Source organism: Musca autumnalis, unplaced genomic scaffold, assembly GCF_047663935.1.
Source record: "Musca autumnalis isolate F117 unplaced genomic scaffold, ASM4766393v1 scaffold_5, whole genome shotgun sequence".
In the NCBI taxonomy this organism is placed as follows: Eukaryota; Metazoa; Arthropoda; class Insecta; order Diptera; family Muscidae; genus Musca; species Musca autumnalis.
The window spans coordinates 29,030,447-29,090,583 of NW_027412088.1; the positions used below are offsets into that span (position 1 = coordinate 29,030,447).

General features: G+C 35.3%; 2 protein-coding genes across 3 annotated transcripts; both read right to left on the reverse strand.

Moving 5' to 3' along the window:
* Nucleotides 1-16,094: 16,094 nt before the first annotated feature.
* On the reverse strand, nt 16,095-21,059 carry LOC141404647 (BTB/POZ domain-containing adapter for CUL3-mediated RhoA degradation protein 3). The gene is made up of 2 exons (XM_073988163.1): nt 20,167-21,059; nt 16,095-17,682 (listed from the first exon to the last, which is right to left on the reverse strand). Exons 1-2 carry the CDS (start codon nt 20,333-20,335, stop codon nt 16,928-16,930), a joined length of 924 nt encoding a protein of 307 aa, XP_073844264.1. The 5' UTR covers nt 20,336-21,059; the 3' UTR covers nt 16,095-16,927.
* Nucleotides 21,060-27,360: 6,301 nt separating this feature from the next.
* LOC141405309 (nose resistant to fluoxetine protein 6-like) lies at nt 27,361-44,510 on the reverse strand. Of its 2 annotated transcripts, none has more exons than XM_073989510.1 (11): nt 44,343-44,510; nt 43,841-44,281; nt 37,722-37,868; nt 37,220-37,592; nt 36,937-37,102; nt 29,916-29,995; nt 29,745-29,858; nt 28,989-29,326; nt 28,522-28,652; nt 27,560-27,668; nt 27,361-27,503 (listed from the first exon to the last, which is right to left on the reverse strand). In XM_073989510.1, exons 1-11 carry the CDS (start codon nt 44,419-44,421, stop codon nt 27,490-27,492), a joined length of 1,992 nt encoding a protein of 663 aa, XP_073845611.1. In that variant the 5' UTR covers nt 44,422-44,510; the 3' UTR covers nt 27,361-27,489. The 2 variants fall into 2 exon arrangements, with proteins under 2 accessions (XP_073845611.1, XP_073845610.1); XM_073989509.1 differs by having other exon boundaries at nt 27,361-27,508.
* Between the last annotated feature and the right edge of the window lie 15,627 nt (nt 44,511-60,137).

A 60,137-nucleotide genomic window follows, 5' to 3' on the forward strand; every position in this document is an offset into this window, starting at 1 on the left:
TTTAAATATTCCTCCGACTTTTTATTCATGCAACATTTTTAAAAAAATTACCGTTATTTTTAAATATTTCTATAGCAGATGGATTCAAAAAGAGGACTAAAACAAAAATTTGCGGTATTTTGCTTTGAAAATCCTTAAAAACTCCAAATATATAGTGCTTATATGTGTACGAATGCGAATTTTGCCACCCACATAGGCGCCATCTATACCTAAATGACGGAATAAATTAAAACTTTGTTTTGTTATTCTTAAATCTTTCTTCGTTATGGCAATTCCTATCAAATATTTCATTATTTGCACATAAAATATGGAATTAATAACGTTTTTATTAATTTTTTAGGGGTGTACGAATATGAACTTTGCATACTGTACATTACAAAAAAATCGTAAGGATAACGCCTTTTACTTGTTACATTTTTAAAACTTACATCTTTAAGAAAGATTAATGTATCCTGTAAAATTGTTAGTTTTTCATTAAAGTGGAAGTTGTTTTCATTATAAAATAATTTTACCATTGGTATGAAACCTCTCAGAAGGTTTTTCGTAGCTTCAATTTCTTATGTATTATCTCCTATCCAAGGTCTTATACATAGAATTTACGACTTCATCATTAAAAACTTTATTTACGTGATAGAAAATATTTCTCTCATATGTATAACCTGCTTCTTCCGCCTTTATGAATTTTTCGTCAAAAGTTACATATCTTTGTACAAATTTTATTTTGGCATAATTACCACTAACTTGCACAGTGTTTTGCTTAAATTTTTGAATTCCAATATCTTCCGTTTTATTGCGGATATTTGCCAACAAATTTTGGACGTATTCTGTTGTGCAAGGTTTTGGTGATAGCTGAAATCTTATGACAAAATGTTGATTGCAATCATAAAGGTTTACTAGTAGAAACCCATACGCTTTGCGGCTAACATTATTATGTAATATATTTATCTCATCATATTGTACTGTATATTGTCTTTCTCGCAAGGATTTTCTTGAGAAATAATCTGTCAAAATCCGCTTAGTTTCTTCGTCGAACAGCATAGGACATCTTGGATACCAGTTTTCAATTGCCTGTGATCTAGGTATGTCCCAATTGTTTCTTTCTATTTTATTATCATAAGAAGCGGCAGAACTTAGCACATCTAGCATTTGAGCCTCGATGGAGGTTGGTATACGATCATTGGTACTGGCAACCTCGCCGCTATCGTCAGTATACATTGACATTGGGGAATTATTATAACCAATATTTGGCAAATTGTCCACCAGTATGTCATTATTAATAATACTATAATTATTATTATTAGTACTATTACTATCATGAATGTCATCATTGACATTATTTGGAATGGCCATTGCGGGATCTTCGTCATCGTTTGAACAGGCCATTATGGGATTATTATTACTTATAGATCCTCTTAGCAACAGTAAGTCTTCAACCAATTCTTGTTCAGGTTGACGCCAATTGCCAATTTCATTATCATTACTATTGGCCATTGGGGGATATTCATTTATTATATCGGCCACAGTGCTATAAGCATTATTACTTAAATTGGCCGTTGCGCTATAAGTTCTACTACTACAACTTGACATTTCTGCCGTTGCTATATAAGTACTACTACCATTTTTTGGTAGTGCGGCCGTTGCGCAAGATGCACGATCACAAGCTTCTACAATACTACTACTACAATTTGCTTCTGCGACCGTTGCGCAAGATGCACGATCACAAGCTTCTACAATACTACTACTACAATTTACTTGTGCGGCCGTTGCGCAAGATGCACGATCACAAGCTTCTACAATACTACTACTACAATTTGCTTGTGCGGCCGTTGCGCAATATGTATGATCATTTTTAATAGCGCTATAAGAATTATTACTACTACAAGATAAATTTGTATTTGCAGGCACATCAGGCAAATCTGGGATTGCGAGACTAGTAGTCGAGCCATGGTAGAACAAATACAAGGTAAAGTTAATACTACAACAAATACAACTCGAACAACAACCACAAAGGAATTTGTTTTTGTTTGTAAACCTTAGTGTCAACGTAAATGTAAACAAAACAAGGAAATGTCTATAAATTATTGGAATTTAAAAAACTAATAATTTTTCACATTTGATTGAATATTTTGGAAAACATGAATGAAAACCCGTTAGATTTTCAATTTGAATGTTTCTATATCATTCCACTAAATGCGTAATTTCTCGCAGAAAGTAGAATACTTGCAAAAATGTTTCGGGTCGCTGGTAATTCATTGAAAAAAGAGAAGATGTTTCAATCATTTGCTTTTGAAAACAAAAAAGCACATGTTTATTAGGGCTTTATTCTTTTCAAGTTTAACAAAATACCACACATATTAACAAATATTGTACCGCCTCTATAAGCGGTGTTTTAGTGTGCGGCATGTCGTTCGGACCTGGAGGAGGTTACATGTCAATGATATGAAGCCGTCTTTATGGGAAATAGTTTTTTTTTCTGATGAATAAATTTGTTCTTCAAAAATATATATCCCTAATATACATCGAACATAGAAATAAATACATAAAATGTCGAATGGAATTTGACACTAACACTACAACCCAGTTCAGTCAGCTGGGTATTGCTGCTACCTTTTCTTGTTCTACCATGTAGTCGAGCAGTGCCAGCATTGATTAAATATACAGTGAGTGTCAAAAATATTCGGTTTTCAATTTCACCAATAATAACACCTCAGTATTTTAGAAGCCCATGCCCAATATCCAAAAAACCAAATACTTAAAAATAATTTGGTCCTGTGGCAATTAAAAAGTGCATGTAACATGGATCCATGGCAACCCTACAAGCGAGAATAACAAAGAAAACGTTGTTAACCCTGTTTTCTATGCGTCAAAAATATTCGGTTTTTGTAACTTTTGTTAAATATTTTGCCAAAAAACAGGTCATTATCGAACTTTTTCTGCAATATTATTATACATTTTAATAATTGCGAATAGAATCTTTGTTTCTGTGTGCAAAAATATTATATTTTATAGCAAATTATTAAAATTTAGCGCTAAGGAAAAACGCTATCCCAGCAAAGAGAAAACTGGTCATATTTCATTATAAAAACAGCAGAAATAAAAGGAAATTTTGCTTATTTTTGAATGATTAGTCGAATATGGTTGAAAAAATGTGAAAAAGTCACGAAAATATAGAAATAATCGATTTCGTGAAACACAAAAGCCAGCCAAACCCAAGAATTGGAAGGGAAAGTAGAGGAATATCCTGAAAATTTTCGGCTAAACCGCCCATAATTTTCTTGAATTTGGTCACTGAGTCCTAAATGACTTTCAGAAGATGAAAATATGCACTTACATTACAAAAAATCGTAAGGATAAAGCCTTTCATGACCTTGTAAAACATCATAAGCCATTGATAAATACATGCCTCCTAGAAGCTCTTTCTTACTTTTTGTGTTGGAGTACACAGAAAGGCCGGAAACTTGGTACTGATTTTCCTGCTTAGACATTCAAAACTAACTCCATTTCACCAAATTTCTGATGTACATCAAGTTTTGAAGGTACATCAAGGCGAAATTTGAACTAGATTTTTGGTTATGTAATAAGCCGATGGTGTATGATGTGTTACAAGGCCATGAAAGGCTTTATCCTTACGATGTTTTTGGAATGTAAGTGCATATTTTTTATCTTCTGAAAGTCATTTAGTACTCGGTGACTAATTTCAAGAAAATTAAGGGCGGTTTAGCCGTAATTTTTCGGGAGATTCCTCTACTTTCCCTCCCAGTTCTTGGTTTGGCTGGCTTATGTGTTTGACGAAATCGATTATTTCTGTATTTTCTTGACTTTTGCACATTATTTCAACTATATTCGACTAATTAATTAAAAAATAAGCAAAAATTCCCTTTATTTCTGCCGTTTTTATAATAAAATATAAACAGTTTTCTCCTTTCTAGGATAGCGTTTTTGCTTAGCAGTAAATTTTTATAATTTTCTATGAAATATAATATTTTTGCACATAGGAACGAAGATTCTGTTCGCAATTATTGAAATTTATACTATTATTGCAGAAAAAGTTCGATATTGACTGGGTTTTAGTCGAAATATTTAACAAAAGTTACAAAAACCGAATATTTTTGACGCATAGAAAACAGGGTTAACAACTTCTTCTTTGTTATTATCGCTTATAGGGTTGCCATGGATCCATGTCACATACACTTTTTAATTGCCACAGGACCAACATTTTTTTAAGTATTTGGCTTTTTAAATTACCCGCAAAGTGTTCCCTTACTTTTAAAAGCATACAATTTATATGAGAACAGTTCACCACTTTTACCATTTTCTGCCACTGTTACCACTTAAAAGTAAAGGAACAGACCATATTAGTTGATTATTGAGTATGCTAAAACTGAGTAGTTGGCGGTACTTTTTTTATACATATACACATCATGGATCGCATCAACAAAAATGGTCGATTATATTCGATTGTAATCGGTTTTCGGCGGTTAACGAATAATCGAAAGTCGACTTTTAGTACACTCTCAAATAAACGACTAACCGAAAATCGAGTTTTAAGTTTTTCACGAAAACCGTATAAACGGAAAACCGATTATTGCATTCCACTGCGTATCCCTATTTTGAATATTGGGTATGGGCTTCTAAAATACTGAGGTCTTATTATTGGTGAAATTTAAAACCGAATATTTTCGACACTCCCTGTATACAGTCAACCAAAAGAGTCTACATACACCCTATAAATCTCGGGTTTTAAGGGTAAGGAAGCTTTTTTATGAAAATCCAAGTACATACATAGTTCTATCTCATATCCCTAATAAACAATATTACATACATATAACAAAAATATATTGCATAATGCGAATAACGGTAAATTCTATAAAAATTAAAAAATTAATAGGGAAAAAGTGTACATACACCCAATGAAATATTAAGATTGCCGTAAAATGTATGGAATAAGCTATACAAATTTTACATTTTATTGCTTTATCGAATGTCTCTGGTTGTCTATGATATATTTTAGACAAAATAGGAACATATTTGTGGATTAATTGCCGTTATTTAATGTCAGACTTCGCGTATAGCTCGTTAAGGCGGACCCTTGCAGATTTCTTTGAGCTTTTTCAGTCTAGTAGTTTATGAAACCCCAGACGTTTTTATTGTGGATAATATATGCTCCTGAGCTTCGCTAAATATACGAATTCCTGAGTTTTTCATAAATTTTATAGTTTTAACAACATTCCAAGGGGCAAATTACATGCAGAAGCCTTCGAATTACCTTGTAATAAGGTCTGGTACAATCCTCGAGTATCCATTGAATCAGCAATGTAAAAGTATGCGACATTTATAGCGCTTCAAGTGACCCTAACGATCATAATACGAGAGCATACTAGTTAACAGTGTAAATTCCATATAAATTTCACGCATTCTTTGGTGGTGCTTTTATTTTGATGCTTTGGAAACTTTAGGATCGGGTTTGTATAATAATGTTGTACATTTCTGATTGAGTTAAGGTCCAAAAATTTATTACAAGGTAATTCCAAGGTTCTTGCTTGTAATTTGACCCTTGGAATGCTGTGAAAACTATAAAATTTATGAAAAACTCAGGAATTCGCATATTTAGCGAAGCTCAGGAGCCTATATTATCCATAAGAACAACTTCAAAGCGCTCTAGGATCTCAAAATAATTAGTCCCACTGTATTTCCTGGGGTTTCATAAACTACCAGACTGAAAAACTCAAAGAATTCTGAAAGGGTCCGCCATAACCAGGTATACGCGAAGTCTGACCTTAAATAACGTCAATTAAAGCACAAATATGTTCCTATTTTGTCTAAAATATATCATAGACAACTAGAGACATTCGATAAAGCAATAAAATGTAAAATTTGTATTGCTTATTCCATAAATTTTACGGTAATACTAATATTTCATTGGGTGTATGTACACTTTTTCCCTATTAATTTTTTTAATTTTTATAGAATTTACCGTTATTCGTATTATGGAATATATTTTTGTTGTATGTAATATTGTTTATTAGGGAAATGAAATAGAACTATGTACTTGGATTTTCATAAAAATGCCTGCTTACCCTTAAAACTCAAGATTTATAGGGTGTATGTAGACTTTTTTGGTTGACTGTATGTGGTCTAGGGATTTTATAGCCATTATCACTGCATCAGATCTTGCTTTGACGTAGAACAAATTGTCCATAGTTGGAGTTCCTATTGTTCGTCTTCTAATACCTGCAAAATGCTTTTCAATGTTTGCATCTGTTGTTAGATTTTTTAAAGGAACATCTCCATAATGGTCCAGTATGTATAAAATGTTTTTAAAAGATCTAACAATAATTTTACTTGTTGTTACATTTTTAAAACTTACATCATTAAGAAAGATTAATGTATCCTGTAAAATTGTTAGTTTTTCATTAAAGTGGAAGTTGTTTTCATTATAAAATAATTTTACCATTGGTATGAAACCTCTCAGAAGATTTTTCGTAGCTTCGATTTCGAATGTATTATCTCCTATCCAAGGTCTTATAGAATTTACGACTTCATCATTAAAAACTTTATTTACGTGATTGAAAACATTTCTCTCATATGTATAACCTGCTTCTACCGCCTGTATGAATTTTTCGTCAAAAGTTACATATCTTTGTACAAATTTTATTATAATTACCACGAACTTGCACAGTGTTTTCCTTAAATTTTTGCAATAGGTTGTGCAGCCAATGAATAGGGTCTAATACATATAGGTTTTGTTAGCCAGGAACATGTGCTTTTTTGTTTTCAAAAGCAAATGATTGAAACAGCTTCTCTTTTTTCAATGAATTACCAGCGACCCGAAACATTTTTGCAAGTATTCTACTTTCTGCGAGAAATTATGCATTTAGTGGAATGATATGGAAACATTCAAATTGAAAATCTTACGAGTTTTCATTCATGTTTTCCAAAATATTCAATCAAATGTGAAAAATTATTTGTTTTTTAAATTCCAATAATTTATAGACATTTCCTTGTTTTGTTTACATTTACGTTGACACTAAGGTTTACAAACAAAAACAAATTTCAATGTGGTTGTTGTTGAGTTGTATTTGTTGTAGTATTAACTTTACCTTGTATTTGTTCTACCATGATTTTTAGTATTATTTTTTTTTTTAATTTATTAATCGAGCTTTTTTATGATCTATAATGCAAATGAAAAGCCGACGATTCGAACCCACACACCCACCACTATGTTTGGCTCTGAATGCTAACACGCCGTGACAACTTTTTCCTGTGTTTTTTATTTCATACTCAATATGAAAATCATCACCCTGTTCTGTTCTGTCAGTGTAATTTTACCCACACATAAACAATTTAAGCGCTCGCTCTTCTTGGTCGGCTATGCACTAATAGGTGTGTCTTTTTACGTGATAATTTGTAATAATTATTACGAAATGTTACTAAGTGCTGTCTTTTTACACAAAAGTTCAGTAAAAGAGAGCGAAGTGAGAGAACAATTTTGACAGTTGTTTGCTGAGAAATTGCTAAAAGTTGCTGAAAGAATTTTTCCCAGCAACATTTAGCAAGTTCGATCAGCTGTTTTTCAATCATCTGCTAATGGTCAGCTGCTCAATGTTTATCTTATATTTGAGGAAAAATACTATAAATATTACATCTCGGGTTTATTTATTGATTATTTTATTAATATGTAAATTATTTTTTATTTGTTTTGCTTAAAATTGAAGAACTTTTTCATTGCTTTGGAGTTATTTTTTCGTTCATGCATTGGCGCCAATGTTTTTGTTTTGGTTATCAACTGTTATCTTGCTAAAGATTACTAAATGCTGTCTTTTTACTTTTTTCTCTATTTTCGTATCAAAGAGTAAAATCTCTCTTACTCTCTGAAAAGAAGTTACTGAATAATTATTACTGAAAAAGTAAAAAGACACAACTAATGTAACAATATAAGAAAGAATGAAATCACTATCATTAATTAAATTAACTCTTAGAAATCGCAGTTTTAATGAAAGAAAGTGAAGTGGATACTTTTGACTGTGATTCACTGTATATATTAAATACATAATAAAAACATCCACCATCCATACATCTTTTACGAAAGAGGGGGTGAATGAAAGGGTGTTTCCAAAGACCCTTTCTGAATGAAAGGGTGCTTCCAAAGACCCTTTCTGAATGAAAGGGTGCTTCCAAAGACACTTTCTGAAAGAAAGGGTACTTCTATACTTCTTTCTGAATAAAAGGGTGCTTCCAAAGACCCTTTCTGAATGAAAGGGTGCTTCCAAAGACCCTTTCTGAATGAAAGGGTACTTCCAAAGACCCTTTCTGAATAAAAGGGTGCTTCCAAAGACCCTTTCTGAATGAAAAGGGTGCTTCCAAAGACCCTTTCTGAATGAAAGGGTGCTTCCAAAGACCCTTTCTGAATGAAAGGGTACTTCTATAGACCCTTTCTGAATGAAAGGGTGCTTCCAAAGACCCTTTCTTAATGAAAGGGTGCTTCCAAAGACCCTTTCTGAATGAAAGGGTGCTTCCAAAGACCCTTACTGAATGAAAGGATGCTTCTAAAGACCCTTTCTGAATGAAAAGGGTGCTTCCAAAGACCCTTTCTGAATGAAAAGGGTGCTTCCAAAGACCCTTTCTGAATGAAAGGGTGCTTCCAAAGACCCTTTCTGAATGAAAGGGTACTTCTATAGACCCTTTCTGAATGAAAGGGTGCTTCCAAAGACCCTTTCTTAATGAAAGGGTGCTTCCAAAGACCCTTTCTGAATGAAAGGGTGCTTCCAAAGACCCTTTCTGTATGAAAGGGTGCTTCCAAAGACCCTTTCTGAATGAAAGGGTGCTTCCAAAGACCCTTTCTGAATGAAAGGGTACTTCTATAGACCCTTTCTGAATGAAAGGGTGCTTCCAAAGACCCTTTCTGAATGAAAGGGTGCTTCCAAAGACCCTTTCTGAATGAAAGGGTGCTTCCAAAGACCCTTTCTGAATGAAAGGGTACTTCTATAGACCCTTTCTGAATGAAAGGATGCTTCCAAAGACCCTTTCTGAATGAAAGGGTGCTTCCAAAGACCCTTACTGAATGAAAGGATGCTTCTAAAGACCCTTTCTGAATGAAAAGGGTGCTTCCAAAGACACTTTCTGAATGAAAGGGTGCTTCCAAAGACCCTTTCTGTATGAAAGGGTGCTTCCAAAGACCCTTTCTGAATGAAAGGGTGCTTCCAAAGACCCTTACTGAATGAAAGGGTGCTTCAAAGACCCTTTCTGAAAGAATGGGTACTTCTATACACCCTTTCTGAATGAAAGGGTGCTTCTATACACCCTTTCTGAATGAAAGGGTGCTTCCAAAGACCCTTTCTGAATGAAAGGGTGCTTCCAAAGACCCTTTCTGAATGAAAGGGTACTTCTATAGACCCTTTCTGAATGAAAGGGTGCTTCCAAAGACCCTTTCTGAATGAAAGCGTGCTTCCAAAGACCCTTTCTGAATGAAAGGGTGCTTCCAAAGACCCTTTCTGTATGAAAGGGTGCTTCCAAAGACCCTTTCTGAATGAAAAGGGTGCTTCCAAAGACCCTTTCTGAATGAAAGGGTGCTTCCAAAGACCCTTTCTGAATGAAAGGGTACTTCCAAAGACCCTTTCTGAATGAAAGGGTACTTCTATAGACCCTTTCTGAATGAAAGGATGCTTCCAAAGACCCTTTCTGAATGAAAGGGTGCTTCCAAAGACCCTTTCTGAATGAAAGGGTACTTCCAAAGACCCTTTCTGAATGAAAGGGTACTTCTATAGACCCTTTCTGAATGAAAGGATGCTTCCAAAGACCCTTTCTGAATGAAAGGGTGCTTCCAAAGACCCTTACATAATGAAAGGGTGCTTCAAAGACCCTTTCTGAAAGAATGGGTACTTATTGGAAACTAACGTTATCCTTTTGGGTTAATGAATAAAACAGTGGTGTGATTTTTTATTATAGATTGTGAAAAAATATTAAAATGTATTTAATGTTGAAAGACAGAATTGGGAATGAAAAAATATTTTATCATGTATAGATACATTATTACAGAAAGAACAAAATGCTACTATGTAACTATTTTATAAAGTGTTTATTCAAACAAGTTAGATAAGTTCAACACCCCTTCTCAATTTAAAAATAGTTCCATATCTAAGTGAGGCCAATCATTTTAAAAAATTTTGTTATCTTGATATTTTGTAATGGTTTTGTTAGAATATCAGCTAGCATGTCTTCAGAAGGACAATACTCAAATTTTACTTCTTTGGATTGCTTGATTTCTTTAACAAAATAATATTTAACATCAATATGTTTTGTACGAGGATTAATTTTTTCAGCATCTAACAGTTTTAAACAACTTTGATTGTCTTCTTTTAAAGTAATGTCAGCAATATCGTTCTCAGATCTTTAAACATTCGTCTTAACCAAATTAGCTCTTGAGTTGCTTCAGCCAATGAAACAAATTCAGCTTCGGTAGATGACAAAGTAACGTTGTTCTGTTTTCTGCTGGCATACGAAATTGTTGCACCGCCAAGTTGAAAAACGTATCCACTTGTAGATTTTCTACCTCTTATATCCCCGGCAAAATCAGCATCAGCGTAACCCTTTAATTTGAGATCCTTACAATTAATGCACAACCTAAGATTTTTAGTGCCAATGAGATATTTAAAGACTCTTTTAACTTCGTTCCAGTCTCTTTTTGTTGGAGCTGATATTTTACGGCTTAGTATGGAAACAGCAACGCTTATATCTGGTCTTGTGTTATTTGCTAAATATAGTAAAGAACCAATTGCACGTCTATATAAGTCATTTGATTCCAAAACATCTTCACTTGATGGGTATTCTTTTATATATCCGACGTCTAAAGGGACTTTTGATGGTTTAGAACTTGCCATATCATAATCATTCAAGATTTTATTTATATACTGCTGTTGGTGTATGTAGAACTTGTTGTCTTCTTTTTCAACTTGCATTCCAAGATATAATTTCAAAGGACCCATATCTGTGATACTAAACTTTCTTGAAATGTCCTTTACTGTGTCATCAATATATTTTTTATGCTTCGTAAAGATCAGTAAGTCATCAACATAGACAAGCAAATAAATTATGTTATCATTGTCTCCTTTTGTATAAAGACAACAGTCAGCATCTCCCCTTCTGAATCCTAAACTTACTAAAAATTCGTTAAGTTTTTGATTCCAACATCTTTCTGACTGTTTTAATCCGTATATACTTTTGTTCAATTTGCAAAGTAAATTCTGTTTGTAAGTAGTCTTGAAACCTTCAGGTTGTTTAAGAAATATTTCATTATCCAAATCCCCATTTAAAAAAGCAGTTTTAACATCAATGTGGTGTACAATCAAATTTTTGTACGATGCCACAGCCAAAAGTGTTCTAAATGTAGATTGCTTCACCACTGGCGCAAAGATTTCATCATAATCTTGACCGAATTTTTGGCAAAATCCTTTAGCTACCAAACGAACTTTGAATTTATGAGAACCATCGGATAATGTTTTTATTTTGTATACCCACTTACATCCTATAGCTTTTTTTCTTTTAGGCAGTTCTACCAATTCCCACGTATTATTTGCATACATCGATTGCATTTCATCCTCCATGGCAGCAATCCATTTTTCTCTATCAGGGCTCTGAATTGCTTCTTTATATGTTGATGGCTCGCTCGACGATACAATTTTGCATTCATATCTAGCAGGTAATTTTCCCTTGTTTACTCTTGTCGATTTTCGAATGACAGGTTCTGTTTCAATTTCTCCTGATTCTTGACCATTAACTAAAGTATCATCTGCTATTAGGCTATTACTGGAACCTTCAGTATCGCTATCAGCCGTATCGTAAATATCATGATCATCACAAATACCAATATTTTCAATATCATCACTATTATCTTCTTCAGCTAGATTTGACAGCCGTATAGGAACCTGTTTAAAATTATCTTTGCTTTCAGATATGTTGCCGCTGAAATTTTCTTCGAATTTCACATCTCTTGAAATGATGATCTTATTAGTGTCGTAATCCAATATCCGATATGCTTTGGACTCGTCACAAAATCCAACTAACAACCCCTTCTTTGAAACATTGTCCAGCTTTTGGCGAAACTTTTTATTAATATGGTAATATGCATCGCAACCAAATGTCCTAATATGTTTCATACTAGGTTGTTTAGAGAACCACAATTCGTACGGAGTCTTCTTAACCGATTTTGATGGCAGCCTGTTTTGCAAATAATTCGCTGTATTTACTGCTTCGGCCCAATACTTTAAATAAATACCGGATTGAACAATCATGGTGCGAGTCATTTCGATTAAACTTCTGTTCTTCCGTTCGGCCACACCATTTTGTTCAGGTGTGTAGGGCGCTGTGAATTGTTGACGAACCCCTTTACTTTTCAAATAATTGTCCATATTCTTATTCATAAATTCACTACCCCTGTCTGTTCTTAATATTTTTACTCGTTTTTGAAAGAGAGTTTCGGCATATTCAAGATATTCCTTTATCTTCTCAAATGTTTCGTTTTTACTTTTCAAAAAATATACAACACAGTACCTGGTATAGTCATCAATCATCGTTAGAAAATATTTATTTCCACTTGGAGTAACTTCCTGCATGGGCCCGCACAAGTCAGCATGTACCAAATCCAAAATTCCTTCTGTTCTATTTTAAGTTGCTTTCGGAAATTCTTGCCTTGTCATTTTGCCTTGTGAACATGCACTACAGTTGTTGGAACAATTACAACTTTTCAATTTCACATTTGAAATCAAATTATTATTAATGGCATATTTTATTGTATTGATTTCACGATTACCGAATCTTCGATGAAATGTGTGAACGCATTTAACTTCGCTTCCCTTTGCAAAATTTGCGCGATGTTCTTGTTGAAGAATGTACAGATTGTTAGCCAGTTTAGCCGTTGCTAACACATTTTCGCCATTCAAGATTTCACATACCTTTTCTCTGAAAATAACTTGTAATCCATTTTTGACCATTTTTGACACTGATAATAAATTTCCTTCGAGTTCAGGTACAAATAAGACGTTTTTAATAGTCAATTTCCTGCCACAACTATAAATGACTCCTTCTCCACAACCTTGAGCGTTTATATTTTTACCATTTGCCAAATAAATGTTACCACCAATTTCCGTATTTAATGATGTAAAGAAATTTCTGTTACTACTCATATGACTACTAGCACCAGAATCGATGTACCATTCATCTTTACTTAATTTTTCACCAGAGTTCAAACAAAATTCAAAATTTTCGTCAGAATCAGATTTTTCAGATGTTTTCTTGGCTTTGAACTTAATAGTTTTGTTTCCAGCATCTTGTTAAATTGACACTCACGTTTTATATGTCCATATTTACCACAGTTAAAACATTTTAACTTTGCTTTAGTCTGCAACTTCAAGGCAAGATTTGACGAGCTTATTGTTTGATCCCCTTCTTGCCTACGTTTATGTTCCTGAATCAGCTTCTCTTTGACAAGATCTAGAGTCAAGTCCGCATCCGCCCGAACTTCTAAAGCAGTAATTATAGAGTTATACTCATCCGGAAGGCTTCCCAATAAAAATGCCACTTGAAGATGATTTGCCAAGTTCTCACCCAGTCCATTTAATCTATCAACCGTTTCTAGCATCTCCGATATGTGTCTTTCCATATCCTGGCCACTCCGTAATTGCATACGACACAATTTCTTTAACAACATGACCTTTTTTGACAATGTCGCTTTCTCATGCACCTTTGACAATGCTTGCCAGTACTCCCCAGCAGTTTTTAAGTTCCGAAGATGTACCAACTGAGAGTCTTCTACCAAAAGTCCTATGGTAGCTCGAGCTTTTCCGCCTTTCATTATCCAAGATGTAGTTGGGGGATCAGGCTTTTCTTTGGAAACTATATCCCACAAATCCTCTTTTATAAGCAAGAGTTCCAATTTGTATTTCCAAATTTGGTAATTTTCCCCATTTAATTTCTTGACACACGATTTCACGTCTTCCATTTTGCAGTGTTTTACAGCACAAATTTTCACAAATCAATTCTTAATCACAAACGGACGAAGGCCCATAACCTATTGGAAACTAACATTATCCTTTTAGGTTAATGAATAAAACAGTGGTGTGATTTTTTATTATAGATTGTGAAAAAATATTAAAATGTATTTAATGTTGAAAGACAGAATTGGGAATGAAAAAATATTTTATCATGTATAGATACATTATTACAGAAAGAACAAAATGCTACTATGTAACTATTTTATAAAGTGTTTATTCAAACAAGTTAGATAAGTTCAACAGTACTTCTATACACCCTTTCTGAATGAAAGGGTGCTTCCAAAGACACTTTCTGAATGAAAGGGTACTTCCAAAGACCCTTTATGAATGAAAGGGTACTTCTATAGACCCTTTCTGAATGAAAGGGTGCTTCCAAAGACCCTTTCTGAATGAAAGGGTGCTTCCAAAGACCCTTTCTGAAAGAATGGGTACTTCTATACACCCTTTCTGAATGAAAGGGTGCTTCCAAAGACCCTTTCTGAATGAAAGGGTACTTCTATAGACCCTTTCTGAATGAAAGGGTGCTTCCAAAGACCCTTTCTGAATGAAAGGGTGCTTCCAAAGACCCTTTCTGAAAGAATGGGTACTTCTATACACCCTTTCTGAATGAAAAGGTGCTTCCAAAGACCCTTTCTAAATGAAAGGGTGCTTCCAAAGCGTCTGTTTTGAAAAAAAAAAACGTTTCAAGAAACTTCACATCTATATGACAAAATTATTGCAAAGGCCCATACCTATATTACCTATATACGTCCGTATACCCAGGGCATGTCTGGTGAAAAAAGTAGAGAAAATGTTACGTTTTTTATTTTTACATTTTCCTATTTTCCATATTTATTTTTACATTTTCCAATTGATCCATTATTTATTTTTACATTTTCCCATTTTCCACTTAATTGCCGGCATAAGACGTTTCCAGTTGTTCCTGATTGCCCGAATCACGATTAACCATGTAATATTTTCCGACACCATTTGGACCATGTAACGAAGACTCGCCTTCATAATAATACTGATTAGGAAATATTGCAACGCATTTGCCTGAAAGTTCACCATTGGCAAAACAGCCCTCAAAATAGTTTCCGGATTCAGTAATACATATTCCCGATCCGATTCGTTTGTTATCGGCAAATATTCCAAGATATTTTTCGCTAGTTATCACCACATTTGAGGTTGTCTTCGAATTCATATACATATTCAGGATGTTGCAGGTGTCCATGACCGTGGAAAAGGCCATTGCGAAAATTTCCTTCGTAGACTTCCTTTTCATTTATTATAAGGGTTCCATGGCCGCAAAATTTGCCATTTTTAAAGTGACCCTTATACAGTCCAATCTTTGGTAAGAACATGCGTCCATAACCCTTAATAATGCCATGAATTACTTCGCCAGCATAAAGGTTTCCATTGGGAAATTGCAGACGACATTTGCCATACATAAGGGCATTGGAAAAATTACCTTTGGCATAAACAACCGCATATACAGTATGATTATTAAAATGATAGTAGATATTTCGCGCTTCTGGTATATTTAGTTTTTCCGGCAAACGAAATATAATCTTTATTGACGATTCCAACCGGTCATACCAAAGTTGGCTGCGTGCCATCAATACGAATTTCTTTTCGGGTGTCTTTATTGTTATGCCAAACTCATCTCTTTTCATCCACACGGCCTCTAGCGGATATGTGGTTACATGGTTTCCCACCTGACACAGACAATCGGTGAATAAAATAAATGTATGTGTGGACAATCCCATTATCGAGTGTGCTAATTTAATAGGTACTGCTGAGGATGTTAGTATAACACGACGATTCTTTCGTTTAAAATGGATAATGTTGGATTTTTTTTGATTCGACCGCCAAAAGCCGCGCGTATTTTCTGCCAATTCCATATCAATTCGATTTTTTCTTACAAATTCCAACCACAACGTTAAATTCTCTTTGTACTTGCAATCGTATCGCTCGAAATCGATTTCTATCACATACCTGATAATAAAAATTAAGCTCCTCACATTACAGGAGCCAAAATCAGTTCTGAACATCACAAAAGTAAATAGGTTTTTGTTTTCATTTCTTTGTTTTTATTGATAAAATATTACGTATGATTGTTGCTGTTGTTGTTGCTGTTTTCTTGCATAAAATGTTATAACAAATATTGTTGCTTTTGTTTGCTATTTTGTTGTTGTTGCTTTGTTCATTTATCCCTTATCAGGATAATATAACATTGGTTGATCCTGTTGTTTGAATTTTTAATGAAACATATAACATTAAATATATCCATCAACAATTAACATTTAGAAAATAGAAAATACACATTTGTTATTTAATGTTTTGAATGGTACATTTTCTTTTTTTTGTTTCAAAATTTAAAGGAACTTTGCCAAAATGGCTTGGTTGGATTGTGGGTGATAATGCTGATGAAAATTGTTCACAAAATTATGGAAAAAAGTATAAAAAATATGTATGTGTGTATTTGTGATAATATGATGTGTAGATGTGTTTTTGTGGGATTGGTGTGTAAAAAAAGCTGCATAAACTTCTGTTTCTCAGTTGTTGTTGTAAATGTACCAACAAATGTGGACCCATCGTAACATTCATAGTACACTTATGAACAAATAAAAAGGTTATGTAAATATGTATGTAATTATAAAATAATATTTTAGAATATTGATGTAAATCTCCCCTGTAGCCATCATCATTGTTCCCCCCATCAGGGGTGGGGTCTAATGAGGTGGTTATAACTATGGGCCATTGGCTCTTGGTCTTATTTCACTTTTATGTAGTTGGTATTACGCGCAGCAAGTGGTTAAGCATTATGCACTATCACTACCACTTGTCCGCCATAGTTAGGGAAGAATGGGACGCGGTCGCACCACATAATGTGTTACAAATCATGTGGGATTGTTTCGTTTGTTCGATCGTAAGCGTGCCAGGCCCGTACGTTCTTCTTCCTCATCGCTGGTATATTGATGCATACCACTCGACCCAGCTCCAGAGGCCCCAGACGATGAGCCACCACCTGAAGGATTGCGCACAGAAGAGGTAGCTTGTAATAACTCTTGATCCGGTGCATTACGATTCTCATAGAGTAGAACTTGTAAAGTTTCTTCATAGATTCGAGCTTCAGGAAATTCTACTTTCGTGTGCTTACGATCCGTGGCATACACAATCGAAGTACAGCAGACCTCGGCCACCTTTTTGCCATGGCCATAAAATGACCAACAACATATTTCACTTGGTCCAATGACATCTTTTATAAAGAGTATGCGTTCATTGAAACGCAACGACAGCTTATCGAAAAGTTCAATATTTTTCAGCAAATTATCATCGGAATTGCTCGTATATGAATATTTGTTATTTTGTCGTTGTACGACCAAAATAACGGCAGGTTTTGACGATGCGCTTATCAGCATTTGTTCTTCCTTCTGGGAAGTTATAAGCGGAATACGGCAGATGGGTTTGGGCTCCTGATGCGCAACCAATGCGCGTTCGCATGACATTGCCAACTCGGTGATGCAATAGTATTTGGCCTCAGCCAATAGTTCGGCTATTTCACGATGAGATTCTGGCAATGGCACAGTACCATCTCGCAAATAATTGAGAATTGTGCCAAAGAATTTACCACAGCGATCGATTAATATCCAGCCTGTAAGAGAAGATGAAAAGGGATGTGTTTAATGGAAATTTTCATGTTTAGATTATTATAAATATACGAGCGGAAAACGGAGGTTTTTTTATCTATAGAAGAGTCTATTAGGAGCCTATTAGCGGTCGTCTATATCTAGAAGATCACTTTGGGAGGTCTTCCATCTATAGAAGAACCGATTAACATGTCTTTTATATAAAGATGACCTGATTAGGAGTTATTTCATCTATATAAGACCCGGTTAGAAGGTCTCCTATCTGTAGAAGACCCGGTTAGGAGGTCTTCTAACTAAAGAAGACCCGTTTTGAAGGTCTATGTATAGCAGACGCTATTAGGAGGTTTCTATTTACAGAAGACCCGTTTAGGAGTTCTTCTATCTATAGAAGAACCGATTAATAGGCCCTCTATACACATAGGACCAGATTAGGAAGTATTATATATATAAAAGACCCGATTAGGAGTTCTTCTATCTATATAAGGCCCCGTTAGGAGGTTTTCTATATATACAAGACCCGATTAGGATATCTACTATCTAAAAAAGACCCGATTAGGAGATCTATCTAAAAATGAACCTGTTAGGAAGTCTTCTATCTATAGACCACCCGATTAAGAGGTCTACTATACACAGAAGACCCACTTAGAAGGTCTTCCATTTAAAGGAAACCCGGTAGAGGTCTTCTATTTAAAGAATACCCATTTAGATGGCCTTCTGTCGATAGAAGACACCTTTAGGAGGCCTTCAAGGTATATATTATAATGTAAGGAGGTCTTCTATCTATAGAAGACACGATTAAAAGGTCTTCTATATATAGAATGCCCGCTTCGGAGGTCTTCCATCTATAGAGGACATGTTTACAGGTCTTCTATCTATAGAAGACCCGCTTGGGAGGTCTTTTATCTGCAGAAGACCCGATTAGGAGGTCTTCTATCCATAGAGGATCCGGTTAGGAGGTCTCCTATCTAAATAAGACCAGATTAGGAGGAATAACCGATTAAGAGGTTCTTCTATCTATAGATGATCCGATTATAAGGTCTTCTATCTACAGAAGACCCGATTAGGAGGTCTGCTATCTATAGAGGATCTGGTTAGGAGGACTTCTACCTATAGAGAACCCGATTAGGAGGTCTTCTATCCATAGAAGACCCGGTTAGGATTTCTTTTATCAACAGAAAACCGATTCTATCTATAGAGGACCTGATTAGGAGGTCTTCTATCTAGAGAAGACACTTTAAGTCTTATGTCTAAGGAAGGGGGTCTTCTACCTATAAAAGACACCTTTAGAATGTCTTCTATCTGAAGAGGGGTGTCTTCTTTCTATAGACCCCTCTAAAAAATCCTATATCTTCAATCTGGAAAACCGATTAGAAGGTCTTTTACCTGTAGAGGACCTGTTTAGGAGGTCTTCTATCTATAGAAGATCCGCTTGGGAGGTCATCTATCTACAGAAAACCCGATTAGGAGGTCTTCTATATATAGAGGATCCGGTTAGGACTTCTACATATAGAGGACCTGATTAGGAGGTCTCATATCTATATAAGAACCGGTTAGGATGTCTTCAATCAATAGAAAGCCGATTAAGAGGACTTCTATCTGTAAAGGACCTGTTCAGGAAGTCTTCTATCTAGAGAAGACACCTTTAGGACACCTTTAAGTCTTATGTCTAAAGAAAGGGTCTTCTATCTATAGAAGACACCTTTAGGATGTCTTCTATCTGAAGAGGGGTATCTTCTATCTGTAGAAGACCCCTCTAAAAAGTCCTCTATTTATAAAAGATCAGTTTAGGAGACCTGCTATCTATAGCAGAGCACTTTAGGTCTTCTGTTTAGAAGAGCCCTTGGCATAAATAGAATACTCCACCAGCTGGCGGAAAAATCTGATATTTTTACCACAGGTAGATCTTTACGTCCTGATTACAAAAATGTAAAGTTTGTTGGGGGGAAGTCCATACTTCACGAGATATGGGCCCCTGAAGTTCCGAAAATTCCCTTGTTAAAGTAAGAAAAAAGAAATTAAATTAAAAGAATGTTGTTTTCGTGCCCTAAATCGGCTCCTGTCCATAGGAGAAAGTCTTAAATCCCCGGCCGAAGGCCGGCTACTTAGAAAAAACTTACAATTTAAAAAAAAAAATTATATTTTTTCCGTCAGCTGGTAGAGTATTCAGTTTGTTCCGAGCCCTTTATGAGGACTTTCAACTATAGAAGATCCCTTTCGGGGTTGTTCTCTCTATAGAAGGCCTGGGACTTTCAATCCTGTATAAACTATATCTTCCGAACATACTAAACCATCGACCGCAAACGAACGAATCTTGTATTTCGCTTTGTCGGCAACCCCATCCAATTGGCATAATGGGCGAATTTTTTTAAACTTTTTTTGTTCGTAAAAATGCGATTCCCTCGGATTACATTCTCCCTAAACTTTCAACACATTAAAATAAAGAAAACTCGTATTAACTAAAAAAATGATGATTAATTTAACCAACTTACCTTCTGAATCTGTTAGCACTTCCATGCGACCACTAAACATTGCACTCAACATAGTGTCATTGTGTTTGGTCAATGTTCCAATTGTCGTATAATACAAACGTCCACCCACATTTAATTTGACATACTGCGAACTGTGACCCTTTATTAAAGTCTTCTGATCACCTGACATATTGGTGGGATTTGTTGTTGTACGCAAAACTAGTTCGTCACAAGGATTTGCCGATATTTGGAGTTTCGACTCCAAAGCACGTGTAACAGGAACTAAACAGTTGGTCGATGATGAAGCCGACTTGGCATTGTTGCTGCCAGCGTTAGAAGCCAATGAAGTTAGAGTAGCAATTTTGGCTGGTTTTATTTCTTTCTGGGTGTAATTTTAGTGTCAACGTGGAATCGTTGAAATCGTCTAATCTAAAGGATGCAACTTGCAATTTGTCTGCTGCTGCTGTAATACTGTGTATGTAGACGCCCTTTTTTCTATGATTCCAACGACGGACAGAAGATAACACAATTATAAAATAAAGTAACAGTGGAGTTGTGGGTGTTCTATTATTTCACGATGTTTTTTCCCCGATTGTTTGTTTCGTTAATGATTCACACTCATGGCAAATGGTTAACGTTGTCATTTATCCGTCTTGTATTACTTTTTTCTAATTGTTTATTGTTTTCCTTGTGAAGATTAGAAAGATTAGATTGATTTTTCTTTTTTCGACGCTGGAAACACACACACAGAATTGGTGAAATGAAAAATTTCTCTCGCGATATGGCATCTCTGATATGTAAGACAATATGAAGAAAACGACAGTAAAGATGAAATCAAAACAAAAAGGCCGTTGGAATTAGGGCTCTATGGGCTGAATTTCATGTTCTCTTTGTATAGTGCTCTGTAGGTCGATTTTAGCTAGACTGTGTCTTAGTCCCAATTTACATTAGGCGAGTTTACTTGCGGCAATTGAGAGTTATACTATGTTTACATTTACGAAATCCACTCGATTTCAACTGTCAATTCCATTGCTCAAACGTCAAATGAAATCCAATCGATTTCAGATGAGTTTTCATTTGACGTATACACAAAGGAATTGGCAGATGAAATCGAGTGGATTTCGTAAATGTAAACATATGGTCTGTTCCAGTACTGCAAGAATCTACTAATTTTTACTATTTTTTCCGATAACATAAAGGAATAAATGTTATCGTAGTAAAAAATAGTAGCTTCTTGCAGGTTCTGGAACAGAGCAATTGTATTACGAATTTAAACACAAAGAATAATTTCAGATTATAGAACCTTGTGTAGAGAGTTTCACCCCCTTCACACCTTTTACCTATAAACTCATTTTCATGTTAATGAAAATTTTCAAAGTCTGACATAAGACTATTAGGCGTGTCTCTTTTAGAGTTGTACAATCTAGTTCATTTGAAAGATCTAGTTCAATAGCTCAGCTCTTTTAACTGAACTAGTTCAGTAATCTAGTTCATAGTTTACTATCCAGTTCAATCATTCGGATCAGAATCGTTCACAAGCTCTTAATCGTTCTCTTGATGAAAACACATACATACATACATCAAATAGGAACAAACATTAGAATAATATAATTAAACTACAAAAATATTACATTTACATATTTTTATTCCATTCATAAAGAAAGATTAAGTTTAAAAAAAAAACATCCTTCAAAAAAAATGTAATTACAATTTCATTTAAGTGGATGGCAAAAAAATTCTTACGTTGTGTATTTGTAGAAATTATCACTTTAGGGCGAAACCTATAGCTCTGCGTGTTGCGTGTGCGTTCAAAAATACAACAACAAAATACATGTACAAAATACATACAACGCACACGCAACACGCAGAGCTATAGGTTTCGCCCGTATGTATGTTTCTTTTTATTTTTTTCTTTTTTCCATCCAAAACAAGGCACATTGAATAGGTAATGGATTCCATATATTGGGATACGGTGTGTTTAAAATGCTCTTAAAATTTATTTTTATTACAATGGGGGATGACACTTCACATTGATCCAAAACATAAACCAAACTTATTACATTACGAAGGCGTCACTTAGCACAGAGGACGGCGTCACTTTATGTGAATGACATGCTGAACTAGATTGTGAATCGTTCGTTCGTTGATCGTTCTTTGTAGATCTATATTGAACTATAATGAGCTATATCGACTGATCTAGTTCATACGCTCTCTTCAATGAATCGTTCAATTGAACTAGTTCGTTCATGAACTATACAAGTCTAGTCTCTTTACGTGATAATTTGTAATAATTATTACGAAATGTTACTAAATGCTGTCTTTTTACACAAGAGTTCAGTAAAAGAGAGTGAAGTGAGAGAACAATTTTGACAGTTGTTTGCTGAGAAATTGCTAAAAGTTATACTAAAGCTACATGCTGAAACTTTCGTACTAAACTTTCCCACTATTCTGGCGTTTATAGATCGAGTTCCATATTAAAGTGATTTTATGAAATTACTGTATTGGGAAACTCGATCTATAAACGCCAAAATAATGGGAAAGTTCGTATGAAAGTTTCAGCGTCTGGCTTTGAAGTAACTGAACGATTTTTTTCCAGCAACATTTAGCAAGTTCGATCAGCTGTTTTTTAATCATCTTCTAATAGTCAGCTGCTTAAAATTGAACAACTTTTTCATTGCTTTGGAGTTAGTTTTTCTTTCATGCGTTGGCGCCAATGTTTTTGTTTCGGTTATCAACTGTAATGCTTGGTTTACATTTACGAAATCCACTCGATTTCAACTGTCAAATCCATAGGTTAAACGTCAAATGAAATCCAGATGAGATTTTATTTGACGTTTGAGGTATGGAATTGACAGTTGAAATCGAGTGGATTTCGTAAATGTAAACTTAGCATTAGCTGTGTCTGGTTACCCTAAAATTTGTAACAATTTGTACCAATTGTTGCTGGAAGTCGTCTGTTAACACAAAAAACCAGCAAAAGAGAGCGATTCGAGAGAGACATTTTGACAGTTCTTTCACTGAGAGCTTGCAAATTCTTGCTGGACAAATTTCTTCTAGCAAGCACTTGCAAGCTCTTCTTCTTCCTGAAAACAATCAATCAGCCGTTTTTAGTTTTTTGTTGATTTATGTTTGTGAACATTAAAAACAATTTTATTGTGGAAATAACATAGTCTAATTGTATTGTTATATGGAGAACAAATTTGTAAAGTGGAAAAATACTTTTTTGTTTCATTTTCTTTTTTATTTTTAATAAAATACAACGTGTTTGCTTCCTTTGTTGGCGGACAAATTGTTCTGTTTTGACAAGTCAGCTGATTGCTTGCTGGTTTTTGCTGGGAAGGTGTCTGTTTACTTCCCAGTGGGAAAATTGGGAACATATTACATTGAAAATATATTAATTAACGCATTATAAGCATAGCCGACCAAGAAGAGCGAGCGCTTAAATTGTTTATGTGTGGGTAAAATTACACTGACAGAACAGGGTGATGATTTTCATATTGAGTGTGAAATGAAAAATATATTGTTAGCGCGTTCGCTTTGTATGACTTAAATTAAAAATAATATAAATAACTTCATAATTTGAAAAGTATTTTTCTTCATATGTTAAATTTTTTGAGAGAAAAAACAAATTGTATATAAAAATGATTTTTTAATTATGAAAGGGTCGGGAGCAAGCCCGAATTAAATTATTAAAATATGCCTAATTATAATTACTCACTAATTTATCACACAAGGTCGCTACTGAATATAAAAAATAATGTAATTAAAACAATACAAAATAGTTTTAAGCTTTCGTTTTATTATAAATCTATAATTTGTTAATTGTTAAAAAAAAGACTCAATAAATATGATGATTTTTTAAGACTTCCTAAGCATACATACATTTTTTATTGTTGCATTGCAGACGAGACATTCTGCGTCATTAAAAATATTAATACAAAACAAAAATCATTTTCAAATTCTTCCCTCCACATATTTGCTGTACAACTGCAAAATCTTTTCTGTGTACCCAAAAATAAACAAATAAAGCGGCATCAACCTGCTTGCATGAAATTCAGTACAAGACTGAAGTAAAAAAATCAAAACATTTGCTCTCTTACTTTGCGTTCGGGTCGCGTGTGTGTGATTTGCCGAAAAACTTCGTAACCAAATCAATACCCACGAACGGGTTTGATTATAAGCAATACGTTCCAAAACGTATCCGTAAGAATCGAGAAAAGAATATAATTGGACAAAAAGTTAAATTATTAAATATATTATAGAAGATACGTTATATAATATACCGTAAAGAATCGAACGAGTAATTCCACTTGACAAAAAATTCATTTTAATTACCTCTTACATTCCCAGTGGATACGATAAGGGAATGCAATGTTTCTTTTTGTATTTTTTTTTTGTAATCCCGTTATCTGCCGACGCCTTTAAGTCGCAGCATAAATTTGCCAGTTTTGTTTGTGTCGTGTAACAATAAAGACGTAATTTTGTAAAAAAATGTATTGAACTATTATAATTTCGGTTTTTAATGAATGAATATTCTTTTTTTGTATTCTATGAATACTTTTTTAACTACATAAAATCCTTGTATTTCTAAATATAAATCAAAAATTAATTAAAATTAATGGTTTTCTATTTTAATCCAATAAATTACTTAAGGCATACGGGGGAATAAATTTCTTATAAAAAGAGAATACATACATAATACGATGCATTCCAGTATATGAATTCCATTATATATTACTAAAGAACTATAAAAGAATATACCCATTGATTACACGATGCTTTCTATGGATACTATAAAGGAATATATTATTTTCCTAGGACATGCACCGTGTTACGAATAATGTATTCGGTAATCAATAAAACATAGTGGCTCTGTATTACCCTTTCGATTCCCATCGATTACATTTTCCCACTGGGTTTTTACAATTTTCTAGCAAAAGAGAATAAAAACCCCTTACTCTCTGAGAAAGTTCTTGCTGGACAATTCTTGCTGGGAAAGTAACCAGACAGACTTATTATCTTGCTAAAGTTTACTAAATGCTGTCTTTTTACTTTTTTCTCTATTTTCGTATCAAAGAATAAAATCTCTCTTACTCTCTGAAAACAAGCGTAGTTGAGCAGCGATAGATGGGGGATTTTATTCCGAAGACCGAATTCACACGATAGTTGTTTATGGCATCTGCGACTGCATTCGTGTGACTGACATTTACACCGCTGGAAAGGATTGTTGATCTAGGGGTTCTCTCTTGTAACGTTAGAACATGAAGATTGCTTCTCACATGCCTGAGTGGGATTGGGGTCCTATCCACCATATTTTGATTAGTATGGCTCTCACCGTAACAATAGGTTTGTACGATAACCCAAAAGTTTGTACAAACTTTTACAAAATGCTGTTCGATAACAAACTTGTTCAGTAAAAGAGAACTGACAGAACTTGCAAGTAGTTGCAAGAACTTGCAAATACTTTTTACTTGCAAAGTTATCGAACAGGCCTATTGCAAGTACAGCATACCATTGTGTTGCTGTAATGGAAGAAACTTTGTCTCCTCATGTAAATGGTCCACTGAAGAAATGGGGCCGAAACCTGTTGCAGTTCTCAGGGCCGCGTTCTGACAGGTTTGAATATTTGTTCATATCGTTGCACTTACATATACATATTCGGAGACTACATTGGCGCCGCATAACTTGCCGCAGAATGACATATCGCGTTATATGTGGTCAACAGGGTTTCTACACCTTAAGTGCTGCCGGCTAGAGACTTGTTCCTTGTCCTATATATAAGGCCTGTTCGATAACTTCGCAAGTAAAAAGTATTTGCAAGTTCTTGCAACTACTTGCATGTACTTCTCATTTCTCTTTTACTGATCAAGTTTGTTATCGAACAGCATTTTGTATAAATTTGTACAAACTTTTGAGTTATCTTACAGACCTATAATCTTGTCGCAGATAGCTGTGAGTTGCGCGGACGACGGGAACATGCTGTCGAATCTTTTAAAACATGACCAGCCTTATCATGGATTTTCACTAGTGAAAAGTTTCGCAAGTGAAACAATTTTCCCTTTCACTTTTTCGCCTTATCGCGGTCCATGGGGGAGATGGAAAAAAGGCGAAAAAGAGATAAACAAAAAAGATAAAACCTTAGATAAATTTTAGTGTTGCCATGCTGTAGTTTTCTGTGGGCTGTTTGTGGATGTTCGTGGGACATACATATTTTTTGCTTTCCCATAAAAAAATTCAGCGATAACAACAAATTTGGCAACTCTACACATTAAATCTGTGGTGGTGCTTTCATGTAATAAATGAGTGTGTGTGCGCATTTTTTGTTTACTTTGCATTCGAGCCTATTCATGTGGAAATAAAAATTGAGTTTCATAGAAAAATACCCATTTTATCAATAATTAAATGCATTAAAATTTTAGCATTGTATTTAATAAACGTGCTTAAAGTCATTTTTGTTTAAATATTGCAAAATATGATGTTTTTATTAATATTTTTGCCCAATTCCCCATCAATTTATTTGCGAATTTTTTCACAAACATTTTTCCCTTTCCCTTTCGATTGTGATAGCTATTTTTCACAATTGGCGGATTTTTTCCCCTTCCGACCTTTTTCATGATAAGCCGAAGGGGGAAAGGGGAAAAATTCACGGGGAATTGCTGTTCATGATAAGGCTGGACATTTAATGCTATGTTCACATTTACGAAATCCACTCGATTTCAACTGTCAATTCCATAGCTCAAACGTCAAATGAAATCTCATCTGGATTTCATTTGACTTTTAACCTATGGATTTGACAGTTGAAATCGAGTGGATTTCGTAAATGTAAAACAAGCATAACTCGGTGAACACTGAGCCCATGTGGTGATCAGAGTGGCCGTAGATTTAGTGGCGGATATTTGCATATTCCTCGCGTTATCGCGGGTATTCGGCCACAGTGTATATGGCCGTCCTTTCTGCTACTCAAACATCAAAAGGGTTGGATAGATCTCTGAAACGGTGATTAGTGAAGTCTCTGACACTAGGCCAATTAGTTTTCCCATGATTGATAAAAGTGCGGCGTTCAGAGGGGATGAAATTAGCAGTCAATGATTAGTGATATCTTCTCTTATGAGGTGACAATACATTTTTTTTCGTTGAATGTTCGAAAGTATTCCCCCGGGAAAAGGGAAGTGGTATTTGTATTTATGTCTAATTTAACTAAAATACAAGTCAAAATTTCATAAATTATTAAAAAATCCTTAGCCGCTTTTAATTTAACAATATTTAATATCAAAAATTCAATTACTTTGCAGCAGTATTTTGTGGTATTTAATACCTTATTGAAGATGTGCTTATCATGACCTTTTATCCAGTTTTGACTTTTCTGAAAAGAAGACACAATTAGTTTTCTTTAATAAGAAATATTCTCACTTACTTTTCAGTTCGAATACGCTCAAAAATTCAGCTATTGGATATTCCAACATAATGGCTATGAAAAATGATGCTATGGCCCCTAAGAGGTAAGTCTTTAAAAGCAATTTGATCTATAAAGAAATTTGGATAAGAAAACGAAGATGGAAATAATAAATTATTTATATATATTATTAAAAAAGGCAAGATAATTTAGTAGAAACATATCCTAACTTAACTTACCATTTTATTTTATAACCCTTTCGGCCCCGAACTTTTTTCCTCGCATTAGTAGTTACTTTAAAAACATAGAATTAAAGTATAAGTCATAACTAAGACATAACATATGGTGTGTTCCTTTACTTTTGAAAATGGTAAAACCGGCAAAAGTAGTAAAAGTTGTAAACTGTTCCCATATGAATTGCATGGTGTCAGAAGTAAAGGAACGCTTTTCGAGTAAAAAGCGGTAAAACTTGAGGATTCTTGCACGTAAAGGAACAGAGCTATAAATTGGTGGGCGTTACCCCGCCTATTTCGGAAGATATAGTACATTTTATCTAAAACTTATTTGCTCATTATTTTGTGCAATTATGTACATATAAATGTTATAATCGTATAGAAGTATACCTCTGACCTTACTTTTGAAGAATCAAAACTAAAGTTCAACATAAAGCTCATACATTTTGATTTAGAAACGATTTAAATAATTTGGACTGTACACATCGATTTTTGACATGCCGTGATTTTCCAGACTTCACACTGAATAATGCATCGTAGTTCTGTTGATCGGGATACAACTGGCAATTTTTTATAATTTTTGCATTCTTAGGACTACAATTAGCCAAAGCAATGTGTTCTTTGAGGAAAAAATTCCGTTAGTTTTAAATAAAACGACGTTAAAATCGAAGTTGCTTATAAGCAACGTTGGGCCGAAAGGGATAAAAGACATATAGAAACATATCATGAATTAATAATATTTTGACTTACCAGAAAGATTTGGGAAACCCTTATAGGTTTATGTGAGCTACCAAGTATTGAAAATAGTATGGGAAAATGCCACAGATAGACCTGATATGATATTCTTGCTAAAGGGCGAAATATAGGCCAGGTGAGAAATCCTAAAAGGAAAATGTTTAATTGTTTTAAAACAAAATACACCATCGACACATTATTAAGCTGAGTACACATTGCCAGTTTTGAATGACAGCTTTGTTGGTGCTTGCAAATGTGGCCGTTGATTTTTGTCATTCATCATGCAACCACAAAATGTTTTGTGGTTGCTGGACGGTTGGACAGTTATCGATAATTGCGAAATATCGACATTCAAAACTGACAATGTGTACTGTACTTTAGGTATACATATACGGTTTCACAAAGAATCTTAAAGAGTTTTGTTGAATAAAAAATTAGCAATGATGTTCATTGTACCAACTTTCGTTCTATTTTTTACTTACCGCCACCATGACACATTTTGTATATAATAACAATTGAGGCCACAATTGCCAACGATATGGGTCTATGAGGTATTGCATACAAGGCAGTCCATATCGATGCTTCCACAAACAAGAGTTTTGAACCCAAATACCAAATGGCCAAAATAATCAACCATCCCAAGGGAATGAGAAATTTAATACGATTTCCAACTATCTGTTTACAACGATCATTTCGTAAATATTTCATATAGATTTCACCACAGATTAGGCCAATGAAGAAACCACTCAAATTGCAATAGGGACTCAGATAAACATATTCTCCGGTTTTAACATCTTTCAAATAAATATGACGATAATTTCTGCAAAAAAGAAATTAATTAAATCGAATTAATTGAATGTTTTGCATTAGAAAGTTGTAGCAAGAACAATTTTCAGAAATTTGATCTGTCACTCCTAGTCGAAGAAGACGAATGAAATGTGGAGCTCCGATTTGAAACCAGTTACTTGGATCTACTATGTTATTTTGACAAAAAAAATTTAAAAAAACACACGTTTTAAAGTTGGTGTAGTTAAAATTGATTTACTTTAGGGAAAGGCAGAGAAGACTAGTTTCGTCCAACGCCACGTGTTCTTTGTATTGAAACAAAAAACTCTTCCCCAATTTTATGACGACTCGAGCTCAAGAATGAATGTGACCGACGAATTGGTTTATTCAACAGAAACATTCAAAAACTCTCGTAGCTTTCCCATAGAGTATATCGTAGTTACAGTACTTACTCAATGTTACAGGTTCCTATAGATTGCAATTTCAGAATATAACTGATTATACTTGGTAGAAGCGCTCCAACAGATCCAATAACGGCATATATGGAATTTTTATGTTGGGGATATCTAAAAGACCAATATGATATTATTTATAATTATGAAAGGATTACATTTTATATCTACTTGGCGCATAGGATGAGCAAGGCAAGAAATATTGCATATAGCTGGAAATCAGCGGCTATATACCAAGTATGGACCCAACACTAGAAGTAAACCAGAATAAAATACATTTAACAAAAGGACGTGGATTCCATTAAGAAAGGGATTGTTTTGGGTTTATGTAGTCCTAATAAGAGAGTAATTATAGTAATTAAGAGAGTAATTATATACGGATTTATGGCCTAAGGGTAGGCTTTGAGAACGAGCTTATAGGGTAGTTTACACTATCTATCAATTTCATATGTCACGAAATAAAAACATTCCATATCTACCCACACAGGCAATGTGGAGACGTAATTTTATTACAATTTTGCTGGTGTAGATGCACAAAGTAAATGGCGTAAGGAAAATCCCCAATATTGCACATATTAGCGACTATATAATGATGGAAAATTTCATTTCATATGACATTTACATATAGTGTAAACTACCCCTAAGGAAGTCCTTCTAGACGATTTAGAGGGAGTCTTTTTAGAGGACTTACAAGAAGACTTTATAGACGACCTAAAGGGAGTCTCTATATAAACTTAAAGGGAATCTAGAAGGTTCTATAGTTTTGAAAGACACATTTAGGACGTCTTCTATTTATAGAAGATCACTTTTGGAGATCTTTTATGTATAAAATATCACTTTAGGAGATCTTCTATATGTAGAAAAGAGATTCCCTTTAGGAGGTCTTCTCTCTTTAGGAGATCACTTTAAGAGGTTTTCTGTCTAAAGATTATATCTTTGGGAGTTCTTCTGCCTGAGGAAGACACCTATAGGAGATCTTCGGTTTAAGAAGGAACCATTTAGGAGGTCTTCTATCTATCGAAGACACCTCTAGAAAATCTTCTTTCTTTTGAGGGCCCCATTAAAATATCTTCTATCAATATACAATTTTAGGTGGTCTTCTATGTGTAGAAGATCCTTTAGGTGGTGTTCTATGCATAAAAGATCCATTTAGAAGACATTCTATCTATTGAATGCCACTTCTTTCAGCTACTTAAAACACATTTAGGAGGTCTCCTATCTAAAGAATACCACTTAGGATGTATGTATTCTATGTATAGAAACCCACTTTATGGGGTCTTCGATGCACAGAATACCTGTTTAGAAGGCCTTCTATCTGAAGAAGACACATTTGGGAGGTATTCTATCTAAAGAATAGCTATTTAAAATAAAAAGACCCCCATATGAGGTCTTCTATGTATAGAATGTCCTTTTAGGAAGTTTCCATGTATAGATGATCAATTTAGGAGGTCGTCTATGTATAGAAGACCTCTTTAGGAAAGTATTCTACCTAATGAAGAAGCTTTCTATGCATGGAAGACCCAATTAAGAGATATTCTTTGTATGGAACACCCCCTGTACGTGATCTGCTAACTATAGAATAACCTATTAGGATTCTATAATAGTTCGTTTATGTATAAACGGATTTAACAAACCCACTGGGTTTCAAATACCAATTCCTTTTCGTATACGTCAAATAAATCCTCATTAAGAGGGTTAACCCTGCAAAACATAAACATGGCCTAAGACCCTTTTAGAAAGTCTTCCAGCAATAGAATATCCATTTAGGAGGTCTTTTATCTACAAAATGTCACTTTAGGAAGTATTTATTGTATAGAAGATCCATTAAGGAGGTCTTCTTTCCAAAGAACCTCCTTAGGGGTCGTCTATGTATGAAAGATCTCGTTATGGAGGTATTTTACCCAAAGAAGGCTCCTTGAGGAGGTTTTCTATGCATATAAGAACATAGAGATATTCGATCTGCAAAATACATCCTTTGGAAGATCTTGTATCTATAGAAGAAAGTCTTCCATGTATAGAATGCCCCTTTAGGAGATCGTCAATGTATTGAAGATATTCTACCTAAAGAAGACCGCTTGAGAAGGTCTTCTATGAACAAAAGACCCCGCGAGAAGATTAGCTATCTATAGAATACCCTTTCATATGAAAATCCTTTAGAAGATTTTCTATCTATTGAGGACCCCATTAAGATTTCGTCTGCCTATAGATCTCTATAAGAGGTATTCTCAAAGATGTAAATAAACAAGGTGGCAAAAGTCAATTGTGCAGAAGTTTCGATATATGGAGTAAACCTCTGTTGTTACGATATCAGCTTTGTTCCTTTACGTTAAAGTTTCTTAAAGTTTTACGATTTTTAACTCGAAAACCGTTCCTTAACCCCAAAATGTATAAAAACTTGAAGCAAAATTTAAGAGAGATTATGTCAAAATGGCTTTCTTTTTATTTATTGTTTACTACTTTCTACTCGACAAATTTTGTGGTGTAAAAAGTGGAAAATCTGTCAAACTGCTCATTTGACATTTATTTGACAATTAAGGCAAAAAAAGGAAAACAACGCCCACTGTTAAAGGAAAATAAAAACTTTAAACCAGTGAAATAAAAAATAAAAAAAACAGTGAAATTTCTTTTGTATATTTGTTGTTTTTTAAAGCAGTAATTTTTTTTTTGACATTGCTGCTAGATCAACTGTTTTCCGTTCCTTTATTTTTGCGCAAAGCTTGCTACGTAAGAGCAATTTTGAGTTTTTTCTTTTGCTAATTTTTCTATTAAAAAAGTAAAGGAACAAAGCTATCATAACAACATTCTGTTAAGTAGAGAATGTACGAAAACTGTAGCTTTGTTCAAGAACTAACAAGTTTTTAAAATTTTTACGACTTTTACACATTTTACCCGAAAACCCATTCCGTACACAAAAAAGTTGTAAAATGTTCACTTCTCCTTAAACAAAAATGACGCTGAATTACGCTCTCTTTAAAATCTTTTTACTCGACAAATTTGAGCGTGTAAAAAATAGTAACATGGATGCCGGCGTCTGATTGGCTGGTACCCCGACTTAGACATTTGTTCCAGCTTTTTTGACGTTTTTTTTTCATTTTTGCGTTCCCGAACTTTTTGAAAAAACTTTTGTGTGACAACAATTTTTCTCCCTTTCTCTCTGTTACGAGTTTTGCTATTAAAAAGTTCGGGAACAAAACTTGTTATTCCAAGGCCTACAGAAAGTCGGTCATTCAGAGTTCTGTTAACAACTTTTGACAACATATGGTCTGTTCCTTTACTTTTAAAAATGGTAACAGTGGCAAAAAATGGTAAAAGTGGTGAACTGGTCTCATATAAATTGTATGCTTTTTAAAGTAAAGGAACACTTTGCAGGTTAAAAATGGTAAGAAATGGTAACCTCAGGCACGTAAAGTAACAGAGCTATACATAATAGATTGTTCATTATTGTGATTTGATTTCCTTTGGATTTTATGTCACAATAATGTATTTGACAGCAAACCATGGCACAGTAATACAGGTACAGCGGCAAAAACAGCTGGTTATCACACTAGTTGTCAAAATTCATAATTGTAAATAAAAATACCTACAAAATATTAACAAGCAATTCACAATAATACATTTGACGTTTGGTATGATTTAATGTAACACCTTCTTATTCCACCATGCAGCAATCTAAATAGTCAGGGCTAACTAGATTGGGCTGTGTCCAACTGTATAGACTGTAGCTCTGTTCCAGAACTACAAAGTTTGTACAATTTTTACCACTTTTAAACATTTTGCGTTCCCGTACACAAAATTTATATAAAAATCGTTTACGACTTTTACAACTTCTTTTACGACCTTCTGTAGGCCTTGATTGGAATCATGGTGTAAGAATGAAATTCGCCTTGATTGGAATATTGACAAGAAACAAATTTAAACTCACATTTGAAAGCATTCATTTTTGATTTTTTATCAAATAAAAGTTAAAATTAACCACAAATCACGACGTTTATGTTTTTATGGAGATAAATGGGAAACAAAAACGATTAACATTGCTGTTGTTGTTAAAATTGCATTAACATTAGGTCTGTACGATAACCCAAAAGTTTGTACAAATTTGTAAAAACTTTTACAAAATGCTGTTCGATGACAAACTTGTAAAGTAAAAGAGAGCGAATTTGGAGAGAATATTGGAGAGTTTTGGAGACTTTTGTTACTGAAAACTTACAAGTTTTTGCAAGCAAAATTTTCCTTGTAAGAATTTGCAAGTTTGATGAGCTGATTTAAATTCGAATGTTTTGTGGCGAACTTTGCAATTCTTGGCAAAAACATGAACAAACATTTGGTTATTAAAATAATTGCAAGATAAAAAAGAGAAGAGATAACTAAATAAATTATGGAAAACGACTTATTTTGTAAAATAACTTATTTTGTAGTTTGTGATGATTGTTTTATTTCTAAGGTATCAAATCCCAGCAAAAAGCGGCGCATCCATGTAGTAGGAGGAACACTAAATGGACGGCCAGCCGTTAATTTATGATATGGAAAGAGAATTATTTTTGTAGCAATGGATAACACTGGTCAACACGACTTTTGTTTCAACCGAAGTTGTTGTTTCTAAATGAAATCGGCGAGCTATTTTTAAATCTGGTCACGGTTTTTTTCCATCAGCTCTTGACGATTTTTAGGTTATGGGCGAATCGTGGGCGCTATGAACTTTATATTATATATTTGAATACAGGACTATATAGTAGACACCCTGAGCATATCCGGAATGCAATATGAAGCTCCTATGACTTCCCTCGATGACGTAATTACAGCTTAAAATACCCAAAATATGCAATTTTTACAAGATGCATCGTTGTTTTCTTTATTTTTTGATATATATTCGCCATAATTATTTCAAAAAACGTTTTGTATCGAGCGTATAACATCTTCTTAATATATTAGTGTCGAAAAACCCGCAAAAAATATTTGTTTGTATCCGAAAATAACGAAATTCTGGGTAAAACTCGTAAAAATCGATTTTGAGCTATATCTGAAGAACAAGAGCTGATGGAGAAAAACCGTGACCAGATTTGAAAATAGCTCGCCGATTTCATTTAGAAACAACAACAACATCGGTTGAAACATTCAACTTCTTCAATTTTGTTGAGCAGTGTAATCAAATAATTTTCGTAAACAACCCTCGATTGTTAAATTAAATCTTATTTGCCAAACTTCCTGTTTGTCAAATCAGCTGACTTCTTGCAAGTTTTTGCTAATTGTTGTTCGATAACATTCTGTAAATTTGTAGTTTCGAGAAAGTAAAATTAGTGGAGTAACTTCTCTCCACTAATTTTGGAACTACTTTTTACTTGCGAAGTTATCGTACAGACCTATTGATGCTATCTATTCTGCTGTCTTTCCAGTAAATTGGTTAGCCATCTATAACCAAAATTTGGAACTATTATCAAATGTTTTTGGAAAATGAGTATGAGCCCTTGAGGATGCCTTCTATGTGTAGAAGATCCTTTTGGGAGGACTTCTATGTATATCTTCTCATATAGAATCCCTTTTTTGAATGTCATCTATGTATAGCAGTCGCCATTGGAAGGTTTAGTATGTATCGAAGACCCCGTTAATAGCCTGTTTAGACTAGTCATTTTAAATCGACTCGATTTCTAAATCCAACTTTCAAATCCTAGTTGTTTAGACTAGTCTAAAATGAGCTCTGTTCCTTTACGTGCAGGAATATTAAAGTTTTACCAATTTTTACTCGAAAAGCGTTCCTTTACTTTAGACACCGTACAATTCATATAGGAGCAAGTTACAACTTTTACTACTTTTGCCGGTTTTACTATTTTCAAAAGTAAAGGAACAGACCAATGATATAAGATGTCAGTCAGCTGATCTTTGTTTACGTACACATACGCGAATTGCGCAAAAAGAATTGCTTGAAAATTAAAATAGGAATGGAATACTGCAAAAAATTATCTGACAAATTGATATTAAATATGTTGTTTACAATTTATATTAAATTTATTTTTTATTTTTATTTAATATTTTTTCTATTTTTCAGATTCTGTTTGTTTTTGTGTGTTTGTAAACACAAACACTGTTTACAGTTATTAGAAAAATGTAAACAATAGGGTTATGACTTTTTTAAAACCTCACATCCCTGTGTCCTATTTTGATGAGCTTTTGCATAAGATTAGATAAAATCTTAATTACAAGGTGATTCGATAGAAAAAAGCTCACGCAGAAAAAGTTTTTAAAGTTTTTATAGATGAGCTTTTTGGAAAAAAATTTGGAGTCACTTTAAGCACATAAATAACTCAAAACAATCGTTAAAGCCCACGACATATCCAGAATGACATAAGCTTTTGTTTCTCATCAATTTTATCGTCATATTATTACATATATATCATTTTATATCATATATAGCTTTATTCCATGTATCACATAAATTGAAAGTGTTTTGTGCGGGACCTTTTTCAATATTTAAATAGAATAAAAATTATTTTAGTCATTTTTCAATATTTAAATGGAATAAACATTATTTTAGTCATTAAGAGGCAAAATGCCACTTATTCGTGTAACAGGAAAAAAATTTTGAGCAAATTTTTAATAGGCAAAAGTTCATTCACTCTCGCTACAGGAAATCATTTTTGAGAAAAAAAGGTCAAAAAGTCATAACCCTAGTAAATAAACGAGACATGAACATAGTTGCCAATATTGGTACAGGCTGGAATAGTTGCATTTTTAGGAGCAAAAAGCAGTGTTGTATATCAAAATATTTCGATTTAAAGTTTGATTTAAAACAAATCCAAGTTTTGAGTTGATTTAATTTTGTATGGTAAATCAGGGTGGATTAAGCACTTAAATCGAGATAATGGCCTTAATCAACGTATAAGGGTATAGTCTAAACGGGCTATAAGAAGCCTTCCATCAATATAAAATCCCTTTAGGGGATTTTCTGTATACAGATCACCCCTTTATAAGGTCTTGTATCTAGAAAGTACCTTTTAGGAGGTCGTTTTGTATTAATAATACCCTTTAGGAGCCCTTTTATCTAAAGAATACCACTTTACGAGGTCTCCCATATTTGTTAATTGCATTAAAGAGACATGAACACAATAATGGTATATAAATATGTCGATAGGAATGTGATTTTACTCGTTGATATTCGGATATCCCTTGCAATATGGAATTTATGATTCGAAATACTTACACAATTATTTATACCTAAATTAGCTGTCATGAAGAGATTTGACCACCACTCACTGCGACATAGAATAACATTTGGTTCCATAATGTGCCTCCAGAAAGGAGCAGTCTGAAGATATAACAAAATATTTGATGAGAACAAAATCAGCAACAATAAAGATGGAATATATCTGCAAAGAATACGATCAAAAATATTAAGTTTCGCACAGGGCGGACTCGGAGTCATTCGAATCCCAACTGGACAATTTTTTTTATAATTTTTTCTTTATGAATAGAGGTTAACCTACCTTAAATATCTTGAGATCAAGAGACGCACATAAACCCTAAAGCACTGCCTGAGACTACTTTGTGGTGTAACATATTCACCTTTGGTAAATTTCAAATACAACATAAGACCACTTAGCATAAAGAATAGCTCAATGCTTACAAGCATATGAGTGAGAGTAAGCATAAGCGTACTCGAATACTGTTGCTCGAAATAGTCAGGATTTTCTACTGGCATAAATTGTGTATAAATTAAATGTTCAATAACAATGACAATTGAGAGTAGGGTACGAAAACCATCCACAAATTGTAGATCTTTACCCATGGCACTCGCATTGGGTGCAATCAGGCGACGATAGTTGCGATAAATGGAAAATGAACAGAGGTATTTGTGGGCTGTAAAATGAAATCAAGAATGTAAATTAAAAAAAAATAAAATTATAATAAACAATAAAAAAAATTAAATAAAAATATTAAAATTTAAAATCGTAACATACGAATACCAACAGTTATTAGTATAATTACCTGAATTTCCATGTTGTTTGTCGTAAAAACAGGGAGATCGCTTGGGTTCATTTTGAGTTGATTTCAAGTAGGCATCAAAAATTGTTGAAAATAAATTCAGGATGACAATGCACATCAAAACGAATATTGAAATATAATACGAAGAACCTATGGAAGATTAGAAACAAATAACTTTACTTTTGATACAATTTTTGTAATTTTGTGTGGAAGATCATTCATGAGGTCACAACAATTATTTCGATGAGGATATAATAAAAGTTAAATTATATATTCGTTTGTATCCCATGTTTTCCTGCAGATATGTGATATTTATCTGTAGATCTCCTTTGCTTATAAACCTACGTTTTAGAACGTTATCTCTCTATAGATACAACCTTTTAAGTTCTTCTATAAACAGAAGATCCTTTTATGTGGTGTTTCATCTATAGAAGACCATTTTTGAAGGACTTTCTATCTATGGAAGATCACCTTACGAAGTCTTCGATCTATATAAGACCGTTTTAGTGGGCCTCTTTCTATAGAAGACCACTTTAAGAGTTCTTCTGTCTGTTGAAACTTTCTTAATGAGGTCTTCTATCCATAGAAGGTTTTCGGAAGGTTCTCTGTACAGGAGACCCTTTAGGGAGTCTTCTATCTATAAAAGTGTCCTTTAGAATATCTTCTATCTATAGAAAGCTCTTAAAGGAGGTCTTAAATCTAACGAATTCCAATTTATGAGGTCTTCAATGTATAAATTCCTTTAGGAGGTCTTCTATTTATACGAGACTCCTTAAACAAGTTTTATATAAATATAGGAAATACATTTTTAAAAGGCCTTCTATGTACGGAATACCATTTAAGAACATCCACTTTCTATTGAATACCCCTTTATGAGGTCTCCTATCTACAGGAAACTCTTTAAGCGATCCTTTATCTTTAGAAGATTTTTTGGGGCGTATTTTAATATTAGAAGACCTCTTTAGGAAATACTTTTTCTTAAGAAGACTAATTTTGGTCTTCTATACTGTGGTCTATCTCCCCTTTAGGATCTCTTCTCTATATATAGAAGACTGTTTTTGTGGGTCTTAAAGGCCAGGGGTTCAATTCTGTTTATAAAGGAAATAAATGTCAAATGAAAAGTGTTATAACGGAAATATTTTTCATTTCAAATTTTCATAGAACAGGAATCCTGGAGCAGGGTACATAAGCTGCCTCGCCTGCTTGCCTTGCTTGCTTCTGATAAAATAAGTTCCAATTTATATTAGGCGAGTTTACTTGCGGCAATTGTCAGTTTGTAGGTGAGAGAGGGGGCTGAGAGGCAAAGGGTTACCATATGCCTCACCTCTCTCTCCTTCAAACTGACAATTGCCGCAAGTAAACTCGCCTAATGTAAATTGGGACTAATAAAAAGAAAAGGGGAACCTAGTTTGAAAATTGGCTCGGCCTTCTTTATTATTTTATCAGAAGCAAGCAAGGTAAAGCCATGTTTATATTATAGTGCTTTGCAGGGTTAACCTTCTTTATAAGGATTTATTTGAAATATAAGCAATGTAATTGACATTTGAAACCCAGTGGGTTTGTTAAATCCGGTTATATGTAAACATACTATAAGTAGCCTCGTCGCCTGGCTTTCCTGCCTTGCTTCATTTCTGACGTAATAAAAGAATAAAGAAGAAAAGAGCAAACTAGTTCGAAATTGATTCAGCCTTCTTTATTCTTTTATTTGTATTGTGTCAAAAAAGAAGCAAGGCAAAAGAACCAGGTGACGAAGTTGCTTATGTACCCATGCCTATATATCTATAGCTGACACCTTTTAGTGGACTACTATCTATAGAAGACCTCTTTACGAAGTCATCTATTTATAGGGGTCTTCTTTATCTATAAAATAACATTTGGGGAGGACTTCTATATTTAAAAGGCTGCCTGTGAAGTCCCTTTAAGAAATATTTAATCTATAGAAGACCATTTAAGAAGTTCTTCTAATAGGCCGTTTACATATAACCGGGTTAACCCAGTGGGTCTGGGTTTCAAATGTCATTTCCATTGTGTATACTTCAAATAAATCCTCATAAAGAAGGTTAACCCTGCAAAAAACTATAATATAAACGCCGTATAAAGAACGTTTTCTATTTAAAAAAGAAATCTTGAGGAGGTCTTCTATTTACAGAAGTTTGAGAGTTATTCTGTCTATTGAAAATTCCTTTAGAGTACACCCTTAGGAGGTATTTAGTCTATAGACTCTTGTAGGATACCTTCTATTTATAGAACGCCCCTTTATGAAGTCTTCAATCTTTAGAAGAACGCTTTGGAAAGTTGTCTATCTAAAGAATACCCCAATCGGAGTTTCTTTTAATCTATACGGAATCCCTTTAGGAGATCTTCTACCTAATGGAGATCCCTTAATGATGTATGTATTACAGTAGGAGGTATTTAATCTATAGAAGAGCCTTCCAGAAGTACACTTCTATTCATAGAATACTCTTGTAGGATACCTCCTACTTATAGAAAGCCCCTTTACGAAGTCTTCAATCTTTAGAAGACCCCTTTGGGATGTTGTCTATCTAAAGAAACTCCTAATCGGAGTTTTTAAATCTGTACGGGATCCCTTTAGGAGATCTTCTATCTAATGGAGATCCCTTAATGATGTATTCTATTGACATATGACCCTTTAGGGAGTCTTCTATCTGCAGAAGATGTCGTTAGAAAATCTTCTATCTTTAGAATTTTCGTTTAGGTTACCCTCTCTATAGAATACCACGTTGGGAGGTCTTACATATACAGAAGACCCTTTTAGGATAGCTTTTAGCTATAGAAGACTTCTTCTATTATGAAGATCCCTTTAGGAGGACTTTCATCCACAGAAGACAACCTTCTATACTTATGAGGTCTTCCATGTATAGAATACCCCTTTAGGAGGTATTCAATTTTTAGAAGACCCCTTTGAAAAGTCTTCATCTAATGTTGATACCTTTAGGAGGTAATAAATCTACTGAATAACCTTTTCGGAGGTCTTCTATCTAGAGAAGACCCCTTTAGGAGGTCTTTTGTTCATAGAAAACCGCTTTCGGAGGTCTCAAATCTTTAGAAGAACCCATTTCGAGGCCTTCTACGAAAAAATACTAATTTTGGAGGTTTTCTATCTATAAAATACCATTTTAGGGGGTTTTTTCTAGGAAGTCTTATATCTACAGAAGTCCTCTCTAGAAAGTCTTTTATCTGCAAAATACCCCGTTAGGATGTCTTCTACCTATAGAAGACCCCTTTAGGATGCCTTCAATCTATTGAAAGCAACTTTCGGTGGACTTATATTTATAGAAGTCCCCTTTAGGAGGCATTTAATTTATAGAAAACCCTCTTCGGAAGTCTTAAATCTTTAGAAGACCCCTGGAGGCCTTTTATCTATAAAATACTCCTTTTGGAGGTCTTCTATCTATAGACGACACCTTTAGAAGGTCTTCCATCCACAGAAAACTTTTCTAGGAAGTCTTCTATCTACAGAAGACATCTGTAGAAAGTCGTCTATCTGTAGAATTCCCCTTTAGGATATCTTCTACCTTTAGAAGACCCCTTTAGAGGGCCTTCTATCTATAGAAAGCTACTTTCGGAGGACTTATATTAATAGAAGATCCATTTAGGAGACTTTCTATTTATAGAAAACCGCTTTCGGAGGTCTTAAGTCTTTAGAAGACCTCTTTTGGAGGCCTTCTACCTATAAAATACCACTCTTGAAGGTCTTCTATCTATAGAAGTCCTAATAGGGGGTCTTCTATCTATAGAAAAGTTCTCTAGGAAGTCTTCTATCTACAGAAGACCTCTCTAGGAAGTGTTCTATCTGAAAAATTCCTCTTTAGTATATTTTCTACTTATAGAATACCCCTTTAGGTGGCCTTCCCTCTATAGAAAGCCCCCTTTCGGAGGACTTCTATTTATTGAAGATAACTTTAGGAGATCTTTTATCCACCTTTTGGAGGTCTTCTGTGTATAGATGGTCCCTTTAGAAGGTCTTCTGTTCATAGAAAATCACTTTAGGAGGCCTTTTATCTATAGAAGATCCCTTTTAGTTTGTCTTCTGTTAATAGAAGACTCCTTTTAGGAGGTCATCTGTTTGTAGGAGGTCTTCTATCTATAGAAGGTCCCTTTAGGAGGCCTTCTATCTATAGAAAGCCCCTTTCGGAGAACTTGTATTTATAGAAGATCCCTTAAGGACGTCTTTTATCCACAGAAGACAACCTTTCGGATGTCTTCTATGTGTAGATGACCCCTTTAGCAGGTCTTCTGTTTATAGATAACCACTTATGAAGGTCTTCTATCTATAGAAGACCACTCTTGGAGGACTTTTATCTATAGAAGACCCCTTTTAGGAGGTCTTCTGTTTTTAGGGGACCCCTTTAGGAAGTACCCAATGACAGTCATCTATTATGAAGATCCCTTTAGGAGGTATTCTATAAACTGAAGACAACAGTGTATCTGTAGATGACCCCTTTGGAGGTCTACCATGTATAGAAGACCCATTTAGTCTTCATCTATTGAAGACACCTTTAGGAGCTAAACAATCAGAGGTCTTCTATCTATAGAAGACTCTTAGGATGTGTTCTGTCTATAGAAATCCCCTTTCGGAGGACTTGTATTTATAGAAGATCCATTTAGGAGGTCTTTTATCACATAAGACAACCTTTCGGATGTCTTCTATGTACAGATGACCCCTTTAACAGGTCCTCTGTTTATAAAGAACCACTTATGGAGGTCTTCTATCTATAGAAGACCCCTCTTGGAGGACTTTTATCTATAGAAAACCCCTTTTAGGAGGTCTTCTGTTTTTAAGGGACCCCTTTAGGAAGTATCCAATGACAGTCTTCCATTATGAAGATCCCTTTAGGAGGTCTTCTATAAACAGAAGACAACAGTGTATCTATAGAAGACCCCTTTGGAGGTCTTCCATGTATAGAAGACAAATTTGGAAAGCCTTTGTCTACTGAAGATACCTTTAGGAGGTAATCAATTGGAGGTCTTCTATGTATAGAAAGTCCCTTTAGGAGGCCTTCTGTCTATAGAAAGCCCCTTTCGAAGGACTTATATTTATAGAAGATCCCTTTAGAATGTCTTTTATCTACAGAAGTCAACCTTTCGGATGTCTTCTATGTATAGATGACCCCTTTAGCAGGTCTTCTGTTTATAGAAAACCACTTAAGTAGGTCTTCGATCTATAGAAGACCCCTCTTGGAGGACTTTTATCTATAGAAGATCCCTTTTAGGAGGTCTTCTGTTTTAAGGGGACCCCTTTAGGAAGTATCCAATGACAGCCTTCTATTATGAAGATCCCTTTAGGAGGTCTTCTATAAACAGAAGACAACAGTGTATCTATAGAAGACCCATTCTTCTATCTATAGAAGACTCCTTTAGGAGGCCTTCTATCTACAGAGCACTTCTATTTGTAGAAGATCCCTTTAGCAGATCTTTTATCCACAGAAGACAACCTTTCGGATGTCTTCTATGTATAGGTGATCCCTTTAGGAGGTTTTATAGAAAGCCACTTTAAGAGGTCTACCATGTATAGAAGACCCATTTGGAAAGTCTTCATCTATTGAATACACCTTTAGTAGATAAACAATCTGAGTTCTTCTATCTATAGAAGACCCCTTTAGGAGGTCTTCTATCTATAGAAGTCCTTTGAGTTTTTGTTAGTAGGAGACCACTTTAGGAGGACTTCTAACTATAAAATACCCCTTTTAGAAGGCCTTTTATCTATAGAAGACCCCTTTTATGAGGCTCTTTATCTATAGATGACCCTTTTAAGGAGGCTTTTTTTGAAACCCCCTTTCGGAGTACTTTTATCTATTGAGGACCACTTTAGGTGATCTTCTAACTACAGAAGACAACCTTTCGAAGGTCTTTTACCTTTCGAAGATCTTCTATGTATAGAAGACCACTTTCGGAGGACTACATATGTTTATAAAATACGCTTTTAGGTACTTTTCTTTATATAGAAACTCCCTTTATGGGATCTTGTATCTATAAAAGTGTTCCATGTATAGAAGAAGATCCACTTCACATTCTAAAATCAGCTAGCCTATAAAGATTTTCTTCAGCTCAAAAAAAAAAAACGACTCCTTATTGATTTGTTACAAATTTCACAGTCTTACCTTTCGCAATTGGCTCTTGTGGATTATCACAGTATGTCACAAAAGTCTTTACACTTAGATTATATTTTCCCCGAAACTCTTCAGCAATGCATTGATGTAGTTTGTCTTCATTCTTCGCTAGGGTTTGTTGGTCTCTAGAAATTTTATGAAGCTTTTGGGCCATTCGAACATTTTCATTCCATAAATAATTGGCACTTTTGTTCTGATCCACCGGAGGAGACACATTCTTGCATTGCGTTGTACAAATTCCGCGATACAGCTGATCGTGACGATAATGATAACGATAAGAATTTGTAAAATTCCAAATATTATGCCATAATTCCGAATTGTTATCCTCCTGAATTTCCACATAAGTCATACAATATGAAGCCGATATTTGTTGTAGGCAACTATTGTAATCCGCGGTATCATATAAAGCTGGCATTTGTTTATAAGAAAAGTCTACAAAAAGAAAAATTCCAATAAATATGGGAATATGAATCAAAGAAACCTCATCTCTTACCCTCAGTATATCCATTGACTATCGTATTTGTAGAGCCCATCAAAATAATACAAAGTACGATATTTTTCACACCTAACATTGTTGTGCTATGTTCAATATATTCGTAATGTAGTACTTCCGCCAATGTCCGCAATGCTACTAACTGTCTGTACGAACAGTCGGCAATAATTGTTCGATGCGTTTAGTTAACCACTTTGCATGTCGAATTGAAAGAAAGCAAACAAACTAACTACAAATCTAATGATTCAAAATAACAACAATTTGTTAATTATTTAAACTCATCTTAACAGGCAGCGCTTTAAGTCCATTAAATATGCGACGGTAAAAAATCAAATAATTGCAACTGAACAAAATCGAAAGCGAATCATTGAAAAAACATCTCTTCAAAATATGTCAACAAATTGCCCGGCGTAATTCGAAGACGATTGACCAAAAAGGGTAATCGATAATAAAAATTGTGTTTAAATATAATAATAAAATAAGTTGTACTTAATACCCAGCAAACGAAATGGAATTGGAACGACATCACAACAACACTGAAAGGTGACGCACTGTATTATTTCTACCTCAGAAATAGACATGAATTTTACTATGGGTTTATGGGCTAAATTCAGGCAGAGGGAAAAATAACAACTCTGACAAATCCTTAAGTTGTGCCAACAATCTTATCTGGGACCATGGCCCGATTAAAGAAGTCAACGAGTTATTGAGAACGATACCCGTTCGGTGCCTTCTCAAAAATAATTCCAATTTTCTGTCTGTCTGTCTGTCTGGCGCCATAAATCTCTCGAGGTGTTTGGTCCAAACTTTGCATCTCGTAATATTTTGTTCAAAATTGAATCGATTTCGAAGATGTGTCATATCGGTCAACTCCTTTGAGTAACTCCCACACAAAAGTTCAATATTTTTCGCTAAAATGCTGCCTACGATAACTCTCGAACAGATCAACTGATATGGTCCAAACTATGTACATCGAAAGGGTGTTTTTTTAAGCCCGATAGAAATTGAAATTGTAAAAATTAACACAAAAAATTAAATTCCAATCAAAATTTTTTTTTATTCGAAAGATCAATACGTGACATTAACATTTGAAAATGATTTCGGGCATATGGGCACCGCGGCTGTTCTTGACGAAGTGCATTCTGGACGTCCAATTTTTGGCCACTTTTTCGAGCACTGCTGGCCGTATGTCACGAATAACACGAACAATGCTGGCCTCCAAGGCATCAATTGTTGCTGGTTTATCAGCATAAACCAGTGACTTCACGTAGCCCCTCAGGAAATAATCGAGAGGTGTCAAATCCCACGACCTTGGAGGCCAATTGACAGGTCCACTTCTCGAAATCAACTTATCGCCAAATTTTGATTTCAATAAGTCGATGGTTGCGTTCGCCGTATGGCACGTAGCGCCATCCTGTTGAAACCACATCTCCTCCGGATCAATGTCATCCATATTTTCAAACAAAAAATCATTGATCATGGTGCGGTAACGATCTCCATTGACAATAACGCGAGCTCCGGCCTCATTTTTGAAAAAAAAAGGTGCGATGATGCCACCAGCGTGAAAACCGCACCATACGGTGCATTTTTCTGGATGTAATGGAGTCTGTAGGGTCTCTTGTGGATTGGTCTCACTCCATATGCGGCAATTTTGCTTATTAACAAACCCGTTAAGCCAAAAATGCGCCTCATCGCTGAACACAATTTTGCGTCTATAAGTTGCGCGAATCGACGACTGATTTTCAAAGTAAATTTGGATAATTTCGTAGCGTTGTTCAAGCGTCAGTCTATTCATGATGATTTGTCAGAGTATACTGAAACAAATAAAAAAAAAGTTTCATCAAAATTAAATTTTTTGTGTTACTTTTTACAATTTAAAGTTCTATCTAGCTTAAAAAACACCCGTTATTACTTACAGATATAGATTAGGTTTGAATGTGGACAATATTGATCCACTCCTTAGAGCACTTCCCACACAAATTTAAAAAAAAAAAAATTGAAAATTGAAATTTTAACATTGCTGAAGCAGGTTGTTCTCGAAGGGCTTTTTACGGGGGCCATTCCACGTTCGTCGTTCATGCGTCGATCAAATCAACACCCTACGGATCATTATCGAACAATCAATTGAAATGCGTTCCCCTTTATACATTCTTTTTGTCGATTATGAGAAGGCTTTTGATTCCATACATCGAGAATGCATTTGGGCAGAACTAAAAAACCTGAAACCCGTATTGGCAAAGCCCTCGGATCATTTACACAATTGCGGAATGTGTGGAATGCGAATAGTTATAGCACCGAACGAAAATTAAAATTTTTAAGGCTTGTGTTCTCTCTGTGTTATTATATGGCTGCGAAACATGGTTTGTGACACAGAACATACAGAGGAAACTGCGTGCGTTCGTTAACAGGTGCCTACGTAGAATTTTACGTATTTTTTGGCCAAACAGAATATCTAACGAACATCTGTGGAGGAAAGCAAATATGGTTGACATAAATATCGAAATCCGTAGAAGAAAATTTGGCTGGATTGGCCACACACACTGCGAAAAACACCAGAAGAAGTATGCAACCGTATATTAGTCTACAACCCTCAAGAAAGCCGAAAAAGGGGTAGACCGAAAACCACATGGAAAAAGTCAACGATATCAGAAATTAATTCTATGTCCCACAGACTTGGAAGATCCTATAATAACATTGCGGAACTGAGTGAAGTATCTACAAACCGGCAGAGATGGAGACAAGTTATAGACAGTCTATGCCCAGTATAGAGGCAGCTCGTAATCAGAAGACGATGAGCAAGGCTTTATATAAAAATGTTCGCTTATGAACCGTTTAATAACTGTTCGCAGAAAAAGTTCTAAAATTTTCATCGAAGGTTGACCTTGTGGTCCTTTTTACAGCGATATAATTTATTTTTATGGGCGAGTCCGTTCTTCCTAACATAATGACTCCAAAACTATTAAATGACTATTGGCACGATAACTATCCAACCAACCTTTGCACATCGTAATATTTCTCTCAAAATTAAATCAAGTTCGAAATCAAATCCGGCACCTTCGCCACAGAAGTTCAAAATTTTCGCTTAAGCCCAGTTGAGGGGTTGTTCGAGGATTGTTTTAAAATTATCATCAAAATCCTTGCGATTCTGATTACTTTTTCGTGGACAAGTTCATGCTTCCTGAACTATAAAATATCCCACGGTTCCCGTTACAAGATGAAGTCCCTAAAAGTTCAACACTTCACATATAAGACACCGTTATGAGATCTATCTATAAAAAACACTTTTTAGTAGGTCTTCTATCCACAGCACATCGCCTTAAGTGATCGTCTATCTATAGAGTTGGTCTTATATTTATAGAAGACCCTTTCGTTCATATTTATAGATGACCCATTTAAGAGGTTATCTACCATTAGAAGACTCTTCTATCTATAGAGGTCTCCTTGCGGAGGTTTTATATTTATAGAAGGGCCTTTCGTCCCCATAGAAGACCCCTATAAGAGGTGAGGATGGAAGGAAGGCCCCTTTAGGTGGTGTTCTATCTTTAGAAGACCACTTTAGGGGGCCTTCTATTTATCAATGATTACTTTAGTAAATCTCATACCTTCATGAATTCTTCTAACTTTATTAGGAGGGTCTTCTATACATAGAATTCCCTCTTTTTGGAAGTCTTCTATCCATAGAAGGCCCCTTAATGATGTCTTCCATCTAGGTTTTATATTTATGGAAGAACCCTTTTAAGAATTATTTTATCTATAGAGGATACCTTTCGGAGGTCTTCTATCTGTAGAAACCACCTTTAGTAGGTTAGGTTAGGTTCAGGATGCGCAGCTGCCATGTTGACAGCTACTCCACTCGGAGACCTTGAGGTCCATTGTGATCATCCAAACTATTTAAATTATGTGTGTTGTAGAGGTGGAAGATGTTGTATTGATGTCCCTGCAAGCAAAAACTATCATGGAAGTGACTTAGGCGTGTCGCCCTGGGCGATGAAAACAGTCGCGGCGATAGTCGCAGAAGTCACCCTGAAGTGACCTCCGTTGTGAAGAAATGAACCACGCCGGCGTGTCGTCTTGGAAGTTACTCCGGCGACACTTCTAGATGATCATTTCCGCGATAGTTCTAGAAATTAAAAAATATATATTTTTTCTATTTATTTTTATTGAAATTTTTTTATTTTCATTTTTTTTATATTTATTTTTTTATTTGTTATTTTTTTTTAATTTTTATTTATTTTTTTATTTTTCATCTCTTTTAGAGAAATTATTCTTTGCAAATTCCGCCTACATTCATTTTGTCGTTTTAAAAATGTGATGTTTTGTTGTCTGACTTGGGAAGCGAACCCGGACCTTCAGAGTGCAAAGTGAGTACGCTTAGCACTGCACCACCGCCTCATATAATCATCAGATAGAAAATGTTCTATATTTGTTCAAATGTGTTGAATCATTAAATAAATGTAAACAATCGCCTTGGAAGTCACTCAGAAGTCTCTCCGAAGTGTCGGCATACGCGATAAAACGTAATCACAATAAGGCTATAGAAATCGTTTGTGTAATTCACCAACGATCTTCCTTGGCGTGTCTCCGGAGTGACCTCTTAGGCGAGGGAGTGCGAAACTCACTTCCAATTGCTGGCAGGGGTGTGATGTGTGGTTTGGGCTATTTGATTGTAGATGCTGGATATGGCTGTGTGTGTTGATGTTGGTTGAGTTGTAGGTGGTGATGATATGTAACTGATGTGAAAATGAAGGTGGTGTTGAGGACAAGTGATGGGGTGCCTGTTGTGGATAGAGCTATGTGATGCTGTGTGACTGTGGGTGATGATATAAGTCTGTTGATGTGCTGTGCTCCTAGATGGTGGTGATGTGTAGATGATGATTGTGTATGTGAAGGTATTGGTGATGTGGAGGACAAGTGATGAGGTGCCTGTTGTGGATGGAGCTGTGTGGTGCTGTGTGCCCGTGGATGATGATATATATGTCTGTTGGTGTGATGTGCTGTGTGGGAGGAAAGTGATTAGGTTGGAAGGGTTGGACAGGAAGGGAAGCGGAAGAGAGAGAGAAGAGTAAGAATAATTAGAATGATTAGTGACTGTATTGGAGAAGTCAGGTTATTTAAAGAGGGAAGATGATTTAGTAGCTAACTACGATTTAGTTACTAATGGTTTTAGGTCTGTGTTGGCCTGTCCCAGAGCATCTTAAGGCTCTTGCAGTAAACCACCAACACTGTGGGGTCAATAGAGGCGAAGTAGGAAAGAGATTCAATCACATGTTCACCAAATAGTCTATGTCTTTTGACCATCAGTCTAGGACATCTGCATAGAAGGTGCTCGATTGTCTCCGTTTCCTCCTCATCCTCACATAACCTACAGTACTCAATGTTGTTGCCATCCCACTTGCAAGTCATGGATCTTATTCCGCAGTGACCGGTTATTACCCCCACAGCGGTTCTGATTTCTGATTTGCACAGCGAGAGGAGGGACGAAGTTCTACGCCATGAGATAACCGGCCAGATTGACTTAGATACCTTACAACCAGGCACATCCTGCCAAACTTTAACGGTTTCCTCTGCGTAGAGCTTACTGAGTTTGTCGAGGAAGAAGCAGAGAGGTGGCTTGACACTATCCTCTACCGTGAGGTCCGAGGATTGGGATCCTCTTCTAGCCAGTTCATCAACTATCTCGTTTCCCTCAACATTGCAATGCCCTGGAACCCAACAAAACCTAACAACTATGTTACATGTTTTTAAGAGAGACCTGCATCTTTGAACAATCCTGGATTTAATACTGTATGACCCTAACGCTTTTAGGGCAGCCTGACTGTCCACGTAAACAGTGACTGCCTTATCTATAAGGTCCGTCATTCCCACTATTAATTCCAAGGCTTTCAAAACCGCAAAAACTTCTGCCTGAAAAACACTACAGTTGTCATTAAGCTTATATGAGTTCCTGATGTCTAATTCTTCACAGAACACACCAGATCCCGTGCCTTCCTCCATCTTCGATCCATCGGTGAAGATTGACAGGCTATCGGGAAGTGGTCTGCCTCGTGTCCACTCACTCCTGTCGGGGATTAGTACGTCAGCTGTGTCAAAGTCCAGGCTTGATGAGATGTAGTCAGTCTCATCTCCCCTGGCTCTTAGTCCAATCTGGCTACAAGTCCGCTGTAGAACACTAGCATGTCCAAGATGTGAACCACGCCACAGATTTAGCTCTTTAAGCCTCAAGGCAGATCGTGAAGCTCGATACTGTACAAGTATGTCCAAAGGTTGGACGTTCAGTATGGCATTCAATGCGGCCTGAGGGGTGCTTCTTGCTGCTCCAGTAACGAGTACTGACGCAGCTCTTTGCACAGTAGCTAGTTTGGACAGGTTGGAATTATTGCCTAGGGCATGCCACCAAACGAGACAACCATAGGTCAGAATGGGACTGACCACTGTCCTATACAGCCAATGTATTACATGTGGTCTGAGGCCCCAGCTCTTGCCTATGGAGTTCTTGCAGGAATAAAGCGCGATTAAACCCCTCTTGGTGCGCTCCTCCGTGTTCCTATTCCATCTTAGCCGATGGTCCAGGATCACTCCCAGGTATTTCGCCTCCGTAGAGAGATCCAATCGCACTCCATCCAGCGTTGGCGGCACAAATTCGGCAATATTTCTTTTCCTGGTGAATAGTACCAGCTCAGTCTTCGCAGGGTTCACCCCAAGACCATTGTGGTGAGCCCAGCGAGAGAGCTTAACCAGCGCACCCTGCATCAGTTCCGACAGTAAGTCTGCTATATATGGAAGGTCTCTTAAGGAGGTCAGTCAATTTATAGTAAACCCCTTTTCGAAGTCGGCTTTCAATAGAAAACCTCTTTTTAAGGTCTTCTGTCAATAGAGGACCACTTTCGGATGTCTTATTTATATAAGACTCCCCTAGGAGGTCTATAAAAGATCTCTTTTGGAGGTGTGCTACCTGCAGAAGATCTCTTTAGGAAGTCTTCTTTCTATGGATGGTCCCTGTAGGAGGTCTTCTATCTATAACGGGGATTTGTGAAGTCTTTTGGAGGTTTTCAATATATAGATGACCCCTTTAGAATACCTTCTATCTGTAGACGACCACTTTCCGAGATCTTTCTATTTACAGAAGGTCACTTGGATGTTGTATATTTATAGAAGATCCTTCTAAAGATTCTTTTATTTATAGAGGATCCCTTTTGCAGGTCTTCTATCTATAGAATACATATTTTGAAGGTCTGCTACCTATGAAATACCATTTTGGGAAGTCTTTCTGCTATGGAGGGTGCCTGTAATAGGTCTTCTATATATAGAAGCCCCCTTTGGGAAGTCATCTATCCAAAAACCACAAAAAGAGGTTTACTATCTTTAGAATGCCCCTTTAGCTGTCTTCTGTCAATAGAGGACCACTTTCGGAGATCTTATAGACTCCTGTAGAAGTCATTATATATACAGAATGCCCCTTTGAAACGTCTTATATCTATAGAATGTCACTTTGGAAGTTTTATATTTATAGAAGTCTCCTCTAAGATTTAATTTATTTATAGAGGGACCTCGGAGATATTCTATGTATAGAAGACGTATTTTGAAGGTCTGCTACCTATAGAATACTCCTTTAGGAAGTCTTTTTGCAATAGAGGGTCCCTGTAGGAGGTCTTCTATATAGAAACCCCCTTTGGGAAGTCATCTATCCGAAAACTTCAAAGACTCCTTTAAGACATTTTCTATCCATAAAAAGCCCCTTTGGGCCTTATTATATTTACAGAAAACCCCTCTAGGAGTTCTTTTGTTTATATGGGAGGTCTGATACCTACAAAAGACCCCTTTAGGAAGCCTTATTTCTGTAGAGGGTCCCTGTAGCGGGTCTTCTGTCTATAGAAACCCCATTGGGGTGGGAGAACTTCTGTCTGTAGGAACACTCTTTGTGAATTCGTCTATCTACAGAATACCTCTTGTTCATTCGTCTATCTATAGAATACACTTTTAGGATGTCTTCTATCTATAGAGAATCACTTTGGCAGGTCTTATATTTTTAGAGCCTTTTCGGAGATATTATATTTAAAGAAGTCCCCTTAAGGAGTTCTTTTATTTATGGGGAACCTTTTCGGAGGTCTTCTATCTGTAGAAGACCTCTTTTGGAGGTCTGCTACCTATAGAAGACATCTTTTGGGGGTCTGCTATCTATAGAAGACCTCTTTTGGAGGACATCTTTTGGGGGTCTGCTACTCCTAGAAGACCAATTTAGGAAGTATTCTATATAGAGGTATTCTATCTACAGAAGGCCCTTATAGAATGTTTTCTATATATAGAGGACCACTTTCGGAGTCTTAAATTTTTACAAGACTCCTTTAGGAGTCCTTTAGGATGTCTTCATCGATTGTCTTCTACCTATTGAAGACCTCTTTTGGAAGTCTTATATATAGATATCCCCGTTAGAAAGACTTCTATCCATAAAAGGCCCCTTTCGTAGGTCTAATATATGGAGAAGACCCTTTCATATCTATAGGTTCTTTTAGGGGTCTTCTATTTTTTACAAGTCTTTAGAGGAGTCTTTTTTTACAACTTTTCCCTTAAGGTATAAAAACCAGGGTTTAAAATAACTGTGTCTTTTACGTGATAATTAGTAATAATTGGTCTGTTCCAGTACTGCAAGAATCTACTAATTTTTACCACTTTTTCCGATAACATAAAGGAAAAAATGTTATCGTAGTAAAAAATAGTAGCTTCTTGCAGGTTCTGGAACAGACATATTATTACTAATGTTGTAACTTTTGACAGTTGTATAAAGGAAAAGTTGCTGAAAAAAATGTTTCAGCAACATTTAGTAAGTCCCGTTCCACACTAGCGTGAATTTCATTAAAAAATTTCATGAAATTAGGCGTTCTTAAATCGAATTCCCCACTACAGAAATTTTATGATTTTATTCTACTATGGAAGTCGATCTAGAGACGCATTATTTCATGTAATTTTTTCAATGAAATCACTCTAGTGTGGACCGGGACTAAGTAAAAAGACACACCTAATGCTAACGCCATATTAGCAAAAGCAAAGAATTTTTGCAGCTTTGCCTGCTAAAATTTCTTCGAAATATGTTAAGCAACAATGAAAATGCTAGCGATGTTAATGCTATTTGATATTGTCGCTATAATAAAATAGCATAGGACATGCATACTCATATTTTGCAGCACACATGATAAACACATATCAGTGGGCCTATTCTGTAACTTTTTAACGACAGTCGATATTGTTATTTTTTCGAGAAACTCATTTTAACAACATAATTAACAACCTTTGTATTCTGTAAACAAATTTTAACAACTTTTGGTAAAAATGTCGTTATGAAAACAACACAAAAATAGTAGTTGTTAAAAAATCGACAAAAATATTCAATAATATGCCTGTCTGCGTACTCGATAATTTGTAATAATTATTACTAATGTTTCTAAAATTGACAGTTGTTCAATGGAAAAGTAGCTGAAAAAAGTGTTTCAGCAACATTTAGTAAGTACGAAGACAAACCTATTGGATTTGCCTTTGGTTTGTGAGTATGTTCTGTTTATGAATACATTCAAAATTGAAAGTTTATAGACAATTTGTCTACATTTTTACAGAATAGCAAAATCGTTACTGCAAACAATTTTTAGTGTCGACAACGTTGTCGATCCGACGATTGTTAAAAAGTTACAGAATAGGCCTACAGAAAAAAGAATAAGCAACAAAGTTTTAACGGCTTAGCCAGGTTTACAGCAAACAATTGTTTTTGAGATCAGGGTTACCAGTGTAATGTATTAAAAATCACGATATAATTAATTCCAATTTTTCGTTCAAAGGTCATGTGAATTTTTGGTGAAGCCGTTCAATATATATTTATTTTTTATCTTTAAACAATAAAAATTAGTATTCTTTAGGTTCTACCATATGATGGAGGCATTTTGACATTAAATGACACTTTTTTATTACTGCGTTGGCAACTCTAATCACAAAAACACCCTCTGTTGCTAATTCGCTGCGACGAATGGTCAGCCGAATTAGCGTGGTTGTCGATTATGCCTAAAGAAAAAGAGATTAGACGTAAAAAGCGAAATAAGCAAAAATGCACAAAAATAAATATGCGTTCGGTTGCCTATACCCTACACAGACGGCAGCGTTAATTTCCATTAGCTGCCTTAATTCAAATTAATTCGTGCATTATCCACTTTCTTAATGCACAAAATCAAAGGCAATTTAAACTGAATTTAGGCATTTCAATATGGCAATGCTGTAAGAGAGCCCATATTCATGTAGGAGAGAGGGCATATTCATGCTCTGAGACACAATTTGCATTGAAAATCAATTGTCTTTTGTCAAATTTCCATGTTTAAGAAAATAAAAAAGAAAACAAATCAGAAAATTCCGCGTTTCTTTCAAATAAGTAGTGGTCTTTCTCGAATAGAATAACAGCTAATCGTTTTTCGCTCGCGCCTTCTGTCAAATCTATTTTTAAAATTTTTATTTTCAAAAGCATTTCATTACCCACCATACCAATTATATCGAAAATAATATCTTCTTCAAACGTTCCTTTGGAGTTTTGGGACATTTTTTAATATTAAAAAGACTCAAAGATATCGCGAATAAATTACATTTATTTTTGCATTATCGTGGTGAAAAAGTCAATGGTAGAAAGTATATTTGTTTCGCATATTTTGGCGAAATTTTGTAAAATTTTATGAAATGGTCTGCTGGGTACAAACAAACAACACAAACAGCTGTTTCATAAATGCAGAAACTATCATCTGTCAGGGTAAAAAGTTAATTCAAATTAAGGAATTTTTAATGCAAATTAATTCTGCCGTCTGTCTATGGTATTAATTCAAATTAATTCGTGCATTATCCACATAATTAATGCACAAAATCAAAGGAAATTTAAACTGAATTTAGCAATTTCAATATGGCAATGCTGTTGAAAATCAATCGTCTTTTGTCAAATTTCCATGTTTAAGAAAATAAAAAGCGAAAGCAAATCAGCAATTTTTGCGTTTCTTCAAAATAAGTAGTGGTCTTTAGCGAGTAGAATAGCAGCTAATCGTTTGTCAAGCCTTCTAACAAATCTCTTTTTCAAATTTTTATTTTCACAAAAAATTTCATTACCCACCATACCAATTCTATCGAAAATTATATCTTCCTCAAATGTTTTTTAAAGTTTTGCAATATTTTTATAATATTAAATAGACTCAAAAATATAGCGAATAAATTAAATTTATTTTTGCTTCTTCGTGGTGAAAAGATCAAAGGTAGAAAGTGTATTTGTTTCGCCTATTTTGGCGAACTTTTGTAAAGCTTTATGAAATGGTCTGCTGGGTACAAACAAACAACACAAACAGCTGTTTCATAAATGCAGATACTATCGTCTGTCAGGGTGAAAAATTAATTCAAATTAGGACATTTTTAATGCAAATTAACTCTGCCGTCTGTCTAGGGTATAATACCCTAGACAGACGGCAGCGTTAATTTGCATTAACTCCCTTAATGCACATTAATTCGTGCATTATCCACATTCTTAATGCAGAAGATAGAACAGTATTTAATCTGCATTTACTAAATTTTAATATGGCAATACTGTAGGAAATTCTATTGATTTGCACAGAGAACAAAGGCCGATATTGCAGTGCAAAAACAGATAATGCAGTGCAACCAAAATTTTGCAGTTCAAACAACAACAAAATACATGTTAACTAGCAATCAGCTGTTTCGTAAATGCAGAATTTGTCGTCTGTCAGGGTAAAAATAAATGCAGTTCCTAATTCAAATTAACGCTGCCGTCTGTCTAGGGTATAAGGCAATTTAAACTGAATTTAGGCATTTCAATATGGCAATGCTGTGAAAGAGAGCCCATATTCATGTATGAGATGCTCTGAGACACAATTTCCCTTGCAAACAACAACAAAACAGTTGTTTACCAGCAAACAGCTGTTTCGTAAATGCAGAATGAATGAAATACACATCTTAATGCAAATTAATAGCTCATTTAGACTAGCCGTAAATCCTCAACTGGATTTAATAAATCCAGTACAAATCTCATTGCATTTAGATATACCTTTTGGAGGATTAAAACGATAGTCAGCTGATTTTTGTTCATAGCACAATTACCAAGGTAGATGCATCAGACCATCTGATCGATCGTCAAAAGAAATTGTTGTAAATTAAATTCGTCTCAGAAAACATACGGCAAATTACAAGTTTATTGTTTAATATTGAAAATGTTAGCACATTTTGCTACTAATGCTAACTAATAGCAAATATTGAATTATTTTATAGTATAGACATCGTAAATATTAGTCTTGGTTGATTAAAATCAACTTTGTATATCAAAGCAAATTTATTTTTTTCGCCTTGTTTAAACATTTTTACATTTTAAATTATTTTTGTTTTAGCAATTCATCAATGCATCTACCTTGTTTCTTGTTTCAGCATGCAACTTTTTGTATTTTCTAGCAAAATGTTGCAAAAAAAACAGAGTTGTATACGAGGATTTATGCTGGATTTAAAACAAATCCACCCAATACGAGGATTTATTTTTGTATGGGAAATCTGGTAGATTTTGACCGGATTTAGCAAATAAAACCTGATAATGCATTATATCCGGCTAATGAAGTCATATCTAAATGACCTATAACGTTGTCGTCTGTCTAGGGTATTATTTAGCCATGTGTGTCAATATTGTGTAGCAGTTGAAGTGTACAGCTAATGCTAATGTTGTTAGATGCTGGCTTTTAAACCCTGATAAGAACAAGTTGTTGCTGGGTTAACCACAGATAGTAATTGTCTAATTATGACTATCTTAAGATTTGAATTTTTATACTTATTTGCATATTTTTTTTATATATTATTTTTTGCAATGCTACAAATTTCTTTATATCAATATTTGCTGCACTTCATTTAAAATACAAAACAAATTGTTTACTTTCTCCCAACGTGAATTTTACGACTGCTGTTAGTTTCTAATTGGGAAGCTAAACAAAATTTTCTCGTAGATTTGCATTCATAATAATGAGATAATAATATCCAAATGATTGCGGTTAGCTTTAGAAGTAAGAATGTGTAAGGCGGATTTGTGACAGCCTGAGACAGAAGATTTGGATCTATGGACATATCCACTGGCCATGCGAACATTTCTGTCCCTTATAAATATATAGTACATACATTAGGGTGATGATTTTGTATAATACTTTGATGAGTTTTTATTTATGTTTAGATAAAATCTGAAGACAAGGACGAACTGACCAAAGATATATTTTATGAGCGCTTAGAAGACCGTTGTCCTGCCCATGACATTAAAATTATTCTAGGCGATTTTAATGCCAAAATTGGAAAGGAAAATATCTTTGGCCCAACAGTCGGAAAATTCAGTCTCCACAGAGAAACATCTGACAATGGTATGAGGCTGATAGACTTCGCAGCGGCAAAAATATGGTAGCAGCATCAGATTTAAACATCTCGACATCCATAAGGGCACCTGGCTGTCTCCATATCAAAGAACAAGTGATCAAATTGATCATGTTGTGATAGATGGAAGACATTCATCGAACGTGTTGGATGTACGATCGTTCCGAGGCGCAAACATTAATTCGGACCACTACCTTGTTGCAGCAAAGGTACGTACCCGTCTAAACGTTGCAAATAAAGCACGAACAGATACAACGCGGAAGTTGGACATCGATAGGCTGCAAACACAACAGATAGCCACAGCATATTCCACTCAACTAGCCCAATTGCTTAATGAGAGCACTCCTTATCCCTATAATGTAACAACACAATGGCAAAATATTGCCCACTCCATGCAAACAGCCGCAAAATCCATACTTTGATACCAGAGACCTCCACCAAGGAATCCATGCTATGATCAGGAGTGTCGTGCTGCCACCGAAGAGAAAAATCCGGCATATAGGGCTACTTTACAATCCATAACAACGCGTAGCGCACGAGAGAGATACAGGGAGAAAACGAGAGAGGAGAAACGTCTTTTTCGCAGGAAAAAGAGAGATTTGGAAAAGAGGGAGTGTGAAAAAACCGAAATGTACTGGAGCCAGAATGAAGTCCAAAAATTCTACCAAAGAGTCAAGCATCAAATTGATGGCTTTGGTACAGGCACATCCTCGTGTAGAGACCAGCAAGGTAATTTGGTAACTGATACAGATAGTGTGCTCAGGATATGGAAAGAACATTTTTCAAAACTGTTGGTATCCAATAGCAGCGAAGACGACGAAGATACCACAGATCCAATCCCAGAAGATGGTATTGAATGTATACCACCCAGCCAAGATGAGGTAAAGACAGCAATAAATCGGCTGAAGAATAATAAGGCAGCAGGAGCCGATGGCTTATCAGCCGACCTGTTCAAAACCGGAGGCGACACGCTGATAAGGTGTATTCATCAGCTATTAAGCACCATCTGGCAGGAAGAACGAGTACCCGACAATTGGAACCTGAGTATCCTGTGCCCCGTTCACAAGAAGGGTGATAAGACTGCATGCTCTAACTATAGGGGCATAAGTCTGTCCTTGCCTACAAGATCGTGTCAGGGATATTGTGCGAACGACTAAAGCCTATGGTCAACGAGATAATTGGACCATACCAATGCGGCTTTAGAGCTGACAAGTCCACCATTGACCAGATATTTACCCTGCCGCAAATCCTGGAGAAGACCCAAGAGATGCAGATCGACATCTACCATATTTTTGTCGATTATAAAGCAGCCTTCGACAGCCCGCTGCGTTCAAAGGTATTCCAAGCCATGTCTGAATTTGGTATCCCTGCAAAGCTCATCCGGCTTTGTAAAATGACTATAACTGACACGAGATCCTCAGTTAAAATAGGAAAGAACCTTTCCGAAGAGTTTTGTACCAAAAGATGTTTCAGACAAGGAGACAGCCTTTCGTGTGATCTCTTCAACATCCTGCTGGAAAAGGTTATACGAGATGCAAACGTCAAAAGAAGTGGCACAATCTACACCAATAGCCACATGCTACTTGCTTATGCTGATGATATAGATATCATGGGACGATCAGTAAAAGAAGTAACAGATATCATTATGAAGGTCGAAGGAGAATCTGCTAAAATGTGTCTGGCGGTATACTGTGAGAAGACCAAGTTGATGGTGTCGACGCGCAATGCGTCCATTGAGATCGGACCAACTGTTGAAGTTGGTTCCTATAATTTTGAGGTAGTAAAAGACTACGTACACCTCGGCACCTCCGTAAACACAACAAACGACATCAGTTGTGAAATAAAAAGAAGAATTGTATTGGCCAACAGATGCTACTTTGGTTAAAGTAAGCAGTTTAATAACAAAGCCACATCTCGTCAAACAAAAATAACGCTTTACAAAACACTGATACTACCTGTGCTAATGTGTGGCTCCGAAAGATGGGTACTTGCTCAAGCAGACATGAGAAAAATTCTTCGAAAGATCTACCGACCAATCTGCTTTGACAGTGAATATCAACGTGAACCACGAGCTGTATCTGCTGTACAACGACATCAATATAGTTAAACGTATCAAGATGCAGCGATTGCATTGGCTAGGCCATATCATAAGAATGGGCGAAGATTCACTCGCTAAAAAGGCGTATAAATACGAACCGCTTGGCGGTGCTTGCAGAATTGGCAGGCCAAGGAATAGATGGCGCAAACAAGTGGATGAAGAGATGAAAAGGCGCGGTATTCCAGAGTGCGAAGCAACAAATAGAGAGAATTGGAGATCTTTTCTTAGTTCGGCCTATAGAACAAATGTTCTGTAATGGGCCAGATAAGTAAGACGTGGAA

What these genes read in the sequence shown, in the direction of transcription:
- LOC141404647 (XM_073988163.1), bottom strand. Translation starts at nt 20,335, where the DNA reads ATGTCAGGTGATCAGAAGACTTTAATAAAGGGTCACAGTTCGCAGTAT. An exon ending in AGTGCTAACAGATTCAGAAG is followed by an intron (nt 17,683 to 20,166) that starts GTAAGTTGGTTA and finishes CTTCTCTTACAG; the next exon opens with GCTGGATATTAATCGATCGC.
- LOC141405309 (XM_073989509.1), bottom strand. Translation starts at nt 44,421, where the DNA reads ATGTTAGGTGTGAAAAATATCGTACTTTGTATTATTTTGATGGGCTCT. An exon ending in TTGATCTCAAGATATTTAAG is followed by an intron (nt 37,103 to 37,219) that starts GTAGGTTAACCT and finishes TATTCTTTGCAG; the next exon opens with ATATATTCCATCTTTATTGT. An exon ending in ATAGGAACCTGTAACATTGA is followed by an intron (nt 29,327 to 29,744) that starts GTAAGTACTGTA and finishes TCTTTTTTGCAG; the next exon opens with AAATTATCGTCATATTTATT.